Consider the following 72,089-nt stretch of genomic DNA (forward strand, 5'->3'; position numbering starts at 1 on the left):
AGCTCGACTTGTCGTAAAGATGTTTCCGACAAGATCAAACAGTTGACTATGATGAGACTTTCTCACTCGTAGCGATGCTAAAAGTCTGTTAGAATTATGTTAGTAGTTGCTGCATTATTTATGAAATATTGCACATAAGATGTCAAAACATTGTTTCCTCGACGGTTTCCTTGAGCAAACATTGTATGTGATACAACAAGGAGGTTTTGTCGATCCTAAAGATACTAGCAAGTATGCAAGCTCCAGCGATCCTTCAATGGACTGGTGCAAGAATCTCGGAGTTGGAATATACACTTTGATGAGATGATCAAAGATTTTGGGTTTGTACAAGGTTTATGAGAAACTTGTATTTCCAAAGAAGTGAGTGGGAGCACTATAGAATTTCTCATAAGTATATGTGGTTGACATCTTGTGGATCAGAAGTAATGTAGAATTTCTGTAAAGCATACAAGGTTGTTTGAAAGGAGTTTTCAAAGGAATACCTGGATTGCGCTACTTGAACGTTGAGCATCAAAGATCTATGGAGATAGATCGAAAGCGCTTAATAGAAGTTTCAACAAGATGCATGCCTTGACAAGTTTTTGAAGGAGTTCAAAATAGATCAGCAAAGAAGGAGTTCTTGGTTGCGTTGTGAGGTGTGAATTTGAGTAAGACTCAAAACCCGACCCCGGCAGAATAAAGAGAATAGACGAAGGTCGTCTTCTATGCCTTGGTCGTAGAATAGGAAGTATGCCATGCTGGGTACCGCACCTGATGTGTGCCTTGACTCAAAGTCTGTTGAGAGGTACAGAGAGTGATCCACGATTGAATCACTAGCAGCGGTCAAAACTTGTCCTTAGTAACTGATGGACTAAGGAATTTTTCTCGATTATGGAGGTGGTTAAAAAGTTCGTCGTAAAGGGTTATGTCGATGCAAGCTTTGACACTAATCCGAATAACTATGAGTAGTGAAACGGATTCGTATAGTAGAGTAGATATTTGGAGTATTTCCGAATAGCACATAGTAGCAGCATCTATAAGATGACATAAAGATTTGTAAAGAACACACGGATCTGAAAGTTTCAGAACTGTTGACTAAAACCTCTCTCACGAGCAAGACGTGATCAGACCCCATAACTATATGGGTGTTGGATTCATTGGAATCACATGGTGATGTGAACTAGATTATTGACTCTAGTGCAAGTGGGAGACTGTTGGAAATATGCCCTAGAGGCAATAATAAATTAGTTATTATTATATTTCTTTGTTCATGATAATCGTTTATTATCCATGCTATAATTGTATTGATTGGAAACACGGTGCATGTGTGGATACATAGACAAAACACTGTCCCTAGTAAGCCTCTAGTTGACTAGCTCGTTGATCAAAGATGGTCAAGGTTTCCTGACCATAGGCAAGTGTTGTCACTTGATAACGGGATCACATCATTAGGAGAATCATGTGATAGACTAGACCCAAACTAATAGACGTAGCATGTTGATCGTGTCATTTTGTTGCTACTATTTTCTGCGTGTCAAGTATTTGTTCCTATGACCATGAGATCATATAACTCACTGACACCGGAGGAATGCTTTGTGTGTATCAAATGTCGCAACGTAACTGGGTGACTATAAAGATGCTCTACAGGTATCTCCGAAGGTATTCGTTGAGTTAGTATGGATCGAGAGTGGGGTTTGTCACTCCGTGTGACGGAGAGGTATCTCGGGGCCTACTCGGTAATACAACATCACACACAAGCCTTGCAAGCATTGTGACTTAGTGTAAGTTGCGGGGTCTTGTATTACGGAACGAGTAAAGAGACTTGCCGGTAAACGAGATTGAAATAGGTATGCGGAGACTGACGATCGAATCTCGGGCAAGTAACATACCGAAGGACAAAGGGAATGACATACGGGATTATATGAATCCTTGCCACTGAGGTTCAAACGATAAGATCTTCGTAGAATATGTAGGATCCAATATGGCATCCAGGTCCCGCTATTGGATATTGACCGAGGAGTCACTCGGGTCATGTCTACATAGTTCTCGAGCCCGCAGGGTCTGCACACTTAAGGTTCGACGTTGTTTTATGCGTATTTGAGTTATATGGTTGGTTACCGAATGTTGTTTGGAGTTCCGGATGAGATCATGGACGTCACGAGGGTTTCCAGAATGGTCCGGAAATGAAGATGGATATATAGGATGACCTCATTTGGTTATCGGAAGGTTTTCGTGCATTACCGGAAAAGTTTCGGGCTCATCGGTAGTGTACTGGGAGTGCCGGGAGGGGTGCCGGGGACCATCAGGAGGGGTGTCGTGCCCCAAGGGGTCTCATGGGATATGGGAAGAGATAAACCAGCCCCTAGTGGGCTGGAATAAGTTCCCACTAAGGCCCATAAGGTTTGAGAAGGAAAAAACACAAGGTGGAAAGAGTTTCCAAGTGGGAAGGTGGAATCCTACTCCAAGTAGGATTGGAGTAGGACTCCTCCACCTCCAATTTCGGCCAAACCTTTAGGTTTTGAGGCTGCCTCCTCCCCTCCCTCCCTCCTATATATAGTGGGGTTTTAGGGCTGATTTGAGACAACTTTTGCCACGGCAGCCCGACCACATACCTCCACGGTTTTACCTCTAGATCGCGTTTCTGCGGAGCTCGGGAGGAGCCCTGCTGAGATTAGATCACCACCAACCTCCGGAGCGCCGTCACGCTGCCGGAGAACTCATCTACCTCTCCATCTCTCTTGCTGGATCAAGAAGGCCGAGACCATCGTCGAGCTGTACGTGTGCTGAACGCGGAGGTGCCGTCCGTTCGGCACTAGATCGGAGCGGATCGTGGGACGGATCGCGGGACGGTTCGTGGGACGGTTCGCGGGGCGGATCGAGGGACGTGAGGACGTTCCACTACATCAATCGCGTTTCTTAACACTTCTGTTGTGCGATCTACAAGGGTACGTAGATCAGAAATCCCCTCTCGTAGATGGACATCACCATGATAGGTCTTCGTGCGCGTAGGAAAATTTTTGTTTCCCATGCGACGTTCCCCAACAATCTATTGTCCATCCCTCCTGTAGCAGTGGGGTCCTAATGGAAACTACGGTATATTAAGGTTCTTCTTTTAATAAAGAACCGGACCAACGCATTAACACTTGGTGAATACATGAACTCCTCATACTATGGTCATCTCCTGGAGTGGTTCCGGCTATTGTCACTCCGGGGTTGCCGGGTCATAACACATAGTAGGTGACTACAACTTGCAAGATATGATCTAAAACACAGATATATCGGCGACAACATAATAGGTTCAGATCTGAAATCATGCCACTCGGGCCCTAGTGACAAGCATTAAGCATGGCAAAGTAGTAGCAACATCAATCTCAGAACATAGTGGATACTAGGGATCAATCCCCGTCAAAACTAACTCGATTACATGATAGATCTCATCCAACTCATCACCGTCCAGCAAGCCTACAATGAGATTACTCACAAACGATGAAGAGCATCATGGAATTGTCGATGGAGGAAGGTTGATGATGACGATGGCTACGATTTCCCCTCTCCGGAGCCCAAAACGGACTCCAGATCTGCCCTCCAGATGAAGAACAGGAGGTGGCAGCGCCTCCGTATCGTAAAGCGCAATGAATCCTTCTCTCTAATTTTTTTCCGGGCGAGACGGAAGATATAGAGCTGAGTTTGGAGGCGGTGGTGCCATGTGGGCCCCACAAGCCCTCGCGGCTCGGCCAGGGGGGTAGCCGCGGCCCAGGGGCTTGTGGCCCACTGGTACACCTCCTCCGGTGGATCTTTGCGCAGGTATTTTTCATTTATTCCAGAAAAATTCTTCGTAAATTTTTAGGACATTCCGGGAACTTTTATTTCTGCACAAAAACAACACCATGGCAATTCTGCTGAAAATAGCGTCAGTCCGGGTTAGTTCCATTCAAATCATGCAAATTAGAGTCCAAAACAAGGGCAAAAGAGTTCGGAAAAGTAGATACGACGGAGACGTATCACGAGCTTGCAGGAGCAACTTAAGATTACGAGCCTAGTCTACAAAGTTGCTTCCATCATCTTTCAACTTAGCTTTCTCTAGGAACGTATTAAAATTCAGGGTGACTGTCGCGTGAGCCATTGATGTACAACACAAATATTTCAAAGTGGTCTTAGACTATGTTCAAGATAATTAGAGTTTAACTAATAAAATTACTTGCTAAACTCCCACTCAAAAGTACATCTCTATAGTCATTTGAGTGGTACATGATCCAAATTCACTAACTCAAGTCCGATCATCACGTGAGTTGAGAATAGTTTCAGTGGTAAGCATCTCTATGCTAATCATATCAACTATACGATTCATGCTCGACCTTTCGGTCTCATGTGTTCCGAGGCCATGTCTGCACATGCTAGGCTCGTCAAGCTTAACCTGAGTGTTCCATGCGTGCAACTGTTTTGCACCCGTTGCATGTGAACGTTGAGTCTATCACACCCGATCATCACGTGGTGTCTCGAAACGACGAACTGTAGCAACAGTGCACAGTCGGGGAGAACACAATTTCGTTTTCAAATTTTAGTGAGAGATCACCTTATAATGCTCCCGTCGTTCTAAGAAAAATAAGGTGCATAAAGGATTAACATCACATGCAATTCATAAGTGACATGATATGGCCATCATCTTGTGCTTCTTGATCTCCATCACCAAAGCACCGACATGATCTTCTTGTCACCGGCGCCACACCATGATCTCCATCATCATGATCTCCATCAACGTGTCACCATCGAGGTTGTCGTGTTATCTATGCTATTACCACTAAAGCTACAACCTAGCAATATAGTAAACGCATCTGCAAACACAAACGTTAGATTAAAGACAACCCTATGGCTCCTGTCGGTTGCCGTAGCATTGACGTGCAAGTCGATATTAACTATTACAACATGATCATCTCATACATCCAATATATCACATCACATCATTGGCCATATCATATCACAAGCATACCCTACAAAAACAAGTTAGACGTCCTCTAATTTGTTGTTGCATGTTTTACGTGGCTGCTATGGGTATCTAGTATGATCGCATCTTACTTACGCAAAAACCACAACGGAGATGTGCAAATTGCTATTTAACTTCTCCAAGGACCGCCTCGATCGAAACCAATTCAACTAAAGTTGGAGAAACCGACACCCGCCAGTCATCTTTATGCAACGTGGTTGCATGTCAATCGATGAAACCAGTCTCTCGTAAGCGTACGAATTATGTCGGTCCAGGCCGCTTCAATCCAACAATGCCGCTGAATCGAGAAAAGATTAAGGAGGGAAGCAAATCAAACATCACCGTCCACAAAACCTTTTGTGTTCTACTCGAGATAACATCTACTCATGAACCTAGCTCATGATTCCACTGTTGGGGAATGTTGCATGGGAAACAAAAAAAATTCCTACGCACACGAAGACCTACCATGGTGATGTCCATCTATGAGTGGAGATTTGGATCTACGTACCCTTGTAGATCTCATAGTAGGAAGCGTTAAGAAACGCGGTCGATGTAGTGGAACGTCTTCACGTCCCTCGAACCGTCCCACGAACCGTCCTGCGATCCATCCCACGATTTGTTCCGATCGAGCGCCGAACGGACGACACCTCCGCGTTCAGCACACGTACAGCTCGACGATGATCTCGGTCTTCTTGATCCAGCAAGCAAGACGGAGAAGTAGATGAGTTCTCCGGCAGCGTGACGGCGCTCCGGTGGTGGTGATGATCTACTCCTGCAGGGCTCCGCCCGAGCTCCGCAAAAATCCGATCTAGAGGGGAAACTGTGTGGTTTAGGCTAGAGTTGCACGTGACAAAGTTGTGTCTCAAAAAGCCCTAAACCACCACTATATATAGGAGGGAGGGGGAGGGGCTAGCCTTGAGGCACAAGGCCTCAAGGGTGCGCCGACCGCCAGGGAGGAGGAGGACTCCTCCAATTCGGTTTGGGAAGGAGGAGTCCTCCTCTTCCTTCCTACCTCCCTCTTTCCTTTTTCTTTTTCTTTTCTTTTGGTATTTTCTTTATGTGGCGCCACGGGATCCTTGGGATGACTCCGCCAGCCCACTAAGGACTTGTGGCGCCACCCTAGGGCCTTGGACTCACCCCCTGGTGGGTGGGCCCCTCCCGGTGAACACCCGGAAACCCATTCGTCACTCCCAGTACACTACCGGAATTGCCTGAAACTTTCCGGTGACCAAATGAAACCATCCTATATATCAATCTTCTTTCCAGACCATTCTGAAAACCCTTGTGATGTCCGTAATCTCATCCGGGACTCCGAACAACATTCGGTAACCACACATATAACTCAACTATACTAAAACATCATCGAACCTTAAGTGTGCAGACCCTGCGGGTTCGAGAACTATGTAGACATGCCCCGAGGTACTCCTCGGTCAATATCCAATAGCAGGACCTGGATGCCCATATTGGATCCTACATATTCTCCGAAGATCTTATCGGTTGAACCTCAGTGTCAAGGATTCATATAATCCCATATGTTATTCCCTTTGTCCTTCGGTATGTTACTTGCCCGAGATTCGATCGTCGGTATCCGCATACCTATTTCAATCTCGTTACTGGCAAGTCTCTTTACTCGTTCCGTAATACAAGATCATGTGACTTACACTTAGTCACATTGCTTGCAAGGCTTGTGTGTGATGTTGTATTACCGAGTGCGCCCCGAGATACCTCTCCGTCACATGGAGTGACAAATCTTAGTCTTGATCCATACTAACTCAACGGACACCTTCGGAGATACCTGTAGAGCACCTTTATAGTCACCCAGTTACGTTGCGACGTTTGATGCACGCAAGGTATTCCTCCGGTGCCAGTGAGTTATATGATCTCATGGTCATAGAAACAAATACTTGACACGCAGAAAACAATAGCAATAAAACGACAAGATCAGTATGCTACATTCATAGTTTAGGTCTAGTCCATCACATGATTCTCCTAATGATGTGATCTAGTTATCAAGTGACAACACTTGCATATAGTCAGAAAACCTTGACTATCATTGATCAACTGGCTAGCCAACTAGAGGCTTGTTAGGGACATTGTTTTGTCTATGTATCCACACATGTATCCATGTTTTCATTCAATACAATTATAGCATGGATAATAAACGATTATCTTTAAACAGGAAATATAATAATAACTATTTATCATCGCGTCTAGGGCATATTTCCAACAGATAGCCTTTGGACGAAATTTATAAAGTGACGTCTTGAACATTTCATCCAAGCCTTCATGCTTTCCTTATGGTGGATTCAATGTGTGAAAATCACCATTGGAAGCTCCATTGTTCTTTCCTGCGCATGCCCCTTCTTCTCCATGCTAGATCCCGCTCCAACGGATATCCTCCTTGTCCATGCTAGGTCCTTCATTCATAAGTACAACAAAAGTATCTAACTTAGGCAACATCATATGTTCATGAACAATAGAAGGATTTCCAAGAAATGAAAGTACCTGGTAATTCAATTGGCGTGCGCGAGCTCTAGTAACTGGTTCGGTATGTATAGCAGCTAGGGTTGTGGTTGTAACAATGGTGTTGATGTCCTCATCACGTGGAGCTTGGAAGGCTTAATATATATGGTAGCAAAAGATTAGCAATAATCAATTCAGAGATGCAATGTTGAATAAACGCTCAACGACGGTACTGTGCTGGTCCTAGGCTAGACCATACTAGAGACGAGAGTCTAGAACACTAATGGAGTCATGACAAAGTACAAATAACAGCAACGGATGATACGAAGTAGCTCTAGATAGCAAGATATAAGTGAAGATCACAATGACAGTAAAGATAATGATAACAAATGACTCTCAAGTAGGATATACCAAAATTCTCTGTGCAAATTTCCTCTAGAAAATATTATGTCAAAATTTTCATTTTTTTCAAGAATTCTACTGACTCAAGCTTTCCAATGCAAAAAAGAATCACTCAATTCTGAGTTAATATGAGGAGTCAAAGTTTTTGCAAACATACCTAGAAATTATTGGTAAATTGTGTTCCCAAACTTTGTAGGACAAAAAGTCCTATTTATAAGCCGATTTAGAAGTGAGAATAATTAACTTTCTTGATTAAGTATTCAGATGCGTCTCGTCGATACCTTGAATTTGAGTACCCGTGGATCTAAAACGGACTTCGTATGAGAAAGATATGCATGTTTTACTGAACATGGGCAAAACATATTCCAATCCAAATTCAAATACGAGATTGAATCTAGGTAGATCCGAAATTTGTTTTTTTTCTCTTTTCTCCTTTTTTCACTATTTTTTCTTATCCCTTTTTTTTCTCTCTCTCACTTTTTTTATAGTTTTTGTTCTTTTTTCTTTCATTCAACAAACGAGATAAGATGCAAATCAGGTCAAGCGTAGATGCAAATGACCTCAAGTCTGATAATGACAATAAACAATGAAAGCACGTGATGGAAATTGATGGATGGTGGTGAACAACAACAAAACGGGTGATGATGCAGCGGTGGTGCGACTAATGTGAACAGAACTCAAAACTCTAAAGGAACTAAATACTAGGACCAGCAACTTGACAGGACGATGCAACCGATAATTCAACTATGCAAGCATTAAAAAGAAATTTGCAAAGGATCACACTGGCTTGGACAAAGGATGAATAGATCTAACTCTTTTTGTGGCTTTTACTTGGACAATAGGGAAGAAAAATAAATCTAATATAGGAATAACTGGAAATTCTCACTGAGCAACCTGGAAACTGATACCACTTGATAGAAGCGAGGGTCCCGACCTTTTGATGAGATGATAGCTATTGATTTGGTGGAAGCGACTTTCATGACCCGACTATAAACGTGGACGACGTTGCGCCTTAGCAATCGCTAAACCAATCTCTAGGAGGTTATTGACCACGTCGGCGCACGATCAACCTGACCACGAAGGTCTTCCTACAAGCAATCAAAGAACAAACAAGAATATGATAAAGCAATCTGAATATTGCGAATATAGATAAAGTATTGATAAAGGTGAGGATCCGAAAGCGGTCTTGGTCTGATCGTTGGACACAAACGAAGTACACAAAGTTGCAATGGCTAACTTTTAAATAAACAAATCCCCAATTTTTTACTAGATTGATCTACTTATATAGGAGTAAGGGGTGTCAGCCAAGGATGTGGGAGGACGTCTAAAGGCAAGCTAAAACTAACCCTAGGTCATACAATTTCTATGGATCCAAGTGGAGGTGATGCAATACCTTTGGACTTATAGTTTGACTCGGATTCTAATGGAACGTCAGATTGTTTCGTCAATATCTCCATGCTCCGGACGAATTTAAAGGTGATCATAACTGGGTTGGAACGTACATAAAATCTACTTTCCAACAAAAAAGAATCATCCAATTTGAAGTCCATATGTAAAAGTTCTTGACGTTTTGAGACAGGTATGTATGTGCAGTCCGAATCTAAATTCAGAACGTGAGAGACTTGGACTCTATCTTCTCTTGGTCTAAAAGTAACGTGAGAGAACTTCTTAAACAACACCTAAACGTCTATTTTTCCCTTATCTTCATATGTGAATTATACAAGTGTCTGATAGTTCTGCAATTAGGACCAAAATAAAAAAAGATAAAATACTTTTGTTTCTATATAGCATAAATATATTATTGCATAACTTTTATTAAGAATCACCTTAAATAAATACACACGTGTAATATTTGTGATCATATCGAAGGTAGCCTTGTCCTCATCATCACTCCCTTCAGGCATACTTTCGATCCTACACGACGTGAGTCTGCAATTTGTGTATCGTAGGGCAGAACGCTTCCGCGTCACGTCGGCTTTGACGCAACGCTTCCGTCGGGGTCATCCTCACCGCACTTGTCGGATCTCCACATCCCACGGATCGGTGGGCGTGCGACGGATTTTAGACACCGACGTGAGAAATGAAGGAGAGAAATGAAGAATCACGACGACGGTGGAGGAAGATCAAACTCGCGGATCCGCATACGTATCGCGCATGGTATGTTTGCGGGCCACTGTAAACTATTTACGGGCCGGGCCGGGGCGGTCCGGTCCGAGTAGAGCTGACAAAATAAACCTAAATTTGTATACTCGGAAATTTAGAGTGTGTGATGTGGTTTGGTTCGATCCACGATCCGAGCAAGTGCGGACCAACTGAACCCAACAGACAATGGCCGGTCCGGTCCGAGTAGAGCTGACAAAACAAACCTAAATCTATATACTCGGAAATTTAGAGTGTGTGCTATGGTTTGGTTCCATCCACGATCCGAGCAAGTGCGGACCAACTGAACCCAACAGACAATGGCCGGTCCGGTCTGGTCTGAGTAGAGCTCGGACCAACTGAACCCAACAAACAATGGCCGGTCCGGTCCGGTCTGAGTAGAGCTGACAAAATAAACCTAAATCCGTATACTCAGAAATTTAAAGTGTGTGCTGTGGTTTGGTTCGATCCACGATCTGAGCAAGTGCGGACCAACTGAACCCAACAGACAACCTACTACGCTAGTGCGCCTCCATCTCCGAGACTCCGACCACGCCACGGCAACCGAGGCTCCCCCTCCCCTGCAAGTGCTCCCTTCCTTCCCGCTTCCCTCGTCAACCAAATCAAGCACGCCCCTCCTCCCACTTCCCCAATCTCCCGAGCCTTCTTTCTCCTCGCCAATCGCGTCCCAAACCCCCCACCCACCCTGCGGGGATCGATCCCCCTGCCGACCGACTGCGCAGCGGCAGCCGCGGCCGCGTCCGCGCCTTCCTCCCCGCCGATTCAGCCGACCGATCGCGGCAGCCCTCGACCACCCATGCTTCTCCGGGCGGCTGCGGACGAGATATGAGCCGGCGGGGAATCGCCGGAGCCGCTCACGCCGCCCGCCATGGACCCCTCCGAGCGCCCCGCCGTCGTGTTCGACAACGGCACAGGGTACAGCTCCGAATCTCCCCGTCCGATCCTGCGACTGCGCAGTAGCTAGGTTTTTTTTTCCTTACGTTTGTGCGGGTCCCTGAGTGCGTATGCGTGCCCGTGTGTTCCCGCTGACCGCGCTGGGAGGTGAACTGGGGCAGGTCGGATCGGATTACCGACTGCCGTGGAAATAAATGCATTTCGTTAGCCAATGGGACATGGATCACCACCAACGACTGCCGTGAGGCTTGCTCCCTAATTGCGAGCCAACATTCACATTGGTAGCTAGAGCGTTCTAGAGTATGTTGAACCTGAACCTGAAATGACACGAATTTCTATGCGTGTTTGATTTTTTTTTTCTACAGTAGAATGGACTTTCCATGGCTTATCTTTATTTCATCATTGGTTGAACTAGGTGTTGGCCCATTCATTTTTGGTTTGTCTTTAAATCCACGCTGCCAGCGGTAAGGCAATATCTGTCTGGTTAATGGTTGGAGCTACCAACGGAAAATCTAGGGACTGCTACTTTTTCGGGATTATAGCTAATAGTGGTGTTCAAGTGCTTTAGCTCAAATTTATCGTTACTGTTACACTGTAGACTATTACGAAGTACTATAACATGTCTTAACTGATGCACTATGTGTGTTCCGTGAAACATAAAAACGACAATCGCTAACAGACTGCGATAGAAGACAGGAAATTACTGTTTTTCTCTTGAAGCCGGATTGTTTTGGTTTCTTCAAAGCCGCTTGAAAATTTCCATATGCATGTCACTTGTAAAATTTGCTCTATTAGCTCATCACACCGTGTCCTTACATAATCTGTATGCTCTCATGTTTAGGTATAGCAAACTTGGGTTTGCTGGTAACTCCGAGCCGTCTTTCACCATCCCTACTGTAGTAGCTGTGAATGAATCTTTCTTGGACCAATCAGAGCAGTGCAGTAGTGCAAATTGGTTAGCACAGTATAATGCAGGTGTCATGGCTGATCTTGATTTTTTTATCGGGGACGAGGCTCTGTCACATTTCAAATCTAGTGGCCTGTACAGTTTAAGAAGCCCAATTCGCCATGGTCAGGTATGCATATATATTTTCTGTTTGTAATATTGTCCTTCGGGGTGCACCATGCCACTATGTCATGTCCTTTTCCCTGCTCTCCAGGTGAATGACTGGGATACAATGGAGAGATTTTGGCAGCAATCCATTTTCAATTATCTACGCTGCAATCCTGAGGAACACTACTTCCTACTTACAGATAGTCCTGTCAGTACGCCTGAAAGTCGTGAATGTATGGGAGAAATTATGTTTGAGACCTTTAATGTCCCTGGTCTATATATTTCTGTGCAATCTGTGCTCAGCCTTTCTGCTGGATTTGCATATCTGAAAACCCTTTCTGAAGATGATTCAGATTCTGTGGTAGGTCTTGAATTCACCTCCTTTCATGCTTTTGTTTGATGAAGTGTCAAGATGCTTATTAACCCATGAACTTCATCTCTTTCACTGGAACACATCGCCTTGTGAATGTTTTAACAGATAACCAAAATTCTCATATTGATCTCATACCCACATTAAGATAAACTCCCTTTTACATTTTACAGATTGTTCTTCGGAATAGTTCCCCTGCATATTTCGACAAAATTTTGGTCCATCTTTGGATTATATTACCCATTCATATCCTATTTATTGCTTGCCAGCCCCTGGAGTTTTCATTCCAGTTTGGAGATATGTTTTGCTATTCCCTACTCATAAGCATGGACCCTGAAGCATTTTGAGCGTATCACAACCTCATGATATGAAGGAAACCATTTCGTGAGAATTATGTGATGACTCTTATTTCTCACTCGCCAATTCTGCAATGAGCGCCAATTAACTTGCTAACTAAAATTTATTTTTATCGAGAATTGTGCTTGTGAAGCTCTGTAAAGATTATTTTGTTCTAGACATAAATAGTACTCCCTCCGTTCCTAAATATAAGTCTTTTAAGAGTTTTCATTATGAAACTACATACGGATGTATATAGACATACATTAGAGTGTAGATTCATTTATCTTGCTCCGTATGTAGTCAAATAGTGAAATCTCTAGAAAGACTTATATTTAGGAACGGAGGGAGTACCATAGAAGACGCATGCTGCATGCAGCCACGAAACATCAAACTTAATGCTCATTTAAACTCTAGGAGTAATCATCATTGATAAAGTAGACTCATCTAAAGATCAAGTGTTCTGGTAGCATACAACTCTTCTCGTGAGTTTGACCAATATATTTTGTCAGTCTGATATGACAGGTGTAGTAGTTGACATTGGGGATGGAGCTCCACATATCGTGCCAGTTGTAAACGGCTATGTAATTGGGAGTAGCATAAAGTCTTTTCCTCTTTCCGGAAGTGATGTAACTCAGTTTGTTATGCAGCTCTTACAGGTATTTAATTTTCTTCCCACATTTTCCTGGGGTTACGTTAGGGTGTCGACGTCCATGTGTTGTCCATGAATAGGTTCTGTATCCGGCACTTGCATATTGCAAATACATTAATAGAAGCAAGTCTGTGCAGTACCGACTAAACCAGAACAATTGAATAGCAATTTTCCTGAAGTTTGGGTGGCACGGAATTATCCACGAAAAAGGAAATGTGTTAGCAGTAACAAGAGACCATCATATATTTGTTAGGTACTTCAGCAAATATTTGTTATGTTAGAATATTTATCTGGATAGCTCAATTATAGTAATAATCGGATAACACTGCAATTCGGTCAACAAAGCCAAAATGATGCTTCAGCCAAATAGTTTCTACTTTCATAGATATCTATTCTGAAGCCTCCTGGTAAGTGATCATGTTAATATGTGAACCCTAGATCTGTTGTGCGTTATTGCTTGGTATCCTGACATTAGTTTTGCACTGCTCAGTATGGTTGCATGATTAATCAACTTGGAGAGTTTGCATTTCTTTTGTACGGATACCTAAGGTTCCAGTCTCCCCCATATTATACCCACAGACCATATATCATCCACAAGAAGTTGATTCTGTGAACATGTTCTCTGATGAAATATGGCAATTTTTTATCTGGATCACACAAATCTAGAAAACAAAACCTGCACTAGCATTCACAAGTGTTGCTGTTATCGGCTTTGAGTCGTATGTGCAGCGGCTTTATACGGACCCAGCAACAATAATAGACTTATACTTGCATAAATGTAGAACGAGTTGAAATGTCCATGGTGGATGCTATTTGTCCTTTAAATTAAGTGGAATCCAATTAAGTTAGAAAGACAGTTTGGTCAAGAGTTTCTGTTGTGATCCGATTTGTGGATCAAGTTAGTTGTTTTATATAAATGACTAGCATTTACCTGTTTTTAGACAACAAATCAATGAACGGAAATTCAAATAAACCTCAGAGTTTCTCTTCCACATCAGGATGAGGCGATGAGCCCTGCTGCCGGACAGTAGAGGACCCTCTCGTCGATCTTCAGACCTTGACTATACCCAAATTATCTCATTGTGGATCAATGTCCATAACAGCTGCCATAATGTTTGGGTGGCCTCTTAACCTCAGTTGTAACTTTAGATTGAATGAAAATATGTAATTTAAAATGAAAAAACGGAATGTTGTCATCTGGGTGAGAAACTCCATTTTACTGCAGAACTAGTGTCACATCATTTGCCCTGAATATTTGGTTGTGGCCCATTCTGTAGAAGCTAGTGAAACATGATACTCTGATCACAAATGTAGTTCGTTTTAGGATTTGGGCCAGTCAAACATTGTTAAGTTTGACCATTACAATGGAAAATATTACCTACATTGGCAACATGAAATTGATATTACTAGATTCATTGTGAGAATACATTTTTGTATTGCATAATTATTTTTATCTCAAGCAACATATTTTTGTATAAATTGATGATCAAAGTCTACGTCTATGTCCGAAACAACATTCATTGGTGATTACAGGGGATAGATTTCTGCACGTACATGGCTGCTTTTATGCTTATGAAGTGCAGTATCATAATATGAAATTCTGTTGGTGATTAGTATCATTGTGCCTTATGCAGGAAAGGGGCGAGCTTCTTCCACCTGATGATGCTTTGGATATAGCTCGTAGGGTGAAAGAAACATATTGCTATACTCCTTCAGACATTGTCAAGGTATTGTGTTGCTTGGAACCAATGTCTTCATATTTTATTTTCTTGTCCTTGTATTTTCCATTGATCTACACAAGCACATTATTCAGTGGAATATTTGAGAGTTGAAGTTTCTCCATTGAAGTCAAATATATAAAACCTATTCTGTGCAATGCTGAGAAATCACTGTTATTTTGTTATGGAACTGGTCTACATGCTGCATATGTTTGCTTGTGTTGCTGTAATAGCGACTTAATACCTACCTTTCGGACTTTGCCTTTTGCAATGTCAACTCATTTATCCATATTCCTTTTTCTTTGTGGATTTATCTGTTCACAAGTATGATAGGTGGTTGAATTGTATAATTTCAGGAGTTCAAGAAGCATGACAGCAAGCCTAGTAAATATATCAAACAATGGTCTGCAATCAAACCGAAGACTGGGGTTCCATACACAATTGACATTGGATATGAGCGTTTTCTTGGACCAGAGGTTTGTCCGTACTCCGTATTCTGTCATTCATTTTCATGGGAATTTTTCATGCAGTGGGCCTATTCATTATTCTCCCTCCAATTCAAAGTAGATGTTCTAGCCTTGCCATTTTTTCTCAGAATGTTTGTCAGTTTACATTGCCAATGCAGTTTAAGTCATTTTGTTCTTACTTTACCCTTAATCAAACAAACAACAACTAAGCCTTTAGTCCCAAACAAGTTGGGGTGGGCTAGAGCTGAAACCCATAAGATCTCGAAAGCTTCTGGTTCTGGTTCTGGCACGTGGATAGCTAACTTCCACGTGCCCCTGTCCATGGCTAGTTCTTTAGTGATATTCCAGTCCTTCAGATCTCTCTTTTCGGCCTCCTCCCATGTCAAGTTTGATTTACCCTGACCTCTCTTGAGCTATAACCATCCGCTATACACTGGAGCTTCTAAAGGTCTGCGTTGTATATGTCCAAACCATCTCAGACGATGTTGGACAAGCTTCTCTTTGGTCGGTGCTACCCCAACTCTATTGCGTATATCATCATACCAGACCCGATCCTTTCTCGTGTGGCCACACATCCATCTCAACATGCGCATCTCCGCCACACCTAACTGTTCAACATGTTGCCTTTTAGTCGGCCAACACGCAGCCTCCATTCTTCCGGCATCTTGTTTGCTCGAAAAGTGAGGTTGAAAAGCTTAGTTAGCCATTCTATCGCTATGCCTCTAAGGGCTCTCCTCACCTCAATATGGGGATACAATCCGGGCCCATAGCCTTGCTTCTTTTCGTCTTTCTAAAGCCCCCCTGTCCTCAAACTCCTGAATTCGCACAAAACGCCTGTTGGTATCATCAAAGGAGTCGTCCAGCTGAATAGTAGAGCTCCCATTCTCTCCATTGAACAACTTGTCAAAGTATTCCCGTCATCTATTCTTAATCTCCTCGTCCTTCACCAGGAGTTGATCTGCTCTGTCCTTGATGCATTTGACTTGGTTGACATCCGTCGTCTTCCTCTCTCGGATTTTGGCCATTTTATAGATGTCCCTTTCGCCTTCCTTGGTACTCCCTCCGTCCCAAAATAAGTGACTCAACTTTGTACTAGCCTAGTACAAAGTTGAGTCACTTATTTTGGGACGGTGGGAGTACTTGCTTTACTCACATCTCGCTTTGTGACCTTCTTTGCCACCTTGTACTTGTCTATGTTATCTATACTTCTATCCAGGTGTAGGCATCTGAAACAGACCTTCTCCTCAATAACCTTCTAGACATCATCGTTCCACCACCAGGTATCTTTAGCTTCGCTTCTACTTCCCCTGACCACTCCAAACTTCTATGAAGCCACCTTACGAATGCAAGTCGTCATCTTCATCCACATATTGTTTGCATCACATCCTTCCTCACAAGGGCCCTCCTTAATGGCCCTCTCCTTGGAAGCCTGAGCTGCTCCCTCTTGAGCCCCCACCACTTCGTTCCAGCGACACAAATCCGAATGCGAAAGTCAACCACCACAAGCTTATGCTGAGGGACAACACTCTCTCAAGAAATCACCTTACAATCTAGGCAAGCATGACTGCCTTCTCTTCTCTACAGGACAAAATCAATCTGGCTATAGTGTTGACCACTACTAAAAGTCACTAGATGTGACTCTCTCTCTCTCTCTCTCTCTCTCTCTCTCTCTTTAAAGAGGGTGTTAGCTACGATCATGTCATAGGCTAGAGCAAACTTAAGACATCTTCTCCTTGATTCCTTATGCCATAGCCAAAGCCCCCCTTCAAAACTTGTGTTAGATGTGCCCACGTGGCCATTGAGGTCTCCCCCTATGAATAGCTTCTTGCCAATAGGTACACTCCTAACCATGCCCTCCAGGCCTTCCCAGAACTCCCTTTGGTGTCCTCATTGTGGCCTATTTGCGGGGCAGACACGCTGATAACATCGAGAACTAAGTCCCCAACTACCAACTTGACCAGGATAATCCAGTCTCCTTGCCTCTTGATGTCTACCACTCCATACCAAGGTTCAAAATATCGGATATCGGGTTCATATCAGTTTGGCTTCAACATATTGGATGCCGGATATCAGGTGATATATCAGGCGATATGTAGATATATCGAAGGAAACATATCTGATTTTTTTATTATTCTTACTCAAAACATGTATTTTTGGTAAAACAAAATGTATGATGGCAATGCTTTAGCATAACAATTTGATACTCCTAGTTTGTTAACTTGTTAATTAAGATACTATTAAGAAAGATTCACAAAATCATTAAAAATTAAAAACAATATGTTCTATATGCTTATGTACAAAACATCATGTGTGAGTTTGATAATATGATGAAGTTGTAAATCTACAATCTTATTTTCACTTCTTTCTTATAAAGATTTTTTGTCATCTACGTATCGGTCTATATCAGTGGACATATTCGGTCAGATATCGTCCATATTGGTCGATATTTCGGCCCATATCGGATTATATGTGTGAAAATGATATTTACAAAATGATATGTTATGTTTATATTGGTAGAGCCCCAAAAATGATACATCGACCTATATATCGTCGTATAGGACTAGATTTAAAAGCTTGCTCCATGCTTGAGGCTCTTATTGATCACGATACCTACTCCAATTCTGTTTGTAGTTGTCCCCGTGTACCACAGCTTGAAGCCGTTATCCTCCACCTCGTTCGCCTTTTGTCCCCTCCATTTGGTTTCTTGGATGCAAAGGATATCAACAACTCTCCTCAACGCTGTATCAGCTAGCTCCCGTAACTTACCTGTCAGGCACCCTACGTTCCAGCTACCTAAGTGGATTCTACTAGGCTCGGCTAGCTTCCTTACCCCTCACACTCGTTGAGTCAAATGCGAATACCCTTCTCATTTTGTGCCTTTAATCAATGTCACAAAAAAAGAGCTAATTAGCTCTTGCGCTTGCATGCTTTACCTTGGGGAGGAAAAATAGGTTATTTCATGACCTTGTGTGGAAAAGATGAGCAATATAGACATGTTGTGCCCAACTCTAAAACAAAATATGTTTGAAAAGGGGGGGCTACTTGATTTTGTTTACATCATGGGAATGGACTGGAAGCTATGTACTCCCTCTGTAAAGAAATACAAGAGCATAGTATGTGAACATGCATGACCGATTGAAGAAATCATTTCATTCTTCAAGATTTATGGTAATAATGAAAATATGGGGTTCCAACAGATTATATTAGTAAATCTGATGTTTCACAGGTATGAAACTATGTTGAACTGCTAAGCTCTTATAACCAGGCATCAAATCAATGGACGCCTTTGTATGTTTAGACTTGAAGATTGCAATGCCTTGTCACATACTTCCTCCGTACGGAAAACTTGTCGCTCAAACGGATGTAATTCTAGACGGAGGAAGTACTTATAGAAGTATCATCTGACTGACAGACAGGTCGACCAATAGTATATGGGAATTTAGATCATGGTTTTCTTTATTCATAAATGCATAAATAATACTCCCTCTGTAAACAAATATAAGATGTTTTAGGTTACTAAAGTAGTGACCTAAAACGTCTTACATTTGTTTACAGAGGGAGTAAGTAGCTCAGGATTATTCCAGAGGAATGGTGTATCATTAGTCTAGGCGGATTATGAAATATATCGAAGCTCTAAAAGAAACACTAATAATTTTATGTTTGTTTTTAGCTAAACTTAATTGTGTAGGTTGTTACACATTTTTATTAGAATAAACAGGCAAGAGTTTACAAGTGTCCTTGCTCTTGAACTTGACACAAGTAGTAGTTGGAACCAGTATAATTTTTTAATAACACAAATGCAGATCTTCTTCCATCCTGAGATGTATTCGGCTGACTTCTCCACTCCTTTACCTGAACTGATTGACAGCTGTGTTCAATCTGCCCCAATTGACACAAGGAGAGCTTTGTATAAGGTGCTTTCTTTGAGCTTTGCAGACACAGCTAAGAAATAATATTAGAAAGTGACATGTTGATGTGACTGAAATTCTACTATTTGCAGAACATAGTATTATCTGGTGGAACTACCATGTTTAAAGACTTCCACAAAAGGCTCCAAAATAATATAAAGAAGATAGTAGACGAACGTGTTGCCGAAACTAATGCTCGTCATCGTGTGGAGGTTAATGTAAGTACAACAATGCTTGACTGAGTTCATGCCATAAATAGTTGAATTGTTCTATATATGTTCATGTTTCAATGTCAGTCTGTTGTAATCAATAGTCTATATGTGATTGATTATGTTTGTTTTGTTTGTCTATTATTTTGATTTCAGCCTGTTGAGGTCAATGTAGTCACCCATCCTATACAGAGCTACGCAGTTTGGTTCGGGGGTTCTGTAGCTGCATCCAGCCATGAATTCTTCGAGGTACCTGCCACTTGACACTAAATTTCACACACAGAAGTTAATATTAGTGCATATATTTCTGCTGTATTAACTGTTATATGTCGATGAAAGGCCAAGTTACAATGTGCAAGTCTTTCAGTCCACGCCACTCCAGACATTAACATTGTGCAATTGGGCTATGAATTCAGTCATATTTCTGTCGACATGAATAGACAGATATACATGGAATTAATTGATTATTTTTTCTATTCTCATTCAGTGTTGCCACACAAAGGAAGATTACGAGGAGCATGGAGCAAGCATCTGCCGAACAAGCACTGTTTTCAAAGGAATGTACTGAAGTTTTGACGTATCCAACGTTTTTTTGTAGGAGCTTTACTAGGTTTCTTCAAATAGAATAGAGTCAAAATTGATTCTCCTTTCGGCTCGTCTCAACCATCACTGGGCCGATAGATTTGTAGCTGAATATGTAGCTCTCTCTGTTCTGTACGACATGTTGTGTATAGTCAGCAATTCTCTTCCTGTTCCAGGTGCATGTTTGTTTGTAGCCAGTTGTGTTGTTAAGCAGAAAGATGTTTCCCCCCTTGTTTTCTTGTTTTTTCGACTAGACTAGAATAGATAGAGAGTTGCTGAAAGAGTTTTGTTATGTATCAGGCTCTGTCTAACGCTATCTTGTTTCCCCTTTACTATTTTTTTGCTACGGATCCGGAGAAATGCGAGACTGCTGTGGGTGATCAATATCTGCTCCTGCCGCATCGACGGGCATGGTGGACTTTTTGGCGATTTGGAACATGAAGAGAGCAGTTTCTATAGGTGACATTTTTATGCCCCTAATAATTTGTACTGTGAGCTGAAGTAATATACAGGGTAGCCCTCCTTTGGAGGGTTCTAGCCTTGAGTAGTGTTGGAGCGGCATTTTGTAGTCTTGGTTGGAGCCAGTCCCGCGTGTCAAGGAATAAGTAACGAATGACGTTGGAATTGGAATCGTCGAGTAACGAATTTATTTTCAGTCGGGTTACACACTACACAGAAGGTCAAGTTGAGGCAGTAGATCGGCTTCCGTGGGGCAAAATTGACAAAAATAACTCCTGGAACGAAAGAAGTCACGAAGTGAATCCGAAAGCAAAAAAAAATTCACACGTCTGACCCTTTCGTGTGGCGTCCGACACCTAGGCGTCACACTATGCCGTGTGACACCTAAGTCATCGGTGCCACACGCCCCGGTCACCTGGCAGAGAGGGCTCATCCCAGGCAGTGCGACGCCTAAGCCTCAGGCGTCGCACCCTGTAAAGTGTGCGCCGAAGGCTTAGGCGCCACACTGCCACTTATCCAGCCACGACCCAACCCCCTCCCCCACCCCCTCCTCATTCCCCTCCCATTCAAACCGGTGGCTGGCTCTTCTCCTCATCCGAATCCTCTCTTCTAAGTGCTTCAGATCTGGTGATTTCTTCCGTGGATTGATCCCCCAAGCTTGTCTACGAGGTAATCTCTTCCGTTTCCCATTTATCTATCCAAATGGAATTGGTTATTTTTCAGATTTGGGTTAGTTAGGTTGAGAGTCATATTTTGATTGGATTTGAAATGTAGATGAGGAGTTAGTCCTATTTTATTAATCCTAGATGAGCAGTTGTGTTCTATTACTATTCCTATGAGTAGATGGCGTGAATTTTATGAGGATATGAGTAATATGCGTATTTTTTTAAGATGAGTAGATTCATATGAGTATTTTCTTAGTAATATGTAGATGAGTGGATTAGTAGATGAGTGGATGAGTAGATGAGTAGATTAGTAGATGAGTAGATTCATATGAGTATTTTTTTTGAAGATGAGTACATTCATAAGTTTATTTTTTTTGTGATATGTAGGATGGTGTGGCTTTTGAATGATGTTTATGACGTTGAACACCGGGCCTATTTGATGTCGGAGAAGGAAATGGTAAATAGTGTTGGAATTATGCCCTAGAGGCAATAATAAATATAGTTATTATTATAATTCCTGTATTAAGATAATCGTTTATTATCCATGCTATAATTGTATTGAATGAAGACTCATTTACATGTGTGGATACATAGACAAAACACCGCCCCTAGCAAGCCTCTAGTTGGTTAGCCAGTTGATCAAAGATAGTCAGTGTCTTCTGATTATGAACAAAGTGTTGTTGCTTGATAACTGGATCACGTCATTAGGAGAATCACGTGATGGACTAGACCCAAACTAATAGACGTAGCATGTTGATCGTGTCATTTTGTTGCTACTGTTTTCTGCGTGTCAAGTATTTATTCCTATGACCATGAGATCATATAACTCACTGACACCGGAGGAATGCTTTGTGTGTATCAAACGTCGCAACGTAACTGGGTGACTATAAAGATGCTCTACAGGTATCTCCGAAGGTGTTAGTTGAGTTAGTATGGATCAAGACTGGAATTTGTCACTCCGTGTGACGGAGAGGTATCTCGGGGCCCACTCGGTAATACAACATCACACACAAGCCTTGCAAGCAATGTGACTTACTGTAAGTTGCGGGATCTTGTATTACGGAACGAGTAAAGAGACTTGCCGGTAAACGAGATTGAAATAGGTATGCGGATACTAACGATCGAATCTCGGGCAAGTAACATACCGAAGGACAAAGGGAATGACATACGGGATTATATGAATCCTTGGCACTGAGCTTCAAACGATAAGATCTTCGTAGAATATGTAGGATCCAATATGGGCATCCAGGTCCCGCTATTGGATATTGACCGAGGAGTCTCTCGGGTCATGTCTACATAGTTCTCGAACCCGCAGGGTCTGCACACTTAAGGTTCGACGTTGTTTTATGCGTATTTGAGTTATATGGTTGGTTACCGAATGTTGTTCGGAGTCCCGGATGAGATCACAGACGTCACGAGGGTTTCCGGAATGGTCCGAAAACGAAGATTGATATATAGGATGACCTCATTTGATTACCGGAAGGTTTTTCGGAGTTACCGGGAATGTACCGGGAATGACGAATGGGTTCCGGGAGTTCACCGGGGGGGGGGGGGGGAACCCACCCCGGGGAAGCCCATAGGCCTTGAGGGTGGCACACCAGCCCTTAGTGGGCTGGTGGAACAGCCCAAAAGGGCCCTATGCGCCTAGGAAAGAAAATCAAAGAGAAAAGAAAAAAAAGGAGGTGGGAAGGGAAGGAAGGACTCCCACCCACCAAACCAAGTCCAACTCGGTTTGGGGGGGGGGGGGAGCCTTCCCCCTTGGACTCGGCCGACCCCCTTGGGGCTCCTTGAGCCCCAAGGCAAGGTCCCCTCCCTCCCACCTATATATACGGAGGTTTTAGGGCTGATTTGAGACGACTTTTCCACGGCAGCCCGACCACATACCTCCACGGTTTTTCCTCTAAATCGCGTTTCTGCGGAGCTCGGGCGGAGCCCTGCTGAGACAAGGTCATCACCAACCTCCGGAGCGCCGTCACGCTGCCGGAGAACTCTTCTACCTCTCCGTCTCTCTTGCTGGATCAAGAAGGCCGAGATCATCGTCGAGCTGTACGTGTGCTGAACACGGAGGTGCCGTCTGTTCGGTACTAGATCGTGGGACTGATCGCGAGATTGTTCGCGGGGCGGATCGAGGGACGTGAGGACGTTCCACTACATCAACCGCGTTCACTAACACTTCTGCTGTACGATTTACAAGGGTACGTAGATCACTCATCCCCTCTCGTAGATGGACATCACCATGATAGGTCTTCGTGCGCGTAGGAAATTTTTTGTTTCCCATGCGACGTTCCCGAACAGTGGCATCATGAGCTAGGTTCATGCGTAGATGTCTTCTCGAGTAGAACACAAAAGTTTTTGTGGGCGGTGATGTGCGTTTTGCTGCCCTCCTTAGTCTTTTCTTGATTCCGCGGTATTGTTGGATTGAAGCGGCTTGGACCGACATTACTCGTACGCTTACGAGAGACTGGTTTCATCGTTACGAGTAACCCCGTTGCTCAAAAATGACTGGCAAGTGTCGGTTTCTCCAACTTTAGTTGAATCGGATTTGACCAAGGAGGTCCTTGGATGAGGTTAAATAGCAACTCATATATCTCCGTTGTGGTGTTTGCGTAAGTAAGATGCGATCCTACTAGATACCCATGGTCACCACGTAAAACATGCAGCAACAAAATTAGAGGACGTCTAACTTGTTTTTGCAGGGTATGCTTGTGATGTGATATGGCCAACGATGTGATGTGATATATTGGATGTATGAGATGATCATGTTGTAATAGTAAATATCGACTTGCACGTCGATGGTACGGCAACCGGCAGGAGCCATAGGGTTGTCTTTATACTAACGTTTGTGCTTGCAGATGCGTTTACTATTTTGCTAGGATGTAGCTTTAGTAGTAATAGCATGAGTAGCACGACAACCCCGATGGCAACACGTTGATGGAGATCATGGTGTGGCGCCGGTGACAAGAAGATCGTGCCGGTGCTTTAGTGATGGAGATCAAGAAGCACATGATGATGGCCATATCATGTCACTTATGAATTGCATGTGATGTTAATCCTTTTATGCACCTTATTTTGCTTAGAACGACGGTAGCATTATGAGGTGATCTCTCACTAAAATTTCAAGACGAAATTGTGTTCTCCCCGACTGTGCACCGTTGCTACAGTTCGTCGTTTCGAGACACTACGTGATGATCGGGTGTGATAGACTCAACGTTCACATACAACGGGTGCAAAACAGTTGCGCACGCGGAACACTCGGGTTAAGCTTGACGAGCCTAGCATGTGCAGACATGGCCTCGGAACACATGAGACCGAAAGGTCGATCATGAATCATATAGATGATATGATTAGCATAGGGATGCTTACCACTGAAACTATACTCAACTCACGTGATGATCGGACTTGAGCTAGTGAATTTGGATCATGTACCACTCAAATGACTAGAGAGATGTACTTTTTGAGTGGGAGTTTAGCGAATAATTTGATTAAGTTAAACTCTAATTATCTTGAACATAGTCTAAGTCCACTTTGAATATATTTGTGTTGTAGATCATGGCTCACGCTACAGTCATCCTGAATTTTAATACGTTCCTAGAGAAAGCTAAGTTGAAAGATGATGGAAGCAACTTTGTAGACTGGGCTCGTAATCTTAAGCTAATCTTACAAGCTGGGAAGAAGGATTATGTCCTTAATGCTGCGCTAGGAGATGAACCACCCGCTACGGCTGATCAGGATGTTAAGAACGCTTGGTTAGCACGTAAGGAGGACTAATCAATAGTTCAATGTGCAATCTTGTATGGCTTAGAACCGGGACTTCAACGTCGCTTTGAGCGTCATGGAGCATTTGAGATGTTCCAGGAGTTGAAGTTTATCTTTCAGAAGAACGCCCAGATCGAGAGGTATGAGACCTCCGATAAATTCTATGCTTGCAAGATGGAGGAAAACTCGTCTGTCAGTGAACATGTGCTCAAAATGTCTGGGTACTCAAACCGTCTAGCTGAGCTGGGGATTGAACTCCCGCAAGAGGCTATCACTGACAGAATCCTTCAATCACTGCCGCCAAGCTATAAAGGCTTTGTGTTGAACTACAACATGCAAGGGATGAACAAGTCTCCCAGCGAGTTGTTTGCGATGCTGAAAGTCGCAGAGTCTGAACTCCGTAAAGAGCATCAAGTGTTGATGGTGAATAAGACCACTAGTTTCAAGAGAAACGGCAAAGGCAAGAAGGGTAATTCGAAGAAGAGCGGCAAGCCTGTTGCCAATCCGACGAAGAAACCCAAAGGTGGACCTAAGCCTGAAACGGAGTGTTACTATTGCAAGGGTATGGGTCACTGGAAGCGCAATTGCCCCAAGTATCTGGCAGATAAGAAGGCGGCCAAAGAAAAATCAGGTATATTTGATATACATGTTATTGATGTGTACTTAACCGGCTCTCGTAGTAGTGCCTGGGTATTCGATACCGGTTCTGTTGCTCATATTTGCAACTCGAAACAGGAACTGCGGAATAGACGAAGGCTGGCGAAAGATGAAGTGACGATGCGCGTAGGAAATGGTTCCAAGGTTGATGCAATCGCCGTCGGCACAGTTTCACTTCAGTTACCATCAGGATTAGTGATGAACTTAAATCATTGTTATTTAGTGCCTGCGTTGAGCATGAACATTATATCTGGATCTTGTTTATTACGAGACGGTTACTCTTTTAAGTCAGAGAATAATGGTTGTTCTATTTCTATGAGTAACATCTTTTATGGTCATGCACCTAATGTGAGAGGATTGTTCATATTGAATCTTGATAGCGATACGCATATACATAACATTGAGACCAAAAGAGTTAGAGTTAACAATGATAGCGCCATATTTTTGTGGCACTGCCGCTTAGGTCATATTGGTGTAAAGCGCATGAAGAAACTCCATGCTGATGGACTTTTGGAGTCACTTGACTTTGATTCACTTGACACGTGAGAACCATGCCTCATGGGCAAGATGACTAAGACTCCGTTCTCCGGAACAATGGAGCGTGCAAGTGACTTGTTGGAAATCATACATACCGATGTGTGTGGTCCGATGAGCGTGGAGGCACGCGGCGGATATCGTTATTTTCTCACCTTCACTGATGATTTGAGTAGATATGGTTATGTCTACTTGATGAAACACAAGTCTGAAACATTTGAAAAGTTCAAGCAATTTCAGAGAGAAGTGGAAAATCATCGTAACAAGAAGATCAAGTTCCTACGGTCTGATCGTGGGGGTGAATATCTGAGTTTCGAGTTTGGTACTCACTTAAGACAATGTGGAATTGTTTCACAGTTAACACCGCCTGGAACACCACAGTGTAATGGTGTGTCCGAACGTCGTAATCGTACTCTATTAGAGATGGTGCGATCTATGATGTCTCTTACTGATTTGCCGTTATCGTTTTGGGGTTATGCATTAGAAACAGCTGCATTCACTTTAAATAGGGCACCATCAAAATCCGTTGAGACGACACCATACGAACTGTGGTATGGCAAAAGGCCAAAGTTGTCGTTTCTTAAAGTTTGGGGATGTGATGCTTATGTCAAAAAGCTTCAGCCTGAAAAGCTGGAACCCAAAGCGGAAAAATGCGTCTTCATAGGTTACCCAAAAGAGACAGTTGGGTACACCTTTTATCTCAAATCCGAGGGCAAAGTGTTTGTTGCTAAAAACGGAGCTTTTCTCGAGAAGGAGTTTCTCTCGAGAGAATTGAGTGGGAGGAAGATAGAACTTGACGAGGTTGTCGAACCTCTCATCCCTCTGGATGGTGGCGCAGGGCAAGGGGAAACCTGTGTCGTTGCAACGCCGGTTGAGGAGGAAGTTGATGATGATGATCATGAAACTCCAGTTCAAGTTTCTGTCGAACCACGCAGGTCGACGAGACCACGTGCTGCTCCAGAGTGGTACAGTAATCCCGTCTTATCAATCATGTTGTTAGACAACAATGAACCTGCAAATTATGAAGAAGCAATGGTGGGCCCAGATTCCAACAAATGGCTAGAGGCCATGAAGTCCGAGATAGGATCCATGTATGAGAACAAAGTATGGACTTTGGAGGTACTACCTGAGGGCCGCAAGGCTATTCAGAACAAATGGATCTTTAAAAGGAAGACGGACGCTGACGGCAATGTGACCATTTATAAAGCTCGACTTGTGGCAAAGGTTTTTTTTTCACAAGTTCAAGGAGTTGACTACGATGAGACATTCTCACCCGTAGCGATGCTTAAGTCCGTCAGAATCATGTTAGCAATAGCTGCATTTTTCGATTATGAAATCTGGCAGATGGATGTCAAAACGGCGTTCCTTAACGGTTTCCTTAAGGAAGAGTTGTATATGATACAACCCGAAGGTTTTGTCGATCCTAAGAATGCTAACAAGGTGTGCAAGCTCCAGCGATCCATTTATGGACTGGTGCAAGCATCTCGGAGTTGGAACAAACGCTTTGATGAGGTGATCAAAGCATTTGGGTTTATACAAGTGGTTGGAGAATCTTGTATTTACAAGAAAGTGAGTGGGAGCTCTGTGGCATTTCTAATATTATATGTGGATGACATATTGCTGATTGGAAACAACGTGGAGTTTTTAGAGAGCATAAAGGATTACTTAAATAAAAGTTTCTCTATGAAGGACCTAGGAGAAGCTGCTTACATTCTAGGCATTAAGATCTATAGGGATAGATCAAAACGCCTGATAGGACTTTCACAAAGCACATACCTTGATAAAGTTTTGAAGAGGTTCAAAATGGAACAATCCAAGAAAGGGTTCTTGCCAGTTTTACAAGGTACGAGATTGAGTAAGACTCAGTGCCCAGCAACTAATGAAGATAGAGAGCATATGCGCTCCGTCCCCTATGCTTCAGCCATAGGTTCTATCATGTATGCAATGCTGTGCACTAGACCGGATGTTAGCGTGGCCATAAGTATGGCAGGTAGGTTCCAGAGTAATCCAGGAGTGGATCACTGGACAGCGGTCAAGAATATCCTAAAGTACCTGAAAAGGACTAAGGATATGTTTCTCGTGTATGGAGGTGACGAAGAGCTCGCTGTAAAAGGTTACGTCGATGCAAGCTTTGACACAGATCCGGACGACTCTAAGTCGCAAACCGGATACGTATTTATTCTTAATGGGGGTGCGGTAAGCTGGTGCAGTTCCAAGCAAAGCGTCGTAGCAGATTCTACATGTGAAGCGGAGTACATGGCTGCCTCGGAGGCGGCTAAGGAGGGTGTCTGGATGAAGCAGTTCATGACGGATCTTGGAGTGGTGCCAAGCGCACTGAATCCAATAACCTTGTTCTGTGACAACACGGATGCCATTGCCTTAGCAAAGGAACCACGGTTTCACAAGAAGACCAGACACATCAAACGACGCTTCAACCTCATCCGCGACTACGTCGAGGGAGAGGACGTAAATATATGCAAAGTGCACACGGATCTGAATGTAGCAGACCCGCTGACTAAACCTCTTCCACGGCCAAAGCATGATCAACACCAGAACTGTATGGGTGTTATATTTATTACAATGTAATTCACATGATGATGTGAGGGCTAGATTATTGACTCTAGTGCAAGTGGGAGACTGTTGGAATTATGCCCTAGAGGCAATAATAAATATAGTTATTATTATAATTCTTGTATCAAGATAATCGTTTATTATCCATGCTATAATTGTATTGAATGAAGACTCATTTACATGTGTGGATACATAGACAAAACACCGTCCCTAGCAAGCCTCTAGTTGGTTAGCCAGTTGATCAAAGATAGTCAGTGTCTTCTGATTATGAACAAAGTGTTGTTGCTTGATAACTGGATCACGTCATTAGGAGAATCACGTGATGGACTAGACCCAAACTAATAGACGTAGCATGTTGATCATGTCATTTTGTTGCTACTGTTTTCTGCGTGTCAAGTATTTATTCCTATGACCATGAGATCATATAACTCACTGACACCGGAGGAATGCTTTGTGTGTATCAAACGTCGCAACGTAACTGGGTGACTATAAAGATGCTCTACAGGTATCTCCGAAGGTGTTAGTTGAGTTAGTATGGATCAAGACTTTGATTTGTCACTCCGTGTGACGGAGAGGTATCTCGGGGCCCACTCGGTAATACAACATCACACACAAGCCTTGCAAGCAATGTGACTTAGTGTAAGTTGCGGGATCTTGTATTACGGAACGAGTAAAGAGACTTGCGAGTAAACGAGATTGAAATAGGTATGCGGATACTAACGATCGAATCTCGGGCAAGTAACATACCGAAGGACAAAGGGAATGACATACGGGATTATATGAATCCTTGGCACTGAGGTTCAAACGATAAGATCTTCGTAGAATATGTAGGATCCAATATGGGCATCCAGGTCCCGCTATTGGATATTGACCGAGGAGTCTCTCGGGTCATGTCTACATAGTTCTCGAACCCGCAGGGTCTGCACACTTAAGGTTCGACATTGTTTTATGCGTATTTGAGTTATATGGTTGGTTACCGAATGTTGTTCGGAGTCCCGGATGAGATCACGGACGTCACGAGGGTTTCCGGAATGGTCCGGAAACGAAGATTGATATATAGGATGACCTCATTTGATTACCGGAAGTTTTTCGTAGTTACCGGGAATGCACCGGGAATGACGAATGGGTTCCGGGAGTTCACCGGGGGGGGGGGGGGCAACCCACCCCGGGGAAGCCCATAGGCCTTGAGGGTGGCACACCAGCCCTTAGTGGGCTGGTGGGACAGCCCAAAAGGGCCCTATGCGCCTAGGAAAGAAAATCAAAGAGAAAAGAAAAAAAAAGGAGGTGGGAAGGGAAGGAAGGACTCCCACCCACCAAACCAAGTCCAACTCAGTTTGGGGGGGGGAGCCTTCCCCCTTGGACTCGGCCGACTCCCTTGGGGATCCTTGAGCCCCAAGGCAAGGTCCCCTCCCTCCCACCTATATATACGAAGGTTTTAGGGCTGATTTGAGACGACTTTTCCACGGCAGCCCGACCACATACCTCCACGGTTTTTCCTCTAGATCACGTTTCTGCGGAGCTCGGGCGGAGCCCAGTTGAGACAAGGTCATCACCAACCTCCGGAGCGCCGTCACGCTGCCGAAGAACTCTTCTACCTCTCCGTCTCTCTTGCTGGATCAAGAAGGCCGAGATCATCGTCGAGCTGTACGTGTGCTGAACGCGGAGGTGCCGTCCGTTCGGTACTAGATCGTGGGACTGATCGCGGGATTGTTCGCGGGGCGGATCGAGGGACGTGAGGACGTTCCACTACATCAACCGCGTTCACTAACGCTTCTGTTGTACGATCTACAAGGGTACGTAGATCACTCATCCCCTCTCGTAGATGGACATCACCATGATAGGTCTTCGTGCGCGTAGGAAATTTTTTGTTTCCCATGCGACGTTCCCCAACAAATAGATCATATGTTAAAAAATCATGTATTTATTTAATAAGATGAAATTGTAATGATATCACTCATATATGTTTGCAGGAGCTTATGCCCTTGAAGATCTGGTCTCACGGGGCATCGACTGTAATGCAGTACGATGAGCGGTACACACCATATATCGAGATGGCATGACTCCTTCCATTCATTCAGCTTGTGAGTCGGTCAACGCCCAACCTGAACGCTGCGACACTCACTGCACTTATTGATCGGTGGAGGCCGGAGACCCATAGTTTTCACCTCCGGACCGGAGAGATGACAGTGACTCTTCAAGATTATTCCATGATCACCGCACTTCCGATCGAGGGGAAGCCTCTTTGTATGAGCACTGATTCCGAGGGATGGCGGCAACAAATGGAGGCCCTTATTGGTATGTCACCTCCAGAGCCGAAGGTAGAAGATGGATGGAAGAAAGATATAGTCCCGGCTAGCGCTCCTTTCACTTGGATTGCCGTCAAATTTGCTCATTGTCCCAAGGACGCAAATGACGAGGTGATCCAGACTTATGCTCGCGTGTACATGTGGTATGTGATCTCTAGGACTATATTCGCTGACGGCACTGGCAAGAATGCTCCATGGATGTGGCTGAAGGCATTGACTGTTTTCGACAACAAGTTCAGTTGGGGCTCAACCGCACTGGCCTACTTGTACCGGTAGGTAATAAATTGTTAATAGTAAGTACTCTCTGTTATACTTTTCTGCTAAACCGATCCATGTTTGTTGTTACTTGTAGTTGGACGATGCTTGTCGCAGGTCCACAAAGGACGATGGAGTTGGTGGTTGTATGCTCCTACTTTCGATATGGAGCTGGGAACGCCTTGCTATTGGACGCCCTAAATCCGTAAAGTGGAATACCTGGGATGACCACGACAACCCTGTACGGCTTCTTACCTGGGCTTACAAGTGGGACGTGGTATCGGAGGTGGCGAGCGATGTGAATCTATTATACAAGCAATACACCAACGAGATGGATTCGCTTACCGCCGAGCAGGTAAACATCTCAGAGTTGACTCCCAGCTTTTGTTGTGAGTAAAATGAATTGTGCCTTTTATGTTGTGATGTAGGTGGAATGGCAGCCATATGGTGCCGGGCCAAGCTTTGGTGATACACACACGTTCCAGCTCAATCCAATATGCCTACAGGAAAAACATCTTTGGCTAATGCGTTGTCCCCTTATATGCAATTGGGCGGTTGAGTTTCATCTCCCGCATCGTGTGATGCATCAATTTGGGTTGTTTTAGCCACACCCGCCGGAGTGGGTGGACACCGACACACAGCTTCACAGGTAACAAATCATGCACAATAAAAAACTACTGATGGGTTTTGTGTTTAGTGTTGAGCGAGCTACTGATGGGTTTTGTAAAAAGCAGGTTGGATAGGAGGAGACAACAAAAGATCAAGGATTGACACAAGCATCATAATAACTATGTCATCATGTTCGAACAAAGTGTGCAGGCAGCTACGAGTACGCAAGGAACCCAGCCCCGCGAGCATTGTCCGCTTGCGTTCAACAACTACGTAAGATGGTTTCAGGAGAGTACCCGTGTCGAGATTTGTCCGTCGGCTTACGAGGAGGACATATTGGAAGAACCCACTGAGTACGATGCACTTGCCCATGGCGAATAGAACAAGCTAATTCACGAAGGGTACCAAACTTCCTTCGCCCCTGTCCTGAACTTTGTGGTAAGTGTGCTCCCCTATGTTAAGTATGAACGCTAGTACACATATGCACTTGCCTTACATGTCATTTTCTTGTGATCATAGCGCAAAGAGGTCAAGAAACAAGATGATGAAACCGAAGCTATTCTAGACAAGACACCTAGAGGAAAAAAGGGAGAATCTGCACTTCGACTTTTCATAAAGGTGTTGTGTCATTATTAAGATTTTGCCGACGAATGCAACATACGGTACCTTATATATGTCATTTATCTTTCAATCTAACAGAAACAGGGCAAGAAGTTGCGGCGCCTATCCAACATTTTAGGTTGTCGTGACCCTGAATATGTTTCACCTTCGAGATCCGATTCATCCCAAAGAAATACTCTAGACGATTCAACTTCTTCGGGAGCTCGTATGGACGATGGTGACATTAGCTCGACAGCTCATTTAGAGGATGATGTTGACACTCCAGAGGTATGACATAGCCATCATACATTGTGCACTTTCAACCTTCATATGTATGACGATATCGTTTTCGCATCATAGGTTGAGGACGAAATGACGTTGAAGGCTTTCCAACGCTTCGCTTACATGTTGAAGCCTAGGAAGGAATTTAGGCGGTACTCATCGGATGATTATGCGCACAAAGGAAAGAACCCGGTCGCCGGGGGCTCTCGTTTTTCAAGTATGAGAAGCATGGATGATGAGGATGACGATGACGATGAGTTGGATGAAATGGAGCTTGTTGTGAGAAGAAAGAAGCTAGCTTCTAAGAGGGGACGAGGCCCCAAGATGTGAACCGAAGCCATTTGCAGTTGTGAACCATTTGCACCTGTGGGTGTTGTGAACCATTTGCTTACCATGGGTGTTGTGAATCATTTTCTGTTTTAATGCCATGAATTGTGAACCATTTGCTTACCGTGGGTGTTGTGAACCATTTTCTATTTTAATGTTATGAATTGTGAACCATTTGCTTACCGTGGGTGTTGCATTTGTGGGTGTTGTGTTAATTGATGTGCATCAATGTGTTGTGAAACAAGTGTGAAAATGATATGAAATAAATGCTGTGAAATATATGATGTCAAGTGTTGTGAAAATGATGTGAAAGTAGGGATGTCAGTAGGTTTTCACATGTGTGGCGCCCAAGGCTTAGGCGCCACACCTGTGCAACGCTCAAGGCTTAGGCGCCATACCCGTGCAACGCCCAAGGCTTAGGCGCCACATATGTGCATGTGAAGTGCGGACTTTCTGTTACTCTCTATTTCACATGTGTGGCGCCTGAGTCTTAGGCGCCACACATGTGAAACAGAGAGTAACAGAGACTCCCCCAAACTTTCCCGCCATTTCGTTCCCTCCTCCGTTCCCGCCAATATTTCCACATCTCCATTCCCGCCAAATTTTGAGCACACGCTTTGCCGCCACCTTTCCCTCCTCCGTTCCCACCAATATTTCCACGTCTTCTTTCCCGCCAAAATTTTCCCTCCTCATTTTCCCGCCATCTTCCTGGTCATCTGAGTCTATAAAAGGAGGCATTGGACTGCCTTCCTCCATCATCCAGCCTCACTTGAGAACACTACCACCGCTTTAGTCAATATGAGTTTGCCTTGCTCGGATCAAAGCATCAGGCCTAAGAAAATGAAGAGTGCGAGTTTGCCTCGGGGGGTGGAAGCAGTTCGATGTTGGTGCGGTGATCTCTGCAAGGTGAAGGAGGTGACGGATTTTCAGATTGGTTGGGCATGAAGTTTTTCATGTGCGCCAATTATGAATCTGATCCACCCGAATCTATTTCTGCGTACATCAGGCCTCCGGTATGCTCAAGTCATCCAGATTATTGTTTACTTGATATTATTGTTTACTTCATATATATATATATATATATATATATATATATATATATATATATATATATATATGTAGTCTCCTCCTCCTGTCTGCATGTACTATCGTTGGATTGACACGGAAATGCCGGACTGGGCGGTGACCGAGATTCGTGAAAGAGGTCGCCGTGCATGGGCTAGCTTGGACTTGGAAGAGCGCCGCGAGAAGGCTGAAGCAAGGAGAAAGCAACGGAGGAGAAAGAGTGGGAAGAGTACTGTGTGGAGAAGAGGGATTTTATTGATGAGATGAAAAGGAAAAACCAAGAAGAGAAACTTTGGCTGGAGGAGGTTTACAAACAGCGGGAACAGGCCCATGAAGCTGAGAGGGAGAGAAAGAGAGAAAGGGCTCGTGCGGCCAAGGCAACAGAAGAAGCCAGTGATGGAAAAGGAAAATATCCATGTTGGACTCAGTAGATTTATTTTATTGTATCCTAAAATTGTTGAATCTTAAATTCAGCAAGTTGTATCTTAATTTCAGCAGGTTGTATCTTAATTTCAGCAAGTTGTATCAGCACGTTGTATCTTAATTTGAGCAAGTTGTATTTTAATTCTGGCAAGGTGTATCTTACTTTGTTTGTAATCTAAAGTTCTTGGTAGTATATGTGTTATCCAACCTGGTCATACACATAAGTCTCATACATAACCAACACAGGAATCTCATACATAACCAACACAGGAATATCGGATCCACCTTGGTCATACTGTGTATCATGTGTGGACCATGGTGGAGGAGTCGAAAACATGGTCATACTGTGTACCCAGGACCACAATTGTAAAAACAACGGGCAACCAAGACTGGCCGTGTAAAAACAGATGTTACCTCTACCCTCCTCTGATTTCTTGTCCATGGCACCTAGACCTTCTTTACTAAAAGATTAGCCAAGCTTTATTTACTTTTAAAATAATTATTGTTAAAGAGAGTAGCCAAGCTTTATTTACTTTAAAAATAATTATTGTTAAAGAGAGTAGCCAAGCATCTGTTACTCTCTGTCTCAGGCGCCACACCTTCTGGCATGCTGAAAACTGCAGCGCATAGTAGTGGAGTTCAAACATACATCACATGGTAGTGGAGTTCAAACATACAACACAATAATAGTGGAGTTCAAACATACAACACAAATATAGTGGAGTTCAAACATGTAACATACATAGGGTTTTTAAAATACATACGTCCAAAAGTACATAACAGTGGAGTTTCATAGTAAGAAAGCGTGCAAGCGAACAATGTTCAACAATGCATAGGGTTCGAAGATGAAATCGCGCATGAGAATAGAAGCATCCGACTCTATTGGGTCGAGCAAGGCCCCTTTCCCTTCTTCTTCTTCCTCTCTTTTTCCTCTTCCTCTTCCCTTTTGCGCATTTTTGAAGCCTCTTCCATCACCCTCTCCTCAAAGCGTTGACGCTCCCGCTCTCTCTTTGTTGCGCCCTCTGCCATCACCTTCTTAAAGTTAGCTTCCCATTCTTTTTGACGTTTCTCCATCATCTTCTTGTGCTGCTCCTTCATCCTTTTCTCATATCTCCGGTGCGCAAGGTCTATTTTCCACTCATCCTCCATCCTTGCGTTATACTCCCGTTCCTTCTTCTTCCGCGCTTCGGCTGCGTTCTCCTCTCTTAACTTCTTTGCAACCCTCTCCATCAACCGCTGCTCCTCACTGGCTGCATCCTTCTCCTCCCCCACTCCGTTTTGCCTTGCTGGGTTGAGACGTCGCCATACCTACATAAAAACATCAAGGCTCAGAGTTAGTAAAATAACATACAAAGGAGCATGAAAAACAACATGATAAAGATGAGTCAAATATGTGACATACGGAAATGGTCCTCGTAGGTATCCACACATACCAATCCTACTAAGTCCACCACCTATCCCACCCCTGCCTCTAGCACCACCACGACCTATCCCACCCCTGCCTCTAGCACCACCCCTGCCTCTATCACCACTACCACCACGTCCTCTAGTAAGCCCAAGTCGGCTAGGAACATGTTGAGTAGGAACTTGTTGGCTTGTGCTTGCTTGACTAGGACCTTGTTGGCTTGAACTTGGTTGGCTATGACCATGTTGGCTAGGACTTGGTTGGCTTGACCTGGAATCATTGTTTTTGGACTTCTTCTTTGGCTTCGTACACCTTCTTGTGTTGTGTCATGTTACACCGCACTCTCCACAATGTGATCTCTCAGTAGGCTCTTGGAATTGGTTGTTCCCCATTTCTCTGCCACCATCATGGCCCCATCCATCCATGTCTCCTCTAAAATGCTTTGTCTTTCGTCTTCCCCGTTTCACAACCTTCCACTCCGGGTCGGACCATAGTTGTACTTCATGATACTCCGGCCATTGTGATTGGTCAAAGTATGGTTCAAATCTAGGAGCCCATGTATGCTTCGTGGTCATGATCGAGAACTCGGACTCCCTCACGGTTAGTGGATGGTTGACGTCCACATTCCTAGTGCGAGCTGCCGTGTACAAATGCGAGCATGTGAGATGAAGTAATCTTGGCCTCCCACAAGAGCAATCACACAACAATAAAGATACCTTGAACGCCCTGTTTCCGTGTTGCTGGCCATCATTTGTCTTTCCTCCGGGCTCATTCACTTGGTATGTCCAATCCTCGTTGTTTTACAACATAGCCGTTTGGGAGTCAGCCTTCCGTGATTGAAATACCATCCATTTGTCAACCTTTGGTGGAAACTGGTACTTGTACTTTTCTTGTTCTCTCCCGCAATCTGATCATCCGTTTTCTTGCGAGTACTTTAGAAAGTATGCTCTCAACTTGTCGAATGTGTATTGAACTATTGCCGTCACCAGCAACGCACCGACACCCTTCAACACCCAGTTGAAGCATTCTGCCATGTTACTTGTCATTTGACCATATCTTCGGCTATCTTCATCATAAGCTTGTGCCCACTTGGGCCGAAGTTGAATGCGCCTGTTGAGAAACTCAAGCCCACCTGCATCAAGTTTTTTGTTTGCAAGCAAAGCGTTGTACAATCTTGCAAATCGTTTGTCCGTAAGTGCTTGACAACAATCTTGAAGATCATCCGGCAACTCCTTGCTACCACATGCCCGGTAGAAGTTTACACAGAAATGCCTCATGCACCATTGATGATGCAAAGGAGCATGGCCGGGAATGACAATGTCAATTGCGTTAAGTATGCCTTGATGGTGATCCGATATGACACAGATTTCCCTTTCAAACGGTAATACTTTGCTTCTCAAAATATGCAAGAACCATTCCCAGTTAACATTGTTCTCTGCCTCAACGAAAGCAAAAGCCAAAGGCATTAATCGGTTATTGGCATCACTTGCTATTGCAACCAACAAAGTACCCTTGAATTGTCCGGTCAAAAACGTGCCATCGATGGAGAAGACCGGCCGACAGTGCTGAAAAGCCCTCACACATTGCTCAAATGCCCAAAATGCACGGCCAAATACGCGGACCCTATTTCCATTGAGAATCATTGTTTTCTCCCCATACGGCTCGACCACATGAACCATGCCCGGGTTAGTGGCGGCAATAGCTACCAACAACCTAGGTAGCCGGTTGCATGCTTGCTCCCAATCACCATACAACATCTTGAATGTGGCTTGCTTCGCTTTGCATGCCTTCCCGTATTTCACCTCGTAGTGAAAGAGGGCTTTCACAAGGTCTTGTACGCTTTTTATGCTCATTGTAGGAAGAGGGGAGATGGAGTTGGAAAGCCTATAAGAGATGAACTCGGAGGTGAGTTATCTATGGCTTTGCGACGAAAGGTTACCATCAACCCTCTTGCCTCGACACGTGTGAGGCATACAACTGTCAATGTTCCATCTGGCCCTCCTTTCCATGGTCTTGCATGGACAATCCAAGGACACCCTGTATCCTCACATGCAACCGTGTAAAGCAGTTTCATGTTTGAATGAACAACTTTGTGTGGCCTATAATGCGTAACAGAATATTCATCCAACCACATCTTCAGTTCAAGGAATGTTTGGAACTTTGATGTCACGCCCAATATGCGACCCTATCCTCAATTTGGCACGAGGGCCTCATCAGGGATAGAAGCGCATCTCGTCGTTTCACAAGAATGGATATCGTTACAAGTACATGTACTGAAAAGAAGAGATATATATAGAATTGGCTTACACTCGCCACAAGCTACATCAGAGTCACAAACATACAATACATAATCATCATGAAGAAGAGCAGGGTCCGACTACGGACGAAAACAAATGAGAAAAGAAGAACGACGTCCATCCTTGCTATCCCAGGCTGCCAGCCTGGAACCCATCCTAGATCGAAGAAGAAGAAGAAGCAACTCCAAATGATCAATCAACGCGCTCGCGTCAAGCAACCTTTAACTGTACCTGCAACTCGTGTCGTAGTAATCTATGAGCCACAGGGGACTCATCAATCTCATTTCCAAAGGTATCAAGACTAGCAAAGCTTAATGGGTGAGGTATGGTTAAGTGGTGAGGTTGCAGCAGCGGCTAAGCATATATTTGGTGGCTAACTTACGAGTACAAGAAATAAGAGGGGGAAGATCTACTCATAGCGGACGTGATTACTGATGATCAAAAGAATGATCCTGAACACCTACCTACGTCAGACATAACCCCACTGTGTCCTCGATCGGAGAAGAAACTCACGAAAGAGACAGTCACGGTTACGCACACAGTTGGCATATTTTAATTAAGTTAACTTCAAGTTATCTAGAACAAGTGTTAAACAAAGTTTCCACGTTGCCACATAACTGCGGGCACGACTTTCTGAAATATTTAACCCTGTAGGGGTGCTCCAACTAGTCCATCACAAATTACCACAAGCCGCATAGAAATCCTCAATCACGAAGCTCGCGATCTCGTTGGATTCCCTAGTGGAAAACCTCAACTCTGAGATTACCCAAAGCATCATCGGAATCCCGATGCACAAGATATCTCGTCAAAGGTAAAACTAATCCAGCAAGGCCGCCCGACGTGTCGACGACCCTGATAGGAGCCGCGTATCTCGTTCTCAGGACACGACGGATAAGCTACGCTTACGGAGGCCTGATAGAAATCACCCAAGTTTCCTTGGGTTGGCCCCGCACAGTGCTCTATTTTGGACCAGCACCATCAACACTGGCCCCCCTGTATTATGTAGAATTACTCCCCGGGTAGCGCTAACTCCCTATGCATTTCAGTTTAACAGAATTATTATGTTGGGCAAATGTAGTACCAATGTTGGGCCTTGCCAGACCAGCTTTAATCTAAAACGAATTATCAAGGGGGTCCCCATAACAACCCCGATCGTGTTAGGAGCGCTCAATTATGGAACATAACACCGGTAGCCGAAACTAAGGGGGCAAAGGTGGAACAAAACACCAGGCTAGAAAGGCCAAGCCTTCCACCTTTTACCAAGTATATAGGTGCATTAAATTAAATAACATAAAATATGGTGATATGACAAGGGACCCATGTTATCACATGGAAGCAACTGCACCTGCAACTAGCAACGCTAATACATGGTTAAGCAAGCGGTAACATAGCCAATCAGTGGTTTGCTAGGTTGAACATGTTGAAGGTTTTCATGGCATTGTTGAGAGGCTGATATTTAACATGTGGTAGGCAACGAGACATAATGATAGAAGCGGTAAAACTAGCATGGCAATGATAGTAATGGTATCTGAGGAAATGGTCATCTTGCCCGAGATCCCGCTTGGAAGAAGAATGACTCCGTGAAGCAGACGAACCGATGTAGTCGAACGGGTCCTCACAATCTGACACGCTTGCGGAACTCTATCGAGACGAAGCAAACCAGAAACAAGAATCAACACACGAAATTCACCACATGATGCATAACACGTATGATGCATGAACAGCTGAACACATGCAAGTCACGGCATGACAGTTCACACAATCAAACACTACACATTAAGTGAAGTTCAATATGCAACGAGTTGCATATTGACGAAACTCCACGTTTAATTATTTAGTTCTATCCCGATTAGGTACACGACAATATTAAATGTGGTTAAACATGGCAAGAGGTGAAGCGTAATTACTCTACCTATCTAGGCATTTTAAAGGAGGTCGGAAATGACTTAAAGCACCTCCGAAACGACATCACAAGTTAATTTACAATTATGTCCAGATCTGAACTAACGCATTTAATTAGTTGTTAAACAACAAAACCAATAGGTTCACGTGATTCTACACGTCAAGACAAGCAATTTACACATAGAGAACATCTCCAACGGAGCTACGGTTCAAAAGATACAAGCACCACAAGATTTGATGGCATGAATGCAATATGTGTGCAACGACGGTCACGAGCACTTCAAAACATACAAGCCAGCGAGAGAAAATGAAACCGCACGAGATTCTAACCAATTTTCATATAGAACACGATCAAATCGGAGCTACGGTTCAACAACTACGAGCAAAACAAGAAATCACTACAATCTGCCAAAATCGGCCACATAGCATTTTCTACACCCCACAACTACGAGCTACTCAACTCAAATATAATCAACCAAGGCATGACACGAAAGAGGGAAAGAAGCACTACAACAAACAACTAACAACAACTAGCATGGCAGCAAGGAACACTAGGAAAAGAAGTCACAAAATGGCTTCTCACACACTATTTCAGACTTGGTGAAAATAACACTTCCTGAAAGTGCAGTTTTCGGTCTGAAGGCATATTGACAGAAGCAAAACCATAAGCTACAGGACTCCAAATGGCATGAAAATCCACAACATGCTATAGAATCACAAGGTCTACAACTTACTCCATTGCACCAACCTCAAAAGAGCTACAGATCAAAAGATAGAAGCAAGACAAGACAGCAACAAAATATAACAGATTTCAGACTTAGAAATATTTCAGCACCTCTAAATCAGCACTATTTCTAGCAACTTGAGAGCAAGCAAACCACACCTAAACATGCATTTCTATTGCAACCAAAAATACCACGGGCTAGACTAAACATCAAAGAACAACTCCCTAGTTGACAACTTAATCAAACGAAGCACGAAATAAATCCTACGAAATAGACAAGAGGGCAACACGGCAAAATATCGCGCGAACTAATTTACTCAAAAGCTAAAACTAATTGCACACCCCAAAAACATATAAAATATGTGGGGTTGCAACACAAAAATATTGCCACACGTAAATGCGAGATAATGTCCTAAGCACGGAAAATAAACTAGCGGCAAAACCCTACACACAAAAATACCAATGACCGCTCTAAAATACATGGCAAGAGGGTTCCTAAATCATGGACATTTCTACTACGGCATACGGGCAATCCGGACACGCACGAGAAATAAATGCGGGCACTATCCTATTGAGACAACACGTAAACCTAGGCATATGGTGGCTCAAACTATGTCAAACAAATATGCAAGTTTTATAATCGTATTCTACACGCAAAACTACCCGAAAACCATATACAACTCATCGCTATCCGACTTACGGATTTAAAGTTACGACATTCTAATTATCGTCTATATTCTGGAATTAATTAATTCGTAAAATTCCTAAATGGGCCGAACTATTATAATGCTACAAGGGGGGAAAAGAGAGCTACCTCGGTTGGGCCGGCCTGGTGCAGCAGAGGGGAAGGCCTCGGCCTGGCTCTGGCCAGCTGGGTTTGGGGGCGCGGCCCAGCGCGGTTGAGGCGGCCCATGGCGGCGGGGAGCGCATCTCGCCACGCCAGCGATGACTGCTCCGAACTGGATCCCGCGAGCGGCTGCCGGCGGCGGCTCGAGGCACACGGCGGCGTGCGTCCCGAGGAACCCGGGGCGGCGGCGGGTCCGACTGGGGGAGGCGAGGTCGGGGCGGCGGTGACCGTACCTGGCGTGGGGGAACACGCTGCGACGGTGGCCGGAGGCGACGAGAGCACGGGGTTGCGGATCGGGCGGAGGCTGCTCGGCAGCACCCCGGGGACCGGCGGCGGCATGGGTTCGGGCTCGGTCGAGGAAACCCGGGAGGAGCTCCGGCGAGCTGTTGCGGCGGCATGCCGGTTGGGGGGCGAGGCGACGAGCCGGTGAGGAGGCACGGGGCTGCGGCTCCACGGGAGGCATGTCCATGGAGATCGGGGGCGGCGGCGGCTTGGGCCCCGGGCGGGCCTGCGATGGGCTCGGCGGGCCCACGGGGCTGGTGGGAGGCTGAGGGGAGAGAGTGAGGGCTAGGGTTTTGGGGGTAGGTGCGCGGATCCCGAGGCAGAGGAGAGGGGATGTCTAAAATACCCGGGGGGTCTATTTATAGACAAATGGGGGCTAGGTTAGCCGGAATTGGGTTCCGGATCCAACCGCGCAGCCGGAATCGGATAATTCCGAACGCGGGAACGGGTAAGAGGCCGTGTAGTGTAGATATCCAAAGACGAGAGGGGAAACGGACAACGCGGCAACGATTTTTAAAACACCAACAACCATTCGACGGTAGACCGAATACGGTGCCGCTACGGTCGACCGTTCGGGTACCAGACGGTCTCCGATCGCGACGAAATTCGACAGGCGGCCTAGCTAGAACTAATTACGACCGCATGCCAAGTTTCACCCCGATCAGAGAAAGTTTCACGCACACTTTTAAAACAAGGTTTGAACGATGCCGCGGGCGTGTGCGAGTGCGGTTGGGCTCAGAACGGACAACGACGAGAATCAACAACTAATAACAGATGCAATTTTTGAAAACTGGCGGCAACGGGATGCCGATGCAATGCTGATGATGCGCAAGATGCGATGATGATGCAACAAATTAAAATACCCACACGACGGAAATGGAAAGGAAAGGGGAATCTTCTGGAACGTCGGCATCGGGCTGTCACATTTGACCCCGGCAAAATAATATTCTTCCCATGTTTGTCCCGGTGAGAAGGTGGCCTAACTCCAAACAATATGCCTTCGTCTCCGTCAACCACGGCTTCATCCGCAAGGCTAAGATCCTCGAACAATGGTGTCCGGTGATCCCGCCCTAATACCTTCGTGAAAGCTTCAGCCTCCTTTGCCGTGAACCCTTCCTCATCAACTTCTTCATCGGGACCCTCATCGTCTGACTCGGATGCATAGCCACGTGAATACGGAATAAAATGGTCCATTGTCTCTTGCAAATTATATTTGTCCAAATCACCAAGGCTGTTGTCATGAAGAACAGTACCATCATTCTCATCATCATCGTGCTCATCATTAGCCTCTAGCAATGGTTCATGTTGGATACAAGATTGTTGTGTTGAAAGAGGTTCAATGTTGGCCTCTTCGTTGATGCATGGAGGACTAGCTTGAACAATAGGAGAGGCAACCCGGTTCAAATCTAACTGCAAGTTAGGAACATTTGTTTTGATGGCAAATAACTCTAGAGCCTTGTCTAGTGATTCGGCCACCGTATCCTTGTATGCAAGCCAACGTTGCTCGGAGTTGACACGCATGGTCTTCCAACGAATGTGCATTCCGAATCCCACATTATGCCTACCATCAAACTCAACTACATCCCTAGGGTCTATCCAATTGAAATCCTTTCAGACTTGTTCCAACAATTCAGCATAGCTAGGACAAAAATCGAACACCATGTCAAGCTCATCCGGGTCCAGATCAATATTGCCTTTTAAAAAGGCATCCTTGTCCACGTGATGAACATAAACACATGTTCTTCCCATCCCTAAACAACACAACATACAATATTTTTTATAAGCAATCATCCAAATACTACAATATCTACTTACTAAAAATAAACCCTATTTCTAACTTCCAAACATCCATAACGCTAACCCTAACCCTATCCTAACCCTAACACAACCATAATGCAAACATCCAAACAACTCTAATCCTAACCCTAGCCTAACCCTAAAACAACCATAATGCAAACATCCAAATAACCCTAATCCTAACCCCACCATACCCCTTATCCTAACATACAAACAAATACAACAATATCATATACATCCCACATTTCATGAAAAACTAGGGTTTCCTCAAATTTGCAACAAAATGACCACAAGAGATTTTCGTTTGGATGGGAATGAGGGGATAGGTGGGGATTACCTTAGGGAGGAATTGGACAACAAATGCCCGGTCCAAACCTTCAGATTTGGTGATTTGGAGAGGGATTTGACGAAGGGGCGACTTGAACACAGTGTGGGAAAGGGGGATGAGGGAGGGGAATGAGGAGGGGGGTGGGGGAGGGAGGCTGACCCGTGGCTGGATAAGTGGCAGTGTGGCGCCTAAGCCTTCGGCGCCACACTTTACAGTGTGCGACTTCTGAGACTTAGACGTCGCACTGCCTGGGGATGGGCCCTCTCTGCCAGGTGGCCGGGGCGTATGGCGCCGACGACTTAGGCGTCACACAGTGTAGTGTGACGCACACTACATGAAAGGGTCAGACGGGTGAATTTTTTATCGTTCAGGTTCATTTCGTAAGTTCTTACAGAGAGATCCTTTTTGTTAACTTTGCCCTTTCGTGGTGCCCTTTCAGATAGCAGAGCAGCTCTGCATCTGCAGCAGTGGCACCAACAATGTATTTCACGTATACTGTATTGGCAGTCTTTGCCATGCCTCAGAAATTAATTGGCGCGGATCCCCGTAGTACTGTTTACGGCGAGATACCGGCCGTTGGTCCTCTTTCTTACCGGAGTACTAACCTTTGATTGGAAACCAGCCAAATCCAGCCCTGCTAGTGCCAGGCTGCAGTGAAGACCGTTGTCGTTGGGTCCAGCAGAAGGACCACCTTGCTTGCTTGCTTGCTCTCTCTGTCTCTGTGCTTCCAATAACTGTCCTGCACAGCACCGTTTGGATTTTGCAAACCAAATCCAAGCCACGGCAACCACACAGATGCCAGAAAAAACATCGCGCTAGGAACCGAAAAGACGCATCATCTAACAACTCACGAAAACAGATGTTGTACGGTTTGATTGGTGATCCACACAACTCTCCATCAGACTTACACACGATGTATTGAGACACAGGGTAGTGACATCAGGCATAAGCAATGCTAGAGTGCTAATAACAGATTGCTGACATTATTTTGGACTCTAAAGACTCGCAGATAAACTGGTTCCGAATTCAGACTACTCAAGGTGAGGTAGGTAGCTTCTTTCGAAAAACACACCGCTACTTGTTATAAAAAGAAATTCCTTAGATACAGCAGTATCCTCTGCACTTGGTTGGTTGCCCCTCCCTCCTACATCGTGGGATGGAACCCCGCAGATTGCAAGAGAACCGCCTTGATCTCCTCAGGCTGAAGCCCAGGGCCATCCTTGCATTGCTGATGCCAAGTAGTAGTAGTAGAAGAAGAAACCGAGTGAGTAATATATAGGCTGAGTTTTTTTCATTCTTTCCCAAAAGGTGACTACAGACTTGGAGTACGACACCATACCTCAGCCTTGAAGACGTCCAAGGCAAACCCATTGAAGCAGCTGATGACGGCCTGCTGCACATCAAGACCAAGGGATTCGATCGCCTTCATGGCAGAAAGCACGAGCCCGGGCCTGCGAGGGCACAGCATGTGGATGTTGACGGCCTGGCCTTCCCGGAGCCTAACCTCAACCTTTTGCAAGCCAAGGGGGACAATAAAGAATGCCATGTCATGCCATGGTCTGGATTTCTCGAGTGAAATTCAGAGAGATCAAGAGATAGATGCTCACGGTTGGCTGCTGGCCAGTAGGGCTTGGCAGCGCGCTCGGGCAGAGCTCTTCCTTCACGCGGGACGGCAGCGCCGGCAACGTCGGGGTAAGAGGGTGGAAGCTTGTGGGCGTCGGAGGCAGCGAGGGCATGGAAGGAGACGACTCGAGCTCATTCTGAAGATCGCTGATCTTGTGCAGGAGCTCCTTGAGGTACTCGATCGCGTCGCCCAGAATAGAAGCCCTATCCATCTGCCCATTGCAACCGCATACATCAGTTCGCTAGGCTAGCCAGGCATAGAGAGCAGAAATGGTAAGTAGCAATAGCTAGGACAAAAATGACTGTAGATCGGTTGTATTACAACAACTCATGGACAGCAACCGCGTTTAATCCGTATAACTCGATAGCTAGGAAATGAAATCACGCTGGTCATTTTGTCTGGAATATAAATTCAGTAGATTTTCTAAAACAAGGTAATATTATGGCCATGCCAATAGAGATAGTCTTCATCAGTAAAGCTAAACAGAAAAAGCTGGGACTGCGGTTACTTTAGTAAAATAAGGAATTTGTTTGTAGTAAAAAACTGCTGACTTAATTCATCCAAGAAATAGAAATTTGTATATCAAAACAAGGAAATACAGTAATTTAATTCCCCCCAGAAATATAATTCTATGCCTGGAAATAAATAATATAAAATGGAACGCTAGTTTAATCCTACAGGAAGTAGAATACATATACCTAGTAGCAACTACTCCTTTAGTGATCTAAATGCTCTTGTATTTCTTTACGGAGCGAGTAATAACTAAAATATCTAATTCCTCAGCAATCAGATATATGATAGTCATCCTAAAAAAAGTGAGAATTATGGTCACACCAAATAGCATGAGGTAACATGAGGTGAAATTAAATTGAAGACCTGGTCCTGTAGATGCTAAACCACACAACTTGTCAGACTAAGGAGTGTGTATGACAGTGACACAAACGTTTCAAAGCCTGTGTTGATCCACAATCTTCATGTAGAATTGCATCTGAGATGCGCAGATCAACTATGACAAACAGTCGCATTGAAACAAACTAGTAGTAGAGCTTCTCATCTTGGTGCACAAAATTTGTCAAGATTAAGTTATGTACTAGCAAAATTTGTCAAGATTAAGTTATGTAGAGTAGCAAAATTGCCTGAACCTACTCAACCCAAACACAAGCAACAACCAGTATTTCCTTGTGTGCTTCGCGAAACTCTGATAAGGTGCTGAGGTGCACACGAATAATTTCTCACCTTGCTGATCTTGGGCACGACGGACCGGAGCATGTACAGACGGTCATTGAGCTTCTTCCGACGACGGCGCTCCGCCATGAGATTCTTGGCCGGCATCCCCTTCTTCTTCCCCTTCCCTTCAGCCGCAGCGCCGCCGGTCACCGTGCTGTTGGCGTTCGACTCCTTGCCGTCCTTCCTGCCGCTCTCCTCCACGCCCCTCCCGTCCTCCGAGTCGTAATTCAGCCCGGACGCGTCAATGCTGCCGATGTCCTCATCGGCGTCGTCGAGTATGGTGTCACACCCCGCGGACAGGGCGCTTCCTTCCGCCGCCGCCGCTGCCTTACGCTTCTTGTCGTCGTCTTCTTCGCCGGCATTACGCCGTAGCGCGCGCTTCTGGAAGAGCGTTGGCTGCGCGCCCACCGGCGGGAAGATCTCCAGCGGCCGCAGCACCGCCGCCTTGCCGCGCCCGGAGAAAGGGGCGGTCAAGGACACCGGAGCTGCCGGCCCCTCTGAGGAGGAGCTGCTCCCGCCCCCGCCCCCGGCACCGGTGTCGAACAAGTCGAAACCGGCGAGGCCACCAAACTCTGTCATCTGTGCCGGTGCGGTGCCGAAGCCTGCAAACGAGCCGAGAAACCCTGTGCTCCCGTGCGGCAGCAGGGAAACCGGCGATGTGTTGGACGCGTTGCCGGCGCCAAGGAACGCCGTGAAGTCGCCGCCTCCAGCGCCGGAGCTGCCGAGGTCGAACCCAGAGACGTCGAACGGTCCAGTACAGCCCAGGTTGAGGAGCGGGAACATCTGTGGACCGGCTCCGAAGCCGGAGCTGGACCCCGATGCTTCCATGGCAGCCGGCACCAGGGCCATGGACCCGTTCGCGGCTGCATCGCCAACCGCGCCCGCGCCGAAGTACCAGTCCTCGTCAAGCATCGACGGGGCGCGGAACCCGCCGCCTCCCCCCGTGGGCATAGACAGGAGGTGCGGGTCGTGGTGGTTCCCAGCCTCTTGCCCCATCATCGGCATCATCCCCATCGCCGCCGGCAGCTCGTGGCCGAGGCCCTGTTGTTCATGGCCGTCGCCTTCCTGCATCCAGAGCGAGTTATTGAACCGCGATAGCATGGTCGCGGAAATGGCGGCGCGGTGTGAGAGTGTTTGGTGCGGTTATGACCGGAAGAGGAGCTGGCATGCGGCAAAATCGCAGAGATGGCAGAGCAGAAGGACAGAGGAGAGCAGATGAGAGCCCAGGGAGTCTCAGTTCTCTTTCTGGCAGCGAATCGTGGGGTATATGTATATGGAAGGAAACAACTGCTGGCCACCGAGGAGAGAGATAAGTCAAATTACCGTAATGCCCACTCCTCTAAAATTGTCTTTTTGAGCGTGAGAGCATCGCCACCCCCAAAGGCCTGAAATAGCCCCGTTTGGGGGCGAACCGGCACTAAATTCTACTCTCTCCGTTTCAAAATATAAGATGTTTTAGGTATTTCACTAAAAGACTACATATGGAGCAAAACGAGTGAATCTATAATCTAAAATATGTCTATGTACATTCGTATGTAGTTTATAGAACAATCTCTAAAAGGTCTTATATTTAGGACCGGAGGGAGTATATGGGGGGCTCGGGTTCCTAGTCGACCCGCCAAGATCGACCTCGAGCCGGCACTTTCGACCCAATTTTGACGCAAATTTGACCCAAACTCGGCTCACTTTCGGCACGCTATTTTTTTATGGCAATGTTCGTCACATAAAGCAATACAAATCAAATAGTTCAACAAAGAAAGCTCATAATTCGAACAGAAAATAAAACAAATAGGACTAGGCGTTGCCCTTGAGCCTCCATAGATGCTTCAGCAGATCGTCCTGCGGTTCTTGATGCACCTCTAGGTCTCGGATCTCCTTGCGCATATTGAGGAAGGCAGCCCATGTTGCCGGTACATGATGATCAACAACTGCAAGAGGATCCTGCAAGAAATATGGTTTAATGTCAAACATTGGCTCTTCCTGCTCGCTCTCAATGATCATGTTGTGCAAGATGACACAACAATTCATCCCCTCCGAGATCTGAGATTTCGACCAGGTTAGAGCGGGGTACCGGACAATAGCAGATCGAGATTGGAGCAAACCAAATGCTCGCTCGACATCCTTCCTGCAGGCCTCCTTACACTTAGAAAAGTGTGACTTCTTGTCTCCCGACACATGGTTTGAGATAGTCTTCACAAATATGGATCATCTGAGATAGACACCATCTGCTAGATAGTATCCCTTGTTGTAGTGGCACCCATTGACCTCGAAGTTCATCGGAGGAGCATGACCTTCAACAAGCTTTGCAAAGACATTCGAGCACTCCAATACGTTGATGTCATTGTGAGTTCCTAGCATACCAAAGAAGGAGTGTCAAATCCATAGGTCATGTGTGATCACTGTCTGAAGTACCACACAACAACCTCCTTTGGCACCTTTGTACATCCTCTGCCAAGTAAATGGATAGTTTTTTCATGCCCAATGCATGAAGTCGATGCTTCCAAGCATCCCAGGAAATCCTCTTGTTGCATTCTGTGCTAGGATCGGAGCAGTGTCTTCAACACTGGGTGATCGCAAATATTATGGTCCAAACACTACCACCACTGCCCTACAGAACTTGTACAAACACTCAATGGTGGTGGACTCGACCATGCGCCTATAGTCTTCATGTATATCACCAGGAGCTCCATGCGCAAGGATCCTCATAGTTGTGGTGCACTTCTGGAGTGAGTAGAATCCAACCGTACCGGTGCAATCCTTCTTACAAATAAAATAGTCGTCGAGCTTCTAGATGGCATTCACAATCCTGAGGAGGAGCTTCCGGCCCATCCGATAACGGCGTCGAAATACTTTCTCCCCATGAAGAGAAGCGTCGGCGAAGTAGTCGGCGTAGAGCATGTAATAGCCCTCCATGCGATGCCTTTGTTTGCTCTTGCAGCAGTCCGATGCCGAGCCACCTCGCCGCGGCTTGGCATCGTTCGCGAACAAGCCAACCAGCATGGCGGGGATCATGAGGTGCTCTTCGTCGGTGATGTTGTCCTCGGCTTCCTCCTCCATTAGAGCCGCGAATGTGTCCTGATCGTCTAAGTCCATGGTCGAGCAAGCAAATCCGCGAACACCTCGCGGGCGTGGTGGGTGGGCAGCTGCTGGTATCCCCTCCTGAGCGGGATAGAGGCTGCCGTGAAACAAGCAGGGAAATGGCCTTTTCTACCGGCGGGGCAGCGGCTGTGGGCAGGTGGGCAGCGCTGGGATCGGCATGGCGGTGAGGCATCCTGTGGCGCGCGAGGGCGAATCTGGTGAGGGAAAGGCGTTTCTTGCTTAACAGTGGTGTCCTACATGCCACTTTTCCTTTCGACGGACCACCCAACTGCCCCCATCGCGCTCGGTTTGTCCATGGATCGCCGGCCCAAAAAATGGGCCCAACCAGTGAAAAATACGTCTTGGGGGCGCGACTGGGCGGATTTTTTAGTGCCAACGTCTAAAAAGGGGCATGGGGGCCCGACTTGAGATGCCCTTAGAGCATCTACAGCCGGACGCCTCGAACGACCCCTCATACGCGCCTAGTGAGTGACCGCATAGGAGAGAGAAGGAAAAAAGTGGCCAAACCGACCCCTCATATCATCCCTCTACGCCCGGGCCGTCCGTGAAGCCTCATATTCATCTCAAATATAGGGAGGATGTGAGGGCTCGTGGACGCGCCCAGGTGTGCCCGGTCAGTCCCCGACGTAGGACGCAACCCCACCACGGACCACCTTTTCGTTTTCTTCATTCATTCTTTTCTTTCCCTTTCTTCCTCTCCACCAATCACGTGCAAGTGACCGGACATATGAGAATGCAAATGAGGAGTGTAGTTGCGTTGACGGATAAATAGGGGACTGATACATCTCCAACGTATCTATAATTTTTGATGGTTTCATGCTATTATCTTGTCAAACTTTGGATGTTTTGTATGCCTTTTATATCTTTTTGGGACTAACCTATTAACTCAGTGCCAAGTGCCAGTTCCTGTTTTTTTTCGTGTTTTTGACCCTTTTCAGAAGAGGATTTTAAACGGAGTCCAAACGGAATAAAACTTCCGAAAAGATTTTTTTCCGAAACAGAAGACGATCGGGAGACTTGAGAACCAAGGCAGAGGGTCACCAGGGACCCCACAAGCCCTCATGGCGCGGCCACAGGGGCCCGCGCCTCCCAGGCTTGTGGGCTCTCTGGGCCTCCTCTGCCCTAGCTCCTTCGCCTATATATTCCCTAAAATCCCAGAAAAAATCAGGAGAGCCACGAAAATACTTTTCCGCCGCCGTAAGCTTCTGTCTCTGCAAGATCCCATATGGGGCACGTTCTGGTGCCCTGCCAGAGGGGGGATTCGGATACGGAGGGCTTCTTCATCAACACCATGACCTCTCCAATGATGCATGAGTAGTTCACCATAGACCTGCGGGTCCATAGCTAGTAGCTAGATGGCTTCTTCTCTCTCTTGGATCTTCAATACAAACTTCTCCATGATCTTCATGGAGATCTATCCGATGTAATCTTCTTTTGCGGTGTGTTTGTCGAGATCCGATGAATTGTGGATTTATGATTAGATTATCTATGAATCTTATTTGATTTTCTTCTGATCTCTTATATGCATGATTTCATATCCTTGTAATTCTCTTCGAGTTGTGGATTTTGTTTGGCTAGCTTGATCTATGATTCTTGCAATGGGAGAAGTGCTTGGTTTTGGGTTCATACCGTGCGGTGACCTCAGCCAGTGACAGAAGGGGTAGCGAGGCACACATCGTGTTGTTGCCATCAAGGGTAAAAAGATGGGGTTTTCATCATTGGTTTGAGTTTATCCCTCTACATCATGTCATCTTGCTTAAGGCGTTACTCTGTTCGTCATGAACTCAATACACTAGATGCATGCTGGATAGCAGTCGATGTGTGGAGTAATAGTACTAGATGCAGAAAGTATCGGTCTACTTGTCTCGGACGTGATGCCTATATGTATGATCATTGCCTTAGATATCGTCATGACTTTGCGCGGTTCTATCAATTGCTCGACAGTAATTTGTGCACCCACCGTAATATTTGCTATTTTTGAGAGAAGCCTCTAGTGAACACTATGGCCCCCGGGTCTACTTCACATCATATTTTCAGCCTTACACTTTTACTTCGTTGCACTTTCCGCCTTCAGATCGCACTTTGCAATCAATCTTGAAGGGATTGACAACCCCTTTATAGCGTTGGGTGCAAGCTCTTTTGTGTTTGCGCAGGTACTCTGGACTTGACGCGATTCTCCTACTGGATTGATACCTTGGTTCTCAAACTGAGGGAAATACTTACTGCTCCTGTGCTGCATCACCCTTTCCTCTTCAAGGGAAAAACCAGCGCAAGTCAAGTCTCCGTCAACGTGCCAATTTCTGGCGCTGTTGTCTGTTGCCGTAGCAGAAGAATTTCCGGCGCCGTTGCCGGGGAGGATCAAGTCAAGAACTCATCCAAGTAAGTGTCGCAAACTCATCTCTTGCATTTACCTTTTTTTCCTCTCCCCCACTTCTGAAAAACAAAAAATTACAAAAATATTTGCCTTTTCCGTTTGCCCTTTTCTCTCGCTTGCTTTCTGTTCGCTTGTGTGCTTGCTTGCTTGCTGAAGTCACCATGACTGAAAACACCAAACTTTGTGACTTCTCGAATACTAATAATAATAATTTTATTAGTACTCCGATTGTTCCCGCCATTACTGCGGAGTCATAGGAAATCAATGCTGCTTTGCTGAATCTTGTTATGAAAGAGAAATTCTCCGGCCTTCCTAGTGAAGATGCCGCATCCCATCTTAATACCTTCATTGAGCTTTGCGATATGCAAAATAAGAAATATGTGGATAATGATGTGATTAAATTGAAGCTTTTTCCTTTCTCGTTGCGAGATCGAGCAAAAACTTGGTTTCGTCTTTGCCCAAAAACAGTATTGATTCTTGGAACAAGTGCAAAGATGCTTACATATCCAAGTATTTTCCGCCGGCTAAGATCATCTCTCTCTGTAATGATATTATGAATTTTAAGCAACTTGATCATGAACATGTTGCACAATCTTGGGAGAGAATGAAATTGATGATTAGAAATTGTCCCGCTCATGGCTTGAGTCTTTGGATGATTATACAAATCTTTTACGCTGGCTTGAATTTCGCTTCTAGAAATATCTTGGACTCCGCCTTAGGTGGAACGTTCATGGAAATCACGTTAGGAGAAGCTACAAAACTCCTAGACAATATCATGACGAACTACTCTCAGTGGCACACTGAAAGGTCGCTTACTAGTAAAAAGGTACACACTATAGAAGAAATTAACTCGTTAAGTGGTAAGATGGATGAGTTAATGATTTTGGTTGCTAGTAGAAGTGCTCTTTTAGATCCTAATGATATGCCCTTGTCTTCCTTGATTGAGAGTAGCAACGCTAGCTTGGATGTTAATTTTGTTGGTAGGAATAATTTTGGCAACAACAATGCTTTTAGAGGAAACTATGTTCCTCGGCCTTTTCCTAGTAACCCATCTAATAACTTTGTCAACTCCTACAACAATACTCATGAAATTACAATAGATTACCCTCTGATCTGGAGAGTAATATCAAAGAGTTTATCAACTCGCAAAAGATTTTCAATGCATCCATAGAGGAAAAACTACTCAAAATTGACGATTTGGCTAGGAGCGTTGATAGAATGTCTAGTGATATTGATGCTTTGAAAGTTAGATGTGCTCCTCCCAAGATAAATATGGATGAAACTTTGAAAGCTATGCGTGTTTCCATGAGTGAGAGCAAAGAAAGAACCGCCCAAATTCGTGCTAGACATGAATGGCTTAAAAAGGCGTGTTCTCGTGATAAGAATCACGAAGATCTTAAAGTGCTTGGTGTGACTCCCATTGAATCTTTGTTTTCTTGTGTCAAACCTAATGATGATGGGGCTGGATATGAATCCACTTTGGTTGAAAAACGCCCCAATGATTCGGAGTCCATCTATCTTGATGCTAAAAGCATTGAAAGTGGAGTAGAAGATATTAAAACCTTGAGTAGTAATGAAATTACTACTTTGGATTTCAAGGAATTTAATTATGATAGTTGCTCCTTGATTGAATACATTTCCTTGATGCAATCCATGCTAAACTCTCCACACGCTTATAGCCAAAACAAGGCATTTACCGATCATATCATCGAAGCTATGATAAAATCTCTTGAAGAGAAACTTGGATTGGAAGTTTCTATCCCTAGAAAGCTTCATGATGAGTGGGAACCTACTACCAAAATCAAAATCAAAAACTATGAATGCAATTCTTTGTGTGATTTGGGTGCTAGTGTTTCCGCGATTCCAAAGTCTTTATGTGATGTTCTGGGTTTTAATGAGATTGAGGAGTGTTCTCTTAATTTGCATCTTGCGAATTCTACTGTCAAGAAACCCATGGGAATGATCAATGATGTTCTTATTATTGCAAATAGGAACTAGGACCCGTGGATTTCATTGTGCTTGACATTGATTGCAATCCTACATGCCCTATCATTCTTGGTAGACCTTTCCTAAGGACTATCGGTGGTATCATCGATATGAAGGAAGGGAATATTAGATTTCAGTTTCCTTTAAAGAAGGGCATGGAGCACTTTCCTAGAAAGAAAATAAGATTGCCTTATGAATCCATTATGAGGGCTACTTATGTTTTAAGCACCAAAGACGACGATACGTGATTCTATCGCTTTATGCCTAGCTAAGGGCGTTAAACAATAGCGCTTGTTGGGAGGCAACCCAATATATTTATATTTTTTTTTCTGTTTTTTTGTGTTCACACCATCATAATTCTGTTATGATAGTGTATTTTGTGTTTCTTTTTGTGTTTGAGCCAAGCAAAACCTTTATGACTAGTCTTGGTGATGCTTGTTTGATCCTGCTGGAAAAAGACAGAAACTTTTTGCTCACGAGATTATTATTCAAAAAGAGATTTTGAGTTGATTCTTTTTTATGCTGGTTGATATGCCTTTTTACCAGGTATTCGTAATTTTTTAGAATTTTTGAGGTACTATAAGTATACGAAGTATACAGATTGCTACAGACTGGTATGTTTTTGACAGATTCTGTTTTTGTTGAGTTGGTTGCTTGTTTTGATGAAACTATGGATAGTATCGGGGGTACTAGCCATGGATGAGTGAGAATACAGTAATCTAACACCAATATAAATAGAAATCAAGATTGCTACAGTACCTAAAGAGGTGGTAGTTTTTTTTCTTGTGCTAATGGTATCATGAGTTTCTGTTTAAATTTTGTGTTGTGAAGTTTTCAAGTTTTGGGTGATGTTCTCATGGACAAAGGGATAAAGAGTGGAAAGAGCTCAAGCTTGGGGATGCCCAAGGCATCCCAAGCCAAATTCAAGGACACCAAAAAGCCTAAGCTTGGGTATGCCCCGGGAAGGCATCCCCTCTTTCGTCTTCAATCCATCGGTAACATTACTTGGAGCTATATTTTATGATATGTGTTTTGCTTGGAGCGTCTTGTATCGTAGGAGTATTTTCTTTTTGTTGTGTCACAATCATCCTTGCTGCACACCTTTTGAGAGAGACATGCACTCATCGTGATTTTGCTAGAATGCTCATCGTGCTTCACTTATATCTTTTGAGCTAGATAATTTTGCTCTATGTGCTTCACTTAGATCTTTTAGAGCACGGGGGTGCGTAACTTGGTAGTTGGCTTGTGCTATGAAAGTAATCCCAAAGGTGATAGGTACCCAAAGAGGATACAAAAACTTCCATCTTCATGTGCATTGAGTAGAAAGAGAAGTTTGATTCCTCTCAATTAGTTTTGAGACGTGGATTTGGTAATATTAAGAGTTATGTTAGTAGGGTGTTGTGAATCTAGAAATACTTGTGTTGAAGTTAGTGATTCCCGTAACATGCACGTATGGTGAACCGCTATGTTAGGAAGTCGGAGCATAATTGATCTATTGATTTTCATCCTTTGTGTTGCGATCGGGATCGCGCGATGGTTAACACCTACCAACCCTTCCCCTAGGAGTATGCATTTAGCAGTTTGTTTCGATTGCTAATGAAAACTTTCGCAACAAGTATGTGAGTTCTTCATGACTAATGTGAGTCCATGGTATAGATGCACTTTCACCTTCCACCATTGCTAGCCTCTCTAGTACCGCGCAATTTTCGCTGGTGCACAAACCCACCATATGCCTTCCTCAAAACAGCCACCATACCTACCTACTATGGCATTTTCATAGCCATTCCGAGATATATTGCCATGCAACTCCCACCGTTCCGTCTCATGACTTGTGCCGTCACTCTCATATTGCCATTGCATGATCGTAAGATAGCTAGCGATATGTTTCAATGTCATACGCCAAGCTAGATCGTTGCACATCCCGGTACACTGCCGGAGGCATTTCATATAGAGTCATCATTGCTCTAAATATTGAGTTGTGAGTAAATGAAAGTGTGATGATCATCATTATTAGAGCATTGTCCCATGTGAGGAAATAAAAAAAAAGAGGCCAAAGATGCCCACCAAAATAATAATAATATGAAAATAGGCCAAAGAGCCCAAACAAAAAAAAAGAGAAAAAGAGATAAGGGACAATGCTACTATCTTTTTCCACACTTGTACTTCATAAAAGCACCATGTTCTTCATGATTGAGAGCCTCTCGTTTCGTCACCACCATATGCTATTGGGAATATTTATTATATAACTTGGCTTGTATATTCCAATGATGGGATTCCTCAAATTGCCCTAGGTCTTCGTGAGCAAGCAAGTTGGATGCACACCCACTAGTTCTCCTTTTGAGCTTTCACATACTTATAGCTCTAGTGCATCCTTTGTATGGCAATCCCTACTCATTCACATTGATATCTATTAATGGGCATCTCCATAACCCTTTGATACGCCGAGTCAATGTGACCATCTCCTCCTTTTTTGTCTCACAACCACCACCACACTCTATTCCACCTATAGTGCTATATCCATGGCTCACGCCCATGTATTGCGTGATAGTTGTAAAAGGTTTGAGAAAGTAAGAGTGCGAAAACAATTACTTGGCCAATACCGGGGTTGTGCATGATTTAAATTAGCTGTGTGGGGATGATGGAGCATAGCTAGACTATATGATTTTGTAGGGATAACTTTCTTCGGCCTTGTTATTTCGAAAGTTCATGATTACCTTGCTAGTTTGCTTGAAGTATTATTGTTTTCATGTCAATAGAAAACTATTGTTTTGAATCTTACGGATCTGAACATTCATGTCACATGAAAGAAGTTACAAAGGACAACTATGCTAGGTAGCATTCCACATCAAAAAATTCAGTCTTTATCACTTCCCTACTCGAGGACGAGCAGGAGTTAAGCTTGGGGATGCTTGATACGTTTCCAACGTATCTATAATTTTTGATGGTTTCATGCTATTATCTTGTCAAATTTTGGATGTTTTGTATGCCTTTTATATCTTTTTGGGACTAACCTATTAACTCAGTGCCAAGTGCCAGTTCCTGTTTTTTTCCGTGTTTTTGACCTTTTTCAGAAGAAGATTTTAAACGGAGTCCAAATGGAATAAAACTTCCGAAAAGATTTTTTCCGAAACAGAAGACAATCGGGAGACTTGAGAACCAAGACAGAGGGTCACCAGGGACCCCGCAAGCCCTCATGGCGCGGCCACGGGGGGGGGGGGGGCTCCAAGGCTTGTGCGCTCCCTTGGCCTCCTCTACCCTAGCTCGTTCGCCTATATATTCCCTAAAATCCCAGAAAAAATCAGGAGAGCCAGGGAAATACTTTTCCGCCGCCGCAAGCTTCTGTCTCCGCAAGATCCCATCTGGGGCACGTTCTGGTGCCCTGCCGGAGGGGAGATTCGGATACGGAGGGCTTCTTCATCAACGCCATGACCACTCCGATGATGCGTGAGTAGTTCACCATAGACCTATGGGTCCATAGCTAGTAGCTAGATGTCTTCTTCTCTCTCTTAGATCTTCAATACAAAGTTCTCCATGATCTTCATGGATATCTATCTGATGTAATCTTCTTTTGCGGTGTGTTTGTCGAGATCCGATGAATTGTGGATTTATGATCAGATTATCTATGAATCTTGTTTGAGTTTCTTCTGATCTCTTATATGCATGATTTCATATCCTTGTAATTCTCTTCGAGTTGTGGGTTTTGTTTGGCCAGCTTGATCTATAATTCTTGCAATGGGAGAAGTGCTTGGTTTTGGGTTCATACCGTGCGGTGACCTCACCCAGTGACAGAAGGGGTAGCGAGGCACGCATCGTGTTGTTTCCATCAAGGGTAAAAAGATGGGGTTTTAATCATTGGTTTGAGTTTATCCCTCTACATCATGCCATCTTGCTTAAGGCATTACTCTATTCGTCATGAACTCAATACACTAGATGCATGCTGGATAGCGGTCGATGTGTGGAGTAATAGTAGTAGATGCAGAAAGTACCGGTCTACTTGTGTCGGACGTGATGCCTATATGTATGATCATTGCCTTAGATATCGTCATGACTTTGCACGGTTCTATCAATTGCTCGACAGTAATTTGTTCACCCACCATAATATTTGCTATTTTTGAGAGAAGCCTCTAGTGAACACTATGGCCCCCGGGTCTACTTCACATCATATTTTCAGCCTTCAGATCGCACTTTGCAATCAATCTTGAAGGGATTGACAACCCCTTTATAGCGTTGGGTTCAAGCTCTTTTGTGCTTGTGCAGGTACTCTGGACTTGACGCGATTCTCCTACTGGATTGATACCTTGGTTCTCAAACTGAGGGAAATACTTACTACTCCTGTGCTGCATCACCCTTTCCTCTTCAAGGAAAAACTAGCGCAAGCCAAGTCTCCTTCAACATGCCAATTTCTGGCGCTGTTGTCTGTTGCCGTAGCAGGGACATGCCCGGTCACTGACCGGGCGCGTTCGTGGGCGTTTAGGGGGTCATATTTGCTATGTTCGGCTATAGATGCTCTTACCACATGTCCAGTACTCTACGCCGGTCCGCCGGTCCAAACTTGGGCCAGTCAGCTCGTGGCTGCATGATGTAATGAAATTGCGTTATATCGACTAGAGGGGGGTGAATAGGCGATTTTTACGAATTCATCACTCAGGAGTCTTGAGGTGTGACATTATGGCCCAAGTGTGATCAAATACCTCATGAAGATAATAGTGATTTTTCTTCACAGCATTTTCAGTATCATTGAGGGTTTTCACAATAGAGCCAAACTAACGTTTAACCACCTTATGGTTTTGATCAACCTTTTGATGAAGAATGAGGAGTAGTTCTCTGTTAGTCATCACCCGTGGGGTAGTTGGACTTGTAGGTTTTGCTCTACCATCAGATTCTTGGGTGTCAGTGTCATCATAGGAAGAGTAGGATGCAGCCTTGCGAAATTGACCATCCAGTGATCGATTTCCTTCATCAATCACAGACTTGCCTTTGCCCTCAACTGTTTCAAAAGATTTCTTGATGACTTTTAGAGGGGGAAGGTAGCTGAGGTGATTCTGAAAGTCAGCATGATAGTTGATTGAGGATCTGGTTCTGACGAATCTCATGATCCAACATGCATAAATCTTCAGCTCAAATAGTGAAAAAGCATTGTTGGCCAAAGTCCTCAGGAAGAAGTCATGAAGATTCATTTTGATTCCATGAATCACGTTGAACAGTATGCTCTTCATGATCCCGACAACATATTCTTAATTATCATGGCCTTTGATAGGAGCAATGGAATATGCCAAGATCTTGTAGACTGTTCTAGGCATATACTTCAATTCCTTCACCAGGAATCGAGTTCGTGGAGGCTGGCCTGGTGCCAAAGGCTTCATGAAGACTTCCATCAGATGATTTGGCAGTTCTTTTTCATCATATAGGCTTATTGCTTCATCTAAGGGAATTGGGATTGGTAGGGCTCGAAGCAATTCAGTGGCTGGAGCTTCGAGGTGAGTGTGTTGTGTCATCCAATCCAAGACCCAAGAGTTGATGTTTTTGGGGTCACCTGAGATGTGCAGAGTGGTATAGAACTGAAAAATAACGTCTGTGTTCCAGTCACAGATATCCGTGTAGAATGGCAGTAGCCCTGCATCATGAAGAACACTCAGAACAGGGGTAAACCAAGGAATTTCCTCCATATCACAATGAGGAATGTGTGTGTGATGGAATATCTTCTTCTTCTCTACTAGCACAACAGCATGGTGGTTGAGTTGTGTTCTGGTCCAAAACTTCCTATGCCTGACACGAAGCTTGTCGTATGGATTTTCCCGAGTGAGGAAATGATGTACATCATAGAAATTTGCTTTCTAAAACTTTGGCCTCTTTGAGTATGGCTGACTAGGCTTTGGTTGAAGATTTTGGTTTGGAATTTCATCAACTTGAAGAATTTTGGCCACCACAGTTGCTGATTCAGGATTTTCAACAAGTGGTTCATCATTTGTTTCTTTATTTTGTGCTGAGGCAGTTTCTTCACGCACTTGTTCTTCAGTTTGAGGAATTTCTTGTGCCACAGGTGTAGTTGCAGGTATAAACAAAATTTGCATTTTTATCAGCTGATGCAACTGATTCTTGATCTGGTGCTGACTTCACACATGAGCTCCTCTCTTCAGAGCCAGTCAGTCACAATTTCTATAGATGCAGGGGATGTAGGGGTTGAGGAATTTGTGAAGCCACTGGCAAACTTGGATGAGCCTTTTCCTTGAAATCATCATGGATTACAGGTGTGGTGCAACCAATGTCCACATCCTCCTCCTTTTCTTCAGCAGTCGTCTCTAGGTTTTGAGGAGGAGGTGTTGAGACTTGAAGAATTTGACCATCTTGAATTTCCTCATCCATTGGTGTGGATGCTGCAGAGCGATTTTCGTCCATTTCCTCATCCCTTTTTGGAATGATATGTTTTTCACCAAATGGTACTATCATGTACGAGGTGCAACATTGAGAGGAGTTGCATCATCTGGAGCCAATGATGAAGTAGACAAAGTCTTCAAGCATTTTTCCTCTGAAGATTTTGAAGGTTTTGATGCCTTTCTCTTCTTGGCTTCCTTCTCAGCAGCTTTTGTTTACTTCACTTCTAAGTCAGAAGGAAGTGCTACTTTCTTCACTTTTGAAGATTTTGGTGAAGGAGCATTTTCTTCAGGCATTGCATAGGCAGTTGCAGGCCTGGCAGATTCTTCAGCAGTTAGATTATGAGAAGATTCATCAGTGGTTATATTATGAGCAGATTCATCAGCAGCAGGCTCTTCATCTTCATCAGCCAGTTGTACAGTGTTGCTGACCTGAGGAATAGTTGGTTTCTTTGGGCCTGCAACCCTGTTGTTGTACTCAGCAATGGTGTCAGTTGCGACCTTGACAAACCTCACTTTGTCTCCCTTTCGGTCTGCATGAAGACTTGAGTATTTGTCAGTGAGGGTTTTTAGCTCAGCTTGAGTAGAGACAAGCTGCTCTGGTGTGAGGGTGAGAATATTTTGTTTCAAGTACTTTTCCTTTTTAACCTTTGCTGACCGAGATTGTTTGGCTTTCTGATCCTTCCACTTTGCGTCATTTATGAATGAGGTTACCATGTGGTTGGGTCCAGGTGGAAGATTCAAATCATCAATGGGTGTGTTGGGATCTTTGTACCAAAGATCGATGAAGTCCAGTACCAGTTTTGGATCTAGTGCGAGGGGAATGGTGTTACGTGTAGCTTGTGCAACCCTTTCATTTTTGTTCCTGATAATGACTTGAAGAATGTCATCATCATATTGCTCATTTTCCTCTGATGCAGAAGGCATATTGCGGACAACTTTGCTTGGGCTCGGCCTTGTTCCTCTCCCAGAAATCATATTAGTCTTCAGTATGCCAGTTGAAGATTTGTGAGCTGAGCTAGAAGCACATGGTATTGAGGGAAGTTGGAGTCGTGTTGGATGCTAACTGGGTTGTGGCTGCACAGGAAGTGACGACTATGCTGCAGTTAAGGACTTGGCATTGTTTCTGTGTGAGGAATTTGCTCTTTGGATAATGCTATTGAGGGCTTTTATTTGGCACCAAATTTCTTCGCCAATGTTTTCTTGGGAGGATGTTCTGTGGCACAAGCCTCAGCAGTAGTGGAGGAGGCAGCAGCAGCCGCAGCAGCAGTAGAATCCTCATTGAACTTTGTTACATCTATGTTTGCCTTTTTCCTCAGCGTGGCCAAATACTTGGCTTTTTCTTCAGGATAGTCTTCAACCGTGACCATGCTTGAGGGATGGGACCTTTGTTGGTCTCTGAGAGGCGGTCTATTGCAAGGAGGTTTGAGGGAAAACTTCTTGGCTTACATGGGAGTGACATACTTGTATTTGTTCGAATCCTAAGCCCATCTTCGTTCAGTCCTCTGAAGTCTGATCTTGCATTTTGCGGTTGTTTCTTTCCCATGAATCTCTTCATCTGGTGTAGAGTAATCAGCATAGACATCTTCAAGGATCTCAAAGGTTGTGTTTAGTTCTATCTTCTTGCCATCCTTATGTTTCCCATCATCCTCCATTTTCTTTAGTTGAGGTTTTTGCTGAGGAATTTGTATTCTGGAGGAATCTGACGACACAGGTATATTTTCTTCAAAAAACGTTGCGAATGAGTTAAGTTGATGAGAACCTAGTCATTCATCAGCTGACATTTTGTACCTGCGAACAGAGTATAGGTGCGAAGAGTTTAGAGAGGTCATATGCCTTCTCAGATCTGATGAATTTTAAAAATGATTCAAGTTGAGGAATTTGAGCAGTACAGTGTTGAGGAATTTCGGTAAGCATTGTGATCTTGGGTTCGAGAGTTGTGCAGATTCATAAAATTACACAATTGAGGAATCTCGTGAAGAATTTAGTAACTTAGTGAAATTCATCAAGTGATCTAGACATCGGTGTGCACAACTGAAGGATATTCTGAGGAATAATAGATTTCACACATCTAAAGAAAATAAATGGATCAACAGAGGTAGTAAAATAAGGTTTTAATTACCGTGTTTGATGAACTTGATGAACCGTGGAAGTGAAAACAGAAGCTCGTCGGTTCATATCTTTAGTGCCCTGACTTGGCGATTGAAGACAACCATAGCGGTGGCGGAGGGAGATGATCCGCAGTCGGCATGAGCCCGTCGACGGCGAGGTCGAGGCAGTGAAGCTGTTCCTCACTGGCGGCGAAGATCTCTAGAGACAACACTAGGTTTGAGCTCGAGCGGAGAAGACGAGAGTGACAGAAGAGTTTTTCACTAGAGGAGGGAAGGGGCTATTTATAGCTCAGGTAATAATGGTCTGAAGCGAAATATTCAGACGAAACTGCCCCTGCCCTTCCGTCTCCGCATGACACGTGTTACCCCCGTATGAAGCAGTGGAGATAGTGGAGATCATGGTTATCCTATCGTGAGTAGTGGGTGCAGTTAGAGTGGTAATGGTAAAAAAATTGGGGGATTTTGTAGCAAAGTCTTCAGCTGACAAGGACTCGGTGAGGACTTTGAACATGTGTCAAATAGAATGCATATGAAGAATTGAGAATAGACTGGGTTGATCTTAGCATAGAGGGGAGACGGGTCCGATCACATTCACTTAGAGTAAATACCAACTTGAATATTTAGCAATAAGTGAATGCTGTTAAGGACATTAAAACTCATTACATAATATATAGTCAATGAAGATCATCACAGAAAATTTGAAGAATTTGAAATTTTTTGAAGACTTTGAAATCTTTGAGGATTTTGTGAAAAGTCTCAAATTTGAAGAATTTCAAAGTTTGGTGGTGGCGTGACCCACCGTATAAGAATGATGATTTCAGGCGCCACATACAATTGTCGTAGGGCCGTGAGAATCATATTCTTCATTAATTTCTTCACACTTAGAGAGTCATTCTTCATTGATTGAAGAAAAACGTTACTTCGTGTGTTGCACATCTAAGTCATCAATTTTGCATAAGTGTTAGGATGTGTGCATTTTATAGAACATTCGAAGATTCTAGGATATTTAGCTCACACCGCAACTTGCAAAACCTTTTCTTATCCAAGGGCTTAGTGGAGATATCTGCTAGCTGGCCACCAGTCTTCACATGATCGATGATGATATTGCCCTTGAGTACATGATCACGAAGAAAATGATGACGAATCTGGATGTGCTTGGTCTTCGAGTGTTGTACTGGGTTGTAGGCGATCTTGATTGCACTCTCATTGTCGCAGTAGAGGGGCACATTCTTCATGTTGATGCCGTAGTCTTTGAGTGTTTGCTTCATCCATAGCAGTTGAGCACAACAAGATCCAGTAGCAATGTATTCAGCTTCAGCAGTGGAGAGTGATACCCAGTTTTGCTTCTTTGAGGACCAGCAGACTAAGGATCGTCCGAGGAAATGACACGTGCCTAGAATTGACTTGCGATCCACATGGTCACCAGCATAATCAGAATGAGAATATCCAACAAGGTGAAGATTTGAGCCCTTGGGGTACTATAATCCAAGCGTTGGTGTGTGAGCTAGATATCGAAGAATATGTTTGACAGCCTTATGGTGTGATTCCTTTGGTTTTGCTTGGAAACGTGCACACATGCACACACTAAGCATAATGTCTGGCCTAGATGCACATAAGTACAATAAAGAGCCAATCATGGAGCGATATACGTGCTGATCAAAATCTATACCATTTTCGTCAGTGCAGAGGTGTTCGTTGGTAGGCATAGGAATCCTTACGTCTTTGCATTCATTCATGCCAAATTTCTTCAGGAAATTCTTGAGGTATTTCTCTTGACATATGAAGATACCATTGCGTCGTTGACAAATTTGTAGACCTAAGAAGAATTTCTGCTCCCCCATCATGGACATTTGATATTCTTCACCCATCATGTAAGCAAATTCATCACTATAACATTTGTCAGTACAACCGAAGATAATGTCATCGACATATATTTGGCACACGAATAGTTCAGTCATAGGATTTTGTGAAAATAGTAGGATCAAGTGAACCTGGTTTGAAGCATTTCTTCATGAGGAATTCCTTCAATGTGTCATACCACGCCTGAGGGGCTTGCTTGAGGCCATATAGTGACTTTGTGAGTCTGAAGACTTTGTCAGGATGCTTCGGGTCTTCAAAACCTGGGGCTGAGCAACATATACTTCTTACTCAAGATTACCATTGAGGAATGCACTTTTCACATCCATTTGATAGAGAGTAATCTTGTGATGGTTAGCATAAGCAAGCAATATACGAATAGCTTCAATTCTAGCAATAGGTGCAGATGTTTCATCAAAGTCAATTCCTTCAAGCTGTGTGTAGCCTTGGGCTACAAGTCGTGCCTTGTTTCTCACAACCTGACCATCCTCATCTTGCTTGTTTCAGTAGATCCACTTGGTGCCGATGATATTGTGCTTGCGAGGATCAGGTCTTTTGACGAGTTCCCATACGTCATTTAGCTTGAACTAAAGAAGTTCATCTTGCATGGCTAGAATCCACTCAGGTTCCATGAAGGCTTCAGAACCTTTTGAGGGTTCTATGATGGACACAAAGGAGGAATACCCACAAAAGTTAACTAAATGTGAAGCTTTTGAGCGAGTGGGAAGACCCGGTGCATTGATGTCATCGAGGACTTTGTCAATTTGTACTTCATTTGCAATCCTCAGATGCGTTGGTTGAAGACTTTGGTTGGGCTGAGGAATTTGATCTGGAGCACTTTCCTCAGGTGCACCCGCTTGAATTTCATCATTGTTGGGGACGACTTCTTCAGCAAGAGGTTGTTCCTCAGTAGGAATGATATCTCCAGTAGCCTTGTGCTCAATAGCCTCCTCAGGAGTCAATTTATCTGGCACGAGAGGCAGTTGCTCTCTTTGCGAGCCATTAGTTTCATCGAACCGCACATCTACTGTTTCAACAACCTTGTTGTGATAGGTTTTGAAGACCCTATAGGTGTGCGAGTCCTTTCCGTAATCGAGCATAAAACCCTCATGTGCTTTAGGTGCAAATTTTGAGCTATGGTGAGGATCTCTAATCTAGCATCTTGCACCGAAAACTTTGTAATAACTTACATTGGGTTTCTTGTTAGTGAGGAGTTCATACGAAGTTTTCTTGAAGAATTTGTGAAGATATACTCTGTTGGTGATGTGACAAGCAGTGTTGATTGCCTCGGGCAAAAAGCGATGAGGAGTCTGATATTCTTCAAGCATAGTCCATGCCATTTCAACTAGAGTCCTGTTCTTGCTGAAACTGTGTTATATCGACTAGAGGGGGGGGGGTGAATAGGCGATTTTTAGAATTTCATCACTGAGGAAATTCCTCAATGATGAATTAAGTGCAGCGGAAATACCGCAGGATCAGAAGTGCAAAAACTACTACAACAGATTACTTGGTGAAGATTATGAGAATCGGTTTGCACAGTACGCAAGTACACAGTAAGCAGGTGAAGATTATCTTAAGTGAAGAATTTGAGGTTGAGGAAATTTAGAGAAAGTCTTCAAGCAAATTCTTCAACAGTGCATATCAAAGTCTTCAACATACAATTTGATGAACTCAAAGAGTTGAAGAAATAGAACCCATATCACGATGAAGACAGTTGTTGATGACCCAGTTCCAACTGCTGTGACAGTTTTACGTCTGGTTTGGAACGGCTTGGTATTGAAACCAAAGGACACACAGTCCCGGGACACACAGTCCCTACCGTATTCTCCTTGAGCTAAGGACACACAATCCTCGCCCAACACTCGTGGTAAGTCTTCAGGGCAGACTTCCAAACCCTCACAAAGTTGGCACCCGGCGATCCACAATTGACTGATGGATGCTCTAGACCATGACGCCAAACCGTCTTGAGGTTGCACAGTCCTCAAAGTTAAAAGGCTTCAGTTCACACAGGAACAAATTCTTCAGTGATGCTCAATCGCTTGGTTTTTGGTTTGGGGTTTGATGTTTGGGGTATTTCCTCACTTGATGATTTTCTCTCGAAGACTCTGAGGAATTTGGGTTGCTCTAAATGACAAGTGTCAGTTTGTCTCGGAGCAGCCAACGAGCTAGTGGTTGTGGGGGACGCTATTTATAGCCTGGGAGCATCCCGACATGATTTGACATAAATGCCCTTAAATAATATGACCATTGGCTGGATAAGATTAGTGAGGTGGCGCGTATCGCGGCATCGGTCAGAACTTTCAACTATGAAAGTCCTCATGTCTCTCATATTCCTCACTTTGAGGCATTGGTAGTTTTTGGCTTGGGTTGAGCATCATGAGGAAATTCATTCCATAGTATTACTTCGACCCCCTTTATTAGTGCGGTGTTCCAATGACTCAATAGTAAAGAAAATGAAACAGAAAGAGTAAGTCTTCACGCTTCAAAGTCTTGAAACTGTTTTTCTTCAGGACACACCAAATTCATCATCTTCAATATCTTCATGAGGAATATCAATTTCATCACAATTTCTTCGCGATCAAATTCTTCAAGGTAAGACCAAAGTCTTCAGCCGAAGACATACATTTTTAGGGGTCGATATTCATCATATAACAAACTCCTCAGCGACTTATAGAGCCTGTGTACACTTACAAACACATTAGTCTCTTAACCTATAAGTCTTCAAACCACCAAAATCACTAAGGGCACTAGATGCACTTACACTTGCGCTCAATGACGCCATTCTGTTGAGGAGTATAAGGAGCATGCAATTCATGAGTAATACTAAGTTCATCAAGATAGTCATCAAGGCGTGTGTTCTTGAATTTTTTCCCATTGTCACTCCTGATGTGTTTGATCTTTATGCCGAAGTTCGTCGAGGCCCTTGAGGAAAATTGTTTGAAGACTTCTTGCACTTCAGTTTTATATAGGATGATATGGACCCATGTATATCAAGAATAATCATCAACGATGACAAAGCCATATAGAGAAACTGCATTTGTTAGAGTGACATAATGAGTAGGTCCAAAGAGATCCATATGAATAAATTCAAACGAACGAGTAGTAGTCATGATAGTCTTCAAAGGGTGTTTGGATCTAGTCATCTTTCCGGACTCACAAGCACCGGAGAGATGGTCCTTGAGGAATTTGGCGGTTTAGATGCTAATGACATGCTTCTTCTTCGCCAGTGTGTGCAAATTCCTCATGCGTGCATGACCAATTCGTTGATGCCATAGCTAGCCTTCTGATGTTTTTGCTAGTAGACACGTGGTTGGTTGAGGACCTGTAGAGAAGTTAACAATATACAAGTCTCCTCTCCTAAAGCATTCGAAGACTTTGGATTTGTCAGATTCCATGATGACTACACATCTATATTTCGCAAAGATGACAATCATATCAAGATCACAAAGCATTGGGACTGACATGAGGTTAAACCCAAGGGATTCAACAAGCATGACTTTGTCCATGTGACGATCCTTAGAGATAGCCACTTTACCAAGTCCCAATACCTTGCTTTTACCTTTGTCAGCGTAGGTGATATGCTTCAGTGGTGATGGAGTTAGTTGGATAATCATCAATAAGCTTTTATCACCAATCATGTGATTTGTAAATCCACTGTCAAGAACCCACTCGATGTTCTTGGGTTGATCATCGTGCAAATGAATTAGTACTGCTTACCATCTCATATGCTTTAGATTTGAAGAATATGATATCAATTTCATCAGACTTGAATTTCATCACAAAAAGTGAATTTGAGGACATAATGAGGACAAGTGAAATGATAGATCATTTCATCATGTTTTAGCTTGCTTCCTATCAAGCAATTTCCTCGGTTCTCCAGCAAATTCTTCAGATGATGACTTTTGTGTGGAGACCTCACCTGCAGAAGTGATTAATTCGATTTCTTCACCACCCACATCTGAAGGGGTGGCAAAGAGTTCATCATCCTACGAGCACCATATAAGAATGGAGGCATTGAAGCTAATGCACTTCTTTTCATAGTAGGGTGGTTAGAGTACTCATATAAATAGGCAGATAAATTCTTTGCGAACTTATTAACATAGTGATTTGAAGAATAGTGCACATATTCATGTCCCTTGTAGTTTCCCTGCATATCGGAAGCATTAGTGCAAGTACAAGCATAGTTTTGACCATTGAGGAATTTGATCCTCGTGAAGACTTTGGTCCACCCGAGGAATTTAATCTGGGCTTCCTGTTCTTCAATGGTGGTGCCATGAGGACATTCACCTCAAGACTTTCCAAGCAGCTTTTGGGAACCGAGATTTTCCTCAGGGGAGGTCCATTCCTGCAGTTAGTTCCAACATATCGAGAAAATACTTCACCAGATTGATTTTTGAACAGTTTATAGTTGGAGTCAAATGACTCATCAGAGGAATAACACATTTCACATGCAAAGCCAGTTACAGTGGATGGATCAATGGGAGGCCCTTTAGCAGCAACCCATGAGGTTTTGGGGTACTGCTCAGGTTTCCAGTATGACCCATCAACATTAAGTTTCCTCTCAAAGACAATGCCCTCTTTTCTTGGGTTCCTATTCAGAATCTGCTTTTTGAGCACATCGCAAAGGGTTTGATGCCCTTTGAGACTTTTGTATATGCCTGTCACATACAATTCCTTCAATCCTGCATTTTCGTTAGTAGCATTTGTGGTTTTCTCAAGTGAAGAATTTGATACCAGATGAAAAGTTGAAGAATTTGTAGCGATAGAACCATTTGAGGTTTCAGGTGAAAAATTAGCAGTTTCACGTTCGATGCATTTCAGACATGGTGGAATGAATTCTTCTTCAGCGGTACTGATCCGTTGAACAAGCAATGAATCATTTTCCATTCGAAGATCATCATAGTAAATTTTCAACTTCTCAAGATCAAACTTCCTTTGAAGAAATTCATAGGAAATCTTCTCATGATCAGCCAAGAGTGTTCCGTAACGATCTTGAAGACTATCAAATCTACATTCAAGGCTTTGAACATCTTCAGTGAGGATTTGAGTTCGATTCATTTCATCATTCAACAGATCATCGCTTTTGTCTAGCGTTTCTGAAACTTTTCAATAGCACATTATTGCTTAGTGGCAATGTTGGCAAGTTTATAGTAACTCGGTTTTTTGATAATCATCAGGTTCACAGTCACTAGAGTCAGAGAGGATGTGTGACTTGGTACCTTTGAGCCTTTTTCCATGAAGCAATAGGTGGGAGCGAAGTCATCATCATATTCATCAGTGTTTTTGGCGTTGCCATTTTCTTCAAGGTTGAAGATGGACTTGCTGACGAATGTGGTAGCAAGTGCAAGACTTGCCACACCAGATTCTGACTCCACTTCAGAACCTTCCTCTTCATCACATTCCTCAGATTCTTCTTCAGAATCCATTTCCTTGCCAATGATTGTCCGAGCCTTTCTGAAACTGGTCTTCTTGTGCGATGAGGACTTTGAAGATTTCTTCTTTTTTCTTTGAGTCGTCAGAGCTTTCATCCTTGTATTTCTTATTTCTTGATTCCTTCACCGAGGGAGGACAGTCAGCAATGTAGTGACCAGATTTATTGCATTTGTGGCAAGTTCTTTTCTTGTAGTCCTTAGATGAAGATTCTGATTTCCTCATATCTTTTCTTGAAGACTTTCCAAACTGGCCACGCTTTGTGAAGTTCTGGAATTTTCTCACGAGCATAGCAAGTTCCTGCCCAAGTTCTTGAGGATCACCAAGACTGTAGTCAGATTTTTCTTCTTCAGATGAGGAAACAACCTTTGCGTTCAGCGCACGATGTCTTGAATAGCTTGGTCCATATAGGTCTCTCTTTTCTTCTTCTTGGAATTCATGAGTATTGAGTCTCTCAAGTATATCAACAGGATCAAGCATCTTGTAGTCTCTTCGTTCTTGGATCATCAGAACCAGTGTGTCAAACGATGGATCATCAGGCCGTAGCAATTTCTTCACAACTTCATGGTCAGTGATGTATGTGGCTCTCAGAGCTTGTAATTCATTTGAGATGTGAGTGAGGCAATCAAAGGTGTCTTGGCAGCTTTCATTATCAAGACTCTTGAAACGGTTGAAGAGATTGCGAAGAGCATCAACACGAGAGTCACGCTGTGTGGAGACTCCCTCATTGACTTTGGACAACCTATCCCAGATAAGCTTTGCTGAGCCCAAAGCACCCACTCTGCCATACTGACCTTTTCTCACATGACCACAAATGATATTCTTTGCTTGCGAGTCGAGTTACTTGAACTTCTTCACATAAGTGACAGAGGGAACACCATTTTCCACAATGTACCAGAGATCCTTGTCAATTGCTTAAAGATGCATTTGCATCTTGCTCTTCCAGTAGGGGAAGTCCTTTCCTTAGAAGGTAGGACAACATGCAGTAACCTTGATCATACCCGTGGTCGACATAACTAAAATTCCAGGCGGTTAAACTAAAATCACACAGAACAAGGGAGTACCTTGCTCTGATACCAATTGAAAGTGCGTTATATCGACTAGAGGGGGGGGGGTGAATAGGCTATTTTTACAAATTCATCACTAAGGAAATTTCTAGTGAGGAAAGTCCTGAGTCATGAACTAAGTGCAGCGGAAATAGTACTTAGACAAAAGTGCAAAAACGACTACAACAAAGTACTTAGCGTGAATTGATAGGATCAGTTTGCACAGGTTAAGAATACAGGATAAGAACATGATGAATAACTCAGGTGAAGAATTTGAGGTGAGGAATTCAGTGAAAGTCTTGAGTTAAATTCTTCAAACAGTACTGATGAAAGACTTCAACATGCAATTGAGGAATGGAAAAGAGTTGAAGAAATAAAACCAGTAGCTCGATGAAGACAGTGGTTGATGACCCAATTCCAACTATTGTGATAATTGTACGTCTGGTTTGGAGTGGCTTGGTATTGAAACCAAAGGACACACAGTCCCTACCGTATTATCCTTGAGCTAAGGACACACAATCTTCGCCCAACACTCATGGTAAGTCTTCAGGGAAGACTTCCAAACCCTCACAAACTCCGTCACCCGGCGATCCACATTTGACTGTTGGATGCTCTAGACCATGACACCTAACCGTCTGGAGGATGCACAGTCCTCAAAGGTAACAAGCATCGGTTCCACACATGAACAATCTCTTGAG

At 44.1% G+C, this 72,089-nt stretch overlaps 2 protein-coding genes across 3 annotated transcripts; one reads left to right on the top strand and one right to left on the bottom strand.

The window, feature by feature from the left end:
* Nucleotides 1–10,413: 10,413 nt before the first annotated feature.
* LOC123409811 (actin-related protein 3-like) lies at nucleotides 10,414–20,535 on the top strand. The gene is made up of 10 exons (XM_045102684.1): nucleotides 10,414–10,900; nucleotides 11,721–11,955; nucleotides 12,040–12,294; nucleotides 13,152–13,298; nucleotides 14,926–15,018; nucleotides 15,366–15,485; nucleotides 19,280–19,390; nucleotides 19,477–19,602; nucleotides 19,750–19,842; nucleotides 20,081–20,535. Exons 1-10 carry the CDS (start codon nucleotides 10,854–10,856, stop codon nucleotides 20,159–20,161), a joined length of 1,308 nt encoding a protein of 435 aa, XP_044958619.1. The 5' UTR covers nucleotides 10,414–10,853; the 3' UTR covers nucleotides 20,162–20,535.
* Nucleotides 20,536–45,106: 24,571 nt separating this feature from the next.
* Nucleotides 45,107–48,371, bottom strand: LOC123411444 (transcription factor ICE1-like). 2 transcript variants are annotated; one of them, XM_045104384.1, is made up of 5 exons: nucleotides 48,268–48,365; nucleotides 47,127–48,182; nucleotides 45,874–46,101; nucleotides 45,606–45,776; nucleotides 45,107–45,494 (listed from the first exon to the last, which is right to left on the bottom strand). In XM_045104384.1, the coding sequence occupies exons 1-5, from the start codon at nucleotides 48,283–48,285 to the stop codon at nucleotides 45,411–45,413; spliced, it is 1,557 nt and encodes a 518-aa protein (XP_044960319.1). In that variant the 5' UTR covers nucleotides 48,286–48,365; the 3' UTR covers nucleotides 45,107–45,410. The 2 variants fall into 2 exon arrangements, with proteins under 2 accessions (XP_044960319.1, XP_044960318.1); XM_045104383.1 differs by having other exon boundaries at nucleotides 47,127–48,371.
* Between the last annotated feature and the right edge of the window lie 23,718 nt (nucleotides 48,372–72,089).

Source organism: Hordeum vulgare, chromosome 7H (genome assembly GCF_904849725.1).
Source record: "Hordeum vulgare subsp. vulgare chromosome 7H, MorexV3_pseudomolecules_assembly, whole genome shotgun sequence".
Taxonomy (NCBI): Eukaryota; Viridiplantae; Streptophyta; class Magnoliopsida; order Poales; family Poaceae; genus Hordeum; species Hordeum vulgare.

Coding starts and splice junctions, on each gene's coding strand:
- LOC123411444 (XM_045104383.1), bottom strand. CDS start 48,218: ATGCTATCGCGGTTCAATAACTCGCTCTGGATGCAGGAAGGCGACGGC. Junction 46,102..47,126: donor TCGTGCCCAAGATCAGCAAG/GTGAGAAATTAT, acceptor TGCAATGGGCAG/ATGGATAGGGCTTCTATTCT. Junction 45,777..45,873: donor CTACTGGCCAGCAGCCAACC/GTGAGCATCTAT, acceptor GGCTTGCAAAAG/GTTGAGGTTAGGCTCCGGGA.
- LOC123409811 (XM_045102684.1), top strand. CDS start 10,854: ATGGACCCCTCCGAGCGCCCCGCCGTCGTGTTCGACAACGGCACAGG. Junction 13,299..14,925: donor TTGTTATGCAGCTCTTACAG/GTATTTAATTTT, acceptor TGCCTTATGCAG/GAAAGGGGCGAGCTTCTTCC. Junction 19,603..19,749: donor GTCATCGTGTGGAGGTTAAT/GTAAGTACAACA, acceptor TTTTGATTTCAG/CCTGTTGAGGTCAATGTAGT.